Genomic DNA, 72,089 nt, shown 5'->3' with positions numbered 1-72,089 from the left:
CAAACAAAGGGGAGACTATATAATCCCATACAGGTTTGCCCAGACACCTTGCACCTGGCGATCTCTGTGTTCACAATTAGAAGGTCATCACAAAGTTTGAAAAGCTGGTCAGCAGGATAGCAAAGCAATGGTTTGTTCACAAAATCTGCTCCCTCCTAGACTCCACCGCTTGTTTGGGGAGTCAATAGGGGATTGTCTCTAGTTGGTAGGAGGAGGACTTTTAGAAGACTGCAAATAGGCAAGGAGTATCTGGGTTTCGAAGAGGGGAGAAAAGGTAGATTTCTCAACCAAGGACAGGAAGGCTTCTTGTAGGTTGTTAGGAGAATCTGACAGTGGGTGAGTGAAAAGAAGCCTTGTGAGGACTTAGTAAAAAAGAACCAGCATGAGGTCATCGAGCCGACGCCATCCCTCAATACCCTCAATAACCACACTTCCTTTCTTGGTGCAGCTGCCAGACTGGCAGACCAGGAAAATACCATAAACATAGGGGATTAGGAATTCAGAAAAGGGTTTTACAAAACCCCTCATGGGTGTGGGATGATATTTCATTTTGTTGAGCTCATTTTCAGGACACTGCCACATGCATGGATGTCTGTCTGGCCGTGGGTAACTACTGGTGCATCTCAAGAGATACTGAGAGGTTTCACAAGGACATTCACTCACTCAGGGAGCGGAGCACAGAGAGTCCTGCTCCTGGAGCAATGCGGAAGCCCTAAAGAGGCTGGAACAGCAGACAGGTCACTGCAAGATATGTGCACCAGGAGAATTCAGCTCGTGATGGAAACACACAGAGAGTGAAGGAGAAAGCAGAGAGTCCTGCGCCAGGTAGGTGCGGTGGCAGATGACTTCCCTTTGCTCTTTTAACCCCTAATGTCACCAGAGTGCAGTGAGGATAACAAGGAAGAAGGGAGAACCCCAGATGCCATGGAAAGAACACCTGTTCCTTAGGAATGGAGTCTGCTCGACAAGAAGGAGAAAGCACAGTGCTCATGGATTTTCAAATCCTTCAAAAAGAATAGTCCAGACAGTTGGACTGCAGATCAGGGAGATGTTGGCTCCCTCTGGCCACTTGACCTCTTGCCTCTCTTGAAATAATAATCCCCCAGTGGATGGCAGAGAGGGTCACTGAGACATTCATTCAACCCATAGTCACAAGCATCTCTCTAACCCAGACACAATCTTGTGACTTGTGCTCAACAAATAGAAATGCATAAGTAACACCTCCTGTCTTTAAAGATCCAGCAGCCAAGATAATGTTTCTCAAGGTACAAATTATCTTGATAAGAACCACCTAAATGTTTATGTTAGCCAGAATTCTGAAATATACTCTGTATTTACTAAATCTATATTTTAATGATTCCCTTGCTCATGGTTATAAGCAGAAAATTCAACACTCTAAAGGAGGTGTGTAAGGACCTGACTCTGAGTGCGGGAAGGATTGCATGTATGGGGGTCTATGTGGTGCTGGTTGAAGATGTGTGTGTTTTCATTCTAAGGATGACAGAGCATGCTGCAAGCATGTGCAAGCAGGGGAATGCACATGGAGAGAGGACAGAACATGCTGTGTCATGCACAGGTGAACACTGTGCTCAACAAACTAATCAGAAAAGACCACACTCACATTTCTGAAACTGTAAAAGGCGCATGTTCCATTCAGAACAACTTAAAGATCAGAGGCATGAAACAATCACTTGTTGAAATTTTCTGTCCATGAGATATAGGTTAAACAAATATTTTTTGAGATTGTGTGATAGCAGTTTTTTAGAGTCATGCAGATCTAGACTTACACTCCAGAGCTGGGCAGTAATACTTCCACCTGTGTGATCTTGGTTAAGAAGCCTGCTCGCTGAGCCTTAGCTTCCTTGCCTAAAGAACTGAGGTGCCAGGGCCAATTCTGAAGAATACTGTGGTCCTGGCATTGCCATGTGCAATTATGCAACTCCAACACCCAGAGAGGCAAGAAGATGGAAAGTGACATGTCTTCAGGTGTGAGATCCAACAGGTGTTGGAGTTCCCTTGAATAAATATCACTCTGAGGATGTCAGATACAATCTCACTAATTCTCAACAAAAGTGGCTACATAATTCCTCCTTCCTCTGATCAAATTCTGGCTTTTCCTTGTCCCTCAAAACCAGAGTGATCCATCCAGTGTAGGATTTCCTTAAGAGATGCTGTGTTCCCTGTTAGCAGATGTGGTCAAAGTGAAACTGCACCATGGAGATGCTTGCCCCATCTGCTTGGACTTTGGGTGTCCGTCATCTCCCAGCACTAGGACCCTGTGACTCTGAGACCCTGGCTCTCACTAGCCTCTTAGTGCCTTATTTATCAGCTGAGTCGTGATGACATATTTGGCTGTCACAGCAGTGTCTTTCTCTTGCCCACTTGCACCACGAAAAATAACTCTTCAGAGTCAATCAGAGGTTGGTAGAAGGTCATACACACAAGGGTGGGCTTTCACCTGGATCCCCTCTACAGTGAAAGTGCCACAGCGAGCTGGAAGAGACCTGGTCTCTCTGCAAGACCTCCCCCAAATGCACCTCGGAACATGATGTGGGCCATGCTCAGCTTGACTTACCATGTTCCAACGGCTTCCTACCTACCAGGCTGCCATATGTTCAGCATCATTCTATTGCCAGATGTATGTCAAAGTTTTCCTTTTTAAAATGTAATTTTCTCCAGAATTTATTGGCATCCTACAATGCTGCTTCTTGGCTGCAGAAGCAGCTTTTCTGCCATTCGAGCCTAAAATAGAAACCACACACAACCTTGACAGTAAGCATGACCAAGGAGAGAGAATGCACATCTATTTATAAGGCACCTGAAGGTGAGCTCTTCCTTTGTGCTACTTCTCTGAGGACCAGAGCAACAGAGCTGGGAGTAGCAGCCCTGTTGACTGTGTAACTTCATTGAAAACTCATAAAATCACATATAAAATAAACAATGAAATTTTGAATTTATGGGAAGAAGTTCATCACCTTGCATTATAAGAATTTGAGATATCCTTGTTTTCTTTAGAAATTATATATTGTATTCATTTTCTTATTCTTCATTCCTTGATCTTCATGTTGCATGCAGGGTAAGATCCGGGTGTCTCCTGACTTGATAAAGCTGCAGTACCAAGGCTATGTTTACATGGATGGGAAGGCTGTGCAGATGATACGAAAAGGCTCATGATTCTTATTCAACCAAAGCATATAGTTGGCATCCAGAAAGCACTTCTTAGAGAGCATGTTCATGATGGAAAATTTTACTCATTTTCATTCCAAGAGTTTGCACAAATAATCAACATTTTTGTTTTCTTCTTCAGATCCCAGAAGTTAGAGTGGCAGCCTTATGGACTCACCAGGTAACAGCCAACATCCCTCTGAAAGCCACCATGTCAATGCTACAGAATACTACCATCCACCCTCACCTTACTGCTTCTCAAAGCTGGTCTCCTCTTTCTGTTCTGCTACCAGTATTATAAGGATACTGCATTCCAACCAAGGCTGTTTCTTAGCTGCCTTGTTTATTTGTTGTAGTGCTGTTGGATGGAAAAATATGGTACCTGTTCAAATCTGGGGAAAAAATCCTACTTGGCACCATGGGGTAGCCAATAGGAAATTCACCCCTCTGGGACTGTAGTGATGCCAAATTCAAGTACGTTTAAGAAAGCACACGCACCTAGCAATGATTTGGACCTGAAAATACTGTCAGTCCTGTTCACATGTACATTGTCTCTGCAAAGAATCTTGCTGGAGACTAATTTGGGGGCTTTAGGGCAGGGTCTGGCTGCCAGCTGGTGTTGGGATGAATTTTTCTCTCCAGAGTAATCAATTATAGTTTCCCAAGACGAGCTCATGGAATGCTGCCAGCACAGTGGGTTAAAGAATCTGGGAGCTGGAACTCTTTCCCAGATGTAGGGGTCGTCCCATGTATGTGTGGTGATGATGCACCAGCACAAGGAGAATAAATAGTGACTACTGACTGTAGATCTGGTGTTTTACAAAATTATTAAAAAGGTAACAATTATATTTACACATAAATTGCTGTCATCTGGTGATGTGGAAGAACTCACAGGCATTTCCAGAGCTCAGTAAAGAACTTGTTCTGAGATCCAACCTGTTCCAATTCTCTTATTGATAGGGAACACCTTCGAGGGAGAAACATTTTGTTTGTGCAAAAATAAAATGCCACCAAAAGAAAGATACAGAGGTAACAAACCAGATTCTTGCCTCAAAGAGTTTATAGGGCTTGAGTAAAATTCTAAGGAAATAAAGCAGATTAACAGATAATAATAAAATGAGGCAGCAAAGGATAGCAGTAATAGCTTTTGGTTCCTCTGAAGACTTACACTATACTTTGCTAAGACTCAGATACAAAATTTGCATTAATTATAAAAAATAAATACCAAGTAGATGCTCTTATGATCCTCACTTTACAGATGAACAAAATTTCAGAGCAGTGCTAGAACAAGGTGACACAAGAGAGGCACTTCACTGGAAAATCAAAGGAGACACCAAAAACCTCAGCCATAGAGTGTTTTAAAAATCAGAAGGAATGCCGCAAATTCACAATGAACAAAATATCCAAATTTCAAATGAAGGCAAGATCAATACTGCTGATTCTCCTTCTGCCTCGGGCTCCAGGCTGATCGGCATGATGTTGCTTCCGAGTCTTGGGTCAAGTCTTTCCATAGCTCATGCACTTGGCCCAACAGATTGGATTTTACAGCTTGAACTTTTGACCAATGAACTCCAATCAGGAAGGTGAGGGGTGGAGCCTTGGGCTGTGGGTCCCAGGCAGGAGCTGTAAAGGAGGCGTCTCTAACCCAGATCTGTTTGTGGGTTAAGACAGAGCAGATGTGCAGTCAGGAGAGTGGCGGCAGTGGGCCAAGTCTTATACACTGGAGACAAAAATCCAGCTGGACTTGGGGAAATGGATTGTGAAATACTGGAGAGCAAGAGACCAGCAAGTTGGGCAAGAGGCAGTTGGGATACATGCCTGACTTAGGAAAAAAGGCTTTTATGAACTCCAAGAAAAATGATGTGCCAATGAGCCAAGCACTCTGTGAAAAGGCCCAAAGATGGAGGAGACAGGAACCTTGGACCTAGAGCCTTGGCTCAGAATCACTCCAGATTGCCAATCTAAAAAAGCAGGACTAGCAACTTATGGCCACACCATATTTTGCTGTCTCCGGAGAAAGGATGATTGCCTTATCACTTACCTAATTCTGCTCATATCCCTGCCCCAAAAATAGTTGACCCCTGTAATGGGCCAGGGTGGTTTGATGGCTCCCTGGGGCCAGGGTGGACTCTTGGTTTATAGACACAGGGAGACTTCCTTCTTTTGAAACTCTGGCAGCTGAGTAACAGCATGTCACTACGTAGAGCTTCCGACATGCTTTTCCTTTTGCTGTTAATAGCCTCAACTACCCATGGGTGCTCAGCTGATCTGGCTTGTCTTGAGGGGCAAATGTTATTGCTCAAGATCCACCCACAGGCCAAGCAAGGAGTTGCAGGTGGGAGGTGAGTGTAGGAGATAGATTTCCAAAGAGGAAATACATAATTTCACTTACAAACTAATGGAATGCAAAACTGTTTGAATTCCATACCAGAGAGCACCCTAGTGGGTCTTTCCCAAATGTCCTAGCATTAGTGCCTATTGAAATAATATCCAGGCTAATGAAAGAGATGTTTCCCCAGATACCCAGGCAATCCAGAAAACATGCTCTTCTGATTTCAAGGGCCTAGAGACAGGGGGCCTCTAACTCTCCTTCTCTCACTAGGCCATCGACCTACACAAAACACATGACTTTCATGAGAAATACTCTGCTTTGTTTGTTGCCACCAGACTTCACTCCCCTCCATACTACATGAAGTGCTGGAGTTCTCCCTCTGGCTCCATCTCCCACACGTAAAAGCTCAGGCACAGAGCCAGCTAACTTGCTTGGCTTATTGGCACCTTGAAATGGAAGTAAATCCCTTCCCTTCTGATTTATTATTTCCTGTTCTTCAAACGGGGGCTGGGTTGGGGGAGGCAGCAATGCTTGAAGTATTTAAGCAGTTAGTCACTGTACAAATCCATCTCTTGTCTCACCCCCAATTCAGGGGAATAATATTTTTTTTCTCCGAGTTACATAAGGCGTGATAGAGAGCATTTCAGAGCACCGTCTGCCTCAAGACCTATTTCTTGTGGTAAATCTCTCAAAAATCTTTCACAGCTTCTACAGCAAGTGCCCAGGCTTTGGAAATAGGTATTAAAGCGTGAGCAAGCTCTATTTCATTCATGTGTTAACCTCACCGTCAGTTCTCTGCTTCCATCATGCCTCTGTCTTCAGTTCCATTGCAGGTCCACACAAATCACAGGTGCAGCTCTTTTTGTTGGTGTAAGTACAGCTATGTTTCAGTCCTGGGGATTTTTTTTTTTGTATATTACAATGCAACATTAAGGCAAACATCAAAATGCTATGAAGTGAGGTTATCTCTCATGTGAACTGGACAATTTCACAACTATCAAAGGACTGAACTCATTACCACTTAGGGTTTCACTGATAGGGATTGCCTTCAATTAGCTACAAAAGGTAGTGGCGATGCCATTAATCCTTTGGGGTTTTATCTATATTTGTGTTTGTGTGTGAGTGTAAGCTGTTACTAAGTTACCAAGATATCCACATAGGAACCAGGCAAAGTTGGTACGTCTGTAGCTTAGCCCTACCTGTCTGTACGATGGAGGACCATGCTTTGTAATATTAACAAAATCTTTGTTCTTGCTGTCAATAGCTGGGAGCTGTTGGCTTTCAGCAGATGTTCTTGGGTAGGAACCGTGGTCCATCTGCCTGCAACAGTTCAGACAGCCGAAACAGGGCCTAATTCTCTTCTTTGCCCTTTTCCTTCTCTAATTTGGCCCTTAAACAATTTGATGTTCACGTCTTGCTTTAAATGAGTCTATTTCCCATCAACTCATCTGTTGATTCAGCTTTGGTCCCTGGATCTTAGAATTCAAAGCTGTGTTTGCTGGCTGGCAGCTCACAACTTCTGTTCTACCCTCTGCTTCTTACTGTGACCGACTGGCAGTTACCATCTTGACTGTCCACTTGTGGCCTTTCTTCAAATCTGCTTCTTCTCCCAGCAAAGCCCATTTCTACCACAAAAGACACAGTCATCCCCAAGCTATGATCACTCAGCTTATAAGAATCTACATGCATTAATAAACATGCAAAAGTTTTGATGTAGATCCTAGAATGCAGACTTGTGTGTGCGCACACACACACACACACATATACTGACTTTATCATAAACAGAACATATCTGGACACTGAATGACTAACACACGTTTGCCTGGTAAACCTGGAGGTGCTGTCCCCAGGTTGTTGAGTCAACATCTTCTAATACCTGTCTGATAACAGCCATCTAATTAGCAACTTAATACTCAATCATAGACATTGGGATTGTTTGGCATGTCTGGAATCATTCAGATTCCAAAGCCATTAAGCTCAGTATTTCCATTTGAACTTCATTCAAGTTCAAGTCCATCTAAAACATCTTACTCTGCTATTCTGACCTTAAAATAAGCCTCCCAAGAGATGATGGTTACCTATTGCCTTCCTTTAACCCCGATAGACAATTTAGGATTCCAGGGACTGCTATACATCTGATTATGTCCTTGCCGGTGTCCTTGGCTGCCTTTCTGGGTAGCTCAAATTCTGTGCTTTAATTTAACTTTCTACTCCTGTGGATTTTATCAGTGTGGTCTTAGTCCTGCTTACACCCAGCCTTTATCAAGAAATTACTCTTCCTGGACAGGTGGAAGAAGAAGTACATATTCTGAATCCTAGAGGAAGAGAGAGAGAAAAGCAAGGGAGACATACTGTTACGTTTCCTGTCTTCCCTCCCTCCCTCTACCTTCTTTCATTCCTTTCTTTATTTCTTCTGTCACTCCTGTCCTCCCTCTTTCCTGTTTTAATAAACATGCATGTTGACCATATATTTCATAGGAATATGTGCATCTTATTAGAAAGAACTCTACCTCCTTCATTTTGTCTCACATACAAGTATGCACATACACACACATACACAGAAAAGTCATTAAAGAAAATATAACATTACACATCTAAATAAATGCTACAAAGAGTAAAAGTGCTAATAGTTCCAACTAGAGGAAAGCAAATTAGCATATGGGCCAATCAGAATGAAATTAATATTTCATTAATAAGCAAGCAGTAAAAACTATTAGTTCTTGAGCGCTTCTATATCTGCATAAGACAATGTATACTGCTATAGCAATCCTGGCTTAGGCATTTTCAGGTCACCCAATGATGGCTTTCCTGCCCATGGTGCATGTGTACATGCGAAAATACTTAGTGGGATTACTTTAAGACTTTTCTAAAACTGATAGAAATAGTTCATAATTTATCAAGGAGGGAACCAAAGCCAAGAGAGGTTATATAACTTACGTAACTAGTCCATGGCAGATTATGTCTATTCTGAGGCTATTTCTCAAAACAATTAAGATTTCCTCAGGGAGGCAGGGCACATAGAAGAACATGTAGGATTTTAATAGCTGAAAGTAGAGGGAGGATAGGAAGGAAAATGAACCTGTAGTTTAAAACAGAAAATTGAGAGCTAGCGCTATGGCGTAGAAGGTTAAGCCACCACCTGTAAAGCCAGCACCCCATATGGGTGCCGGTTCAAGTACTGGCTGCTCTGCTTGATTTCTTTCCTTTTTTTTAAAAAAAATATTTTTAAAAATATTTATTTATTTGGTTGAAATGCAGATTTACACACACACAGAGAGAGAGAGGTCTTTCATCCACTGGTTCACTCCCCAAACAGCAGCAACAGCCAGAGCTGCGCCAATCCGAAGGCAGGCGCCAGGAGCTTCTTCCGGGTCTCCCACAAAGGTGCGAGGGCCCAAGGACTTGAGTCACCCTCCACTGCCTTCCCAGCCATAGCCAAGAGCCGGATTGGAAGTAGAGCATCTGGGACTCCAACCATCGCCCATAGAGGTTGCCAACACTGCAGGTGGCGGCTTTACCCGCTACACCACAGTGCCAGCCCCTGGCTGCTCCACTTGTGATCCAGCTCCCTGCTAATGAAACTGGGACAGCAGTGGAGGACTGCCCATGTCCTTGGGTCCCTGCACCCATGTGGGAGACCTGGAAGAAGCTCCTAGCTTCTGGCTTGAGCTTGGCTCAGCCCCAGCCGTTGTGGCCACTTGAGAAGTGAACCAGTAGATAGAAGACCTCTCTCTCTGTCTCTCCCTCTCTCTCTGTAACTCTGGCTTTCAAAATAAATAGAATAAAAATCTTCTAAAATCTTAAAAAAAAAACACTGAAAACAGAGACAAAGCCTGTACAACAGGGTCTCTAGAAGCCAGATAGAAAAGCAAGCAGTTTTAAGAAGCAATGAGACTTAGAGAGTAAGTGAGAAGCCTGATGTGGAAGTTCATGAATGCTGGAATGGAGAATTTGAGGCAATGAGAATCAAAGGCAGCATGGATCTCTAGAAAGTGGTGAAAAAATAATCCAGTGACCTCAGTTCTTAAGATTTATCCACCCAGAATAACTAGATACATTATGATAGAAGAAGCAGCACCTTCAAAAATAGCAACTGACAAATTCCGTCCCTTCCAGCAGGACCCCCATTTCCCTTATCATCCCAAACATTTTCAAATTGAGCACGCACCTTGAATGGCTGCCAAGGGAAATACTGCCCCACGTGCATTGCTAAGAGAACCCTTTGTTCTTTCTTCAGCTATGGGCCATCAAATCAAGGCCTCAGTGTCATTCCTTACCTCAAATTGTAATGTGTATGTAAAGTAGGTAACACAACTCAGAAGAAGGAAAGAATAAAGGAGTTGGGGGGGATTGAGAGAGGGAGAGATTTATCAAAGAAAAGTAGTACTTCTCTTCTGATCTCAGGTCATTTGTAAAAATCTGGAATCATTGTGGGACAAGGGCTCTGCACTAACAGAGTAAAATATGCTAAGACTTTCATGCACAAACTGAGAAAGGTGGCGTTTAAACTTCAGCTGCTAATGGTTGAGATCCTTTCCATTTGTTACTTGATGGGGAGAACTCCCGGCAGAATTCAGTGAAATTGCCAGACTGATCCCTTTCTAGTCAGGCTTTTTTTTAAGATCTTAGGATGAGGTCTACTAGGACAACGGCTGGTCCCTGCCCCTCCCCAAGCCAATGTCCTTCTCAGAAGTGTTAAGTCTAGTGGATCCCGGGGAGAAAGAAGTGAAGGAGTCAGGGATGGATGAGCCTGCTCACCCATCTATAAACTGTACCCCAAGAGGGGCCGGACTTGAAATCATTTATTTAGACGTAGAGATGCAATGGACTGTGTGACTTGGAGTGGAGTGCTTATTGACCTCATTATCACCAGAGGAAGGATTCATCTCAAGCAGAGCCCGAGTGACCAGGGCCTCGTACTTCTGTACCTGAGTCGGCTGCCTCAGTGGTGCTCAGCTTCAGTCATAGGATTTGTTGCCCTTTCATTACTGACATCCACTCTGCCTGATACCAGCCTATCTCAGTAAATTTCAACAACTCTGATCACTCCTGGACCTGCAGGAATGCCAGGGTGTAACTAATATAAACTAAATATCTTATTAGACAGCACTGTGGATTTATTAGAATTTATTAGACATAAGAGAAAGATCCTGAGAGAACACACACTCCACAAGGTACACACTTTTGCTATCACCACATATATTAAAAAATCTAAATATGTTTTCTGTTTCTGCTGATTGCTGTGACATTTGCTGTCCTTAAAAGGTACATCAGAATATTCCAGACATCAAAACAAAGGGTCATTTGTAGGTTTCATGTGTTGTTTCCTTCAGGAGATTTTCCTATATCAGAAACATCTTCAGTGGGAGGCCTAAATCCATGGTACATATCTGCCTTGTACTGCAAAGCCTTTCACTCTGAAAATCAGATGTGAAACTAAATTAAATATTTTTATTGCCAGAGACCAAGCATCTCCCTGAACACTGCTGGCATCCAGGAGCCAGACCACACTATAACAAGAATAGAGTTTCCTGTTGCTGAGGCATCTCAGAATGGCTGTCCTCTACCCAAGATGCACCAAGAAACATAATCCTGCATATTCCCAAGCCCCGCCATCAGGTGCCCGACATTTGGAATTCGGCAAAGGCATTCAATGAGTGTCCTCATTGTGCCCTTTATCCAGGATATGAGCTTCAAAATAGAAGAATCATTACTGAACTTCCATTAATTCAACATGCTTTTACTGATTGTTACTGTAGTTTAGACTGTATGACACAAGGCTGTGTTTGCTTGTTTCACTTTTAAACACCTCTGAATTCAAAACATTCAGAATGAGTGCTGGTGGCTCAGAGGAAAATCCCAGAAACAAGAGTTGAGCCTTCTTTTAAAAACACTTCTTTACCAATCATGAAAGCCCGGTGGGACAAACCTGATCAACAGAGGCTACAAGTCAAAGAATGAGTCAACAAGACTTGGGCTCAAGTGTAAAAGTTTGAGGAACACCTTGACCAATTTATGCACTATCACTCCCCTCTTTCTATGTGCACAGCCATGCTATATTGCAAAGATCTCTATTTGTAAGCCTAAAAAAGGACTTCAATAAATATAATATGTTCAGCTATTTTAAAAAAATGAATAACCAAAAAGACAAGTACCATATGATCTCTCTGATTTGTGGTAACTACTAGAGTACCTAAAAGGCAATCTATTTGAGTGAAATTGACACTTTGAGATGTGATGATTTTGAACAGCCCTTGTCTCTCCTGTTGAGGAACAGTGTTTTCTTTTTTCATACTATCTGTTGAACTCTTTACGTGTAGGGTTAATCTTATGCATATAAAGTTAACTGAAAATAGATCTTTGTAAAAAATAAGAATGGAAATAGGAGAGGGAGGAGGAAGGAGGGTGGGAAGGAGGATAAGGTGGGAAGAATCACTATGTTCCTAAATTTGTATATATGAAATGCATGAAGCTTTTATTTCTTAAATAAAATTTTAAAAATAAATAAATAAAAATAAGAAAAAACTGATTTTAGAATATGGCCTATTCTAATATTTGCCTATGAAATAGAATTGTTTTGCATTTTAGGGGATACATAAGTCAATGTATGAAAAAGAAAACAATACCCATGTTACTTTTGTTAACTATCCAGAAGACATCAGATTCGCTGATATGTGGTCTTCCTATTAACACGTTTGTACCTGAGTGGTAGTGACCGTGATTCCATGGTCTGATAAATCTTCCACCTGATTTGATTGCAACAACCTTCTCTAAAATGAGTTTTGGAGAGCACAATTTGAATATGCCACTTACAAAAATGCACTCAAAATTCATTGACTCAAACAAAATAGGAGGACTAAGAAAAATGTCACATTTATTGAACATGTGCTAGATACTGTGCCAGGCATTTTGTATGCATTAACTTATTCCATCCTAACAAGAAATCTATGAGGCAGATATCAATATCTCTAAATTACAGATGAAAAAATTGACCAGCAGATCTTTCTGCTTCGTCCAAGTCACATAAGTGGTAAAGTACAAATACAGGGTTTCAACTCCAAACACCATGCTCTTTACTATATATTCTTAATATAAAATATTGAATTATCCTTTAATCAATCTACACTTAGAATCACATACACATACACACACACACACACACACACACCTATACCCACATACACACACAAACTAAATTGCTAACCCTGCAAACTAACAGCAAGTAATAAAATGTTTGTATAAGTCAAAAGAAATATCTAGCCAAGTAATCACTTATTTCATCAGAGAACGCATTAAAACATAAAATGATTGATGATGATGTAAAAGAAAGTGATCAGTAGACCTCGAGATCTTGACATTGTGTGATACATGAGCCAAACTTGTTATGGAAAGCTCTGAAATTGTTTAACCTGGTGTGAGTGAGGGGTAGGAGGCCATGCTTTTCAAGTTGGTGACAAATTTTTCCATGTAACAGAGAAAAAGAAACACTTCTATATACGTTGCACTCCCCTCCCCAGAATAAAATGAAGATTCATGAGGGGAGAAAAGTACTTTCAGTGTTGACTTAACCTCAATGAGAATGCATTCTGATTATAAGGTTTCAGAACTTGAATTATATTTTTATATATAATGGCTCACATTTTAAACACTGGGTACAATTACTGACCTAAACCACAATTCTAGCTCCAATAGGCAAGAGAAAAATTTGAACAGAAAAATCATTCAATAGGTAATGATGTTTAAAAAGAATATTAAAAAATGCTCAGGCTTGATCATCATCGATGGGGAAATATTAAAGTAGCAAAAATAAAATGTTTAAATTTCTTGTGCAGATAAGTACAGGGTGATGCTTATGTATACATATTTTATGTGAAAAAGAATAAATCATGCTGTTTATAAATGCTGGCAGTAGGATTGAAATCTAGAATTTCTAGTCCCAGGCTATCTCCATTAAAACATGCTGCCTTTCCAGAAAACTGAAGAAGCTTCATTTACAGATGGACATAGTTTACTACCTATCAAAGCAAAAAGAGTAGAAAAGTCTTAGGCTTAGTTTAGATTGGGATGAGCTAACAGAAAAAGTCAAGGCTGTGGAAGAAGGAAAAGCAACAAGGCTCTAGGTAGAGGTGCCCAGTCGAGGCTAGCTGGGAAACATCTCGGTAGACCCCACAGACTGATCCATCGCACCAGGATGTCATCTTATGGCTCTGAGTCAACTGTCAAGATTCTGTAAGAAAGGAGTTCTAAAGAATCAGGCAGAAAATCATGGCAAGGTTAATAGGTCTGGCTTCAAAGCCTCCATGGGAAAATGAAATGCTGACCAGGAAACCTATTCAAAAGTACAGCTACAGGGTTGAGACAAAATAACAGAGCCCATGTTGGCTTATAGGCCAGAGGCAGCAGGACTCAGTGTAACCCCCTAGATGCCCCTGGTGCAAAGACAAGCATCTCTGGGGTAGGGGCCTCAGTTATTCCAAGAGAGAAACCTGCTGTTGACCATTCTGAATTCAATTATCCCATTACTCATGGTGCCTTCACTCACTGTACCTTCCACGTTTCGCCCTCAGCTGATCTGATCTTTACTGTGTTGGAGGAAGACCATGCGATACACAAGCAGATGGGGGACTGCCTAGGCTATGTACTTTAAAGAAGGAAAGAGAATTTTTTTTCTGCTTCAAATTTCTACCACTGGCTATACCAGCATCTGGAATTTCATATCTCTTTAGGTATTGTTTTTTTCCAATGGTCTTCTTATCTACTGTTCCATCCACCTTTCTTTTCATCACCTCTTTCTTAACTTGCATTGATAAGTGTGAAAGATTACTGTTGTAGCCAAACTCTACGATCTTCAGCCTCCACAGGAATAATTTATCACATGAGAAGAAATAGAACATGTGACAGCTAGGGTCTTGGAAAAAGACAGCCAGAGAGAGAGAGAGAGAGAGAGAGAGAGAGAGAGGACGCTACATTATTTGGGTTATTTGAAGGAGTTTAAGAATAGCAGAAAATAGCCCCTACCCTTTTCAGCCACGATGTTCTGTTCAGGCATTGTGCCAGTGGCTTCACATGTAGCATTTCTTGGACAATGCTCCTGAGTAGTTTTGATTTTCCTCCATTTTAAAGATAAAGACATTGAGGCTCTTAGAGGTTGAGACTTCCTATTCAATGAGAAATCGAAATAAAATTCTAACTGGGTTCTGTTCTCTCTGCTCCAAAACTCCTTCTCTGTTCTCTATGCTAATTCGTATCTTCAAAACATCCCAAAGGATTCATTCTGCCTCATGAAATCACGAATGGAACTCCAAGAAGAATTTATGCTCTCCATAACCCAATGCTGCCATTTTACAGATAAGAGGCCAGAGAGGGAATGGGAGGTGAACAAAGAGTAAGGCTCAACCCTCTTCACTTCCACTCACATGTCTGAGGTCCTTACTGAGTCTCAGAGGAAGAGTTAAGACTGTGTCTGCGGGAGGGATCCTTGCAATACCTACCCAGATTTTTCATGTCACATGCATGGTATGCAGATTCTTTAGAAACATGGTGTTCAAGCATTTTCAAGAAGTTATTTCTTCTTGTCCTCTTTTTTATGTTGTAATCACTTATTTAATGGTCTTATTTTTCTCTTTATAAAATTTTCAAAAATGTTGAATGTACACAATGCAAATAATCAGAGGGCAATAATATCACACCAATAAATCATTCAGTTGCTTCTTCTGTCTCTTTAAGTTTGTGTTCTCTGCCATTACTCAGTATTCTTAAACTCAAAAATAAATCAATTTTGTTCAACTTTAAAAGTTTGTTCATAAGTGCTCTGAATATGTTTACTTGGGGAGAAATTTAAGTCGAAATCATTGTTCAGGTGTCAGTCATATCAATCATTCTTCTGCAGCCGCAATAGAGGGGAAATAATCGCAGTCTCACGCCCTGTACTTGAAGGATGCGAGGAAAAAGGGGGAAAGGCTACAAGGATAAGAGCGTGGAAGTGTCCAGCATCTCCAACGGGCATCTCTGACCTTCCATTTTGTATGAACTGTCAAGGACTATTCCCCCCATCACGTTTGCCATTGTCTACATCCCTATTCATCGCACTCTGCCACCAGCTCCATGAGCCTGCCCACACAATCCCACTCATGGCTCATTTTACCAACGCTGTTCTTCTACCACACACCCATCCTGGCAGAAGGAGCAGGCTAAGTAGAGAGAGGCCGAAGCACTGACAAAATCAAACCAGTGCCAGATCTACTTTTGCCACAAGGCCAAAGTGTGATACAGAACTGACTCATCATGATCAAGTGAAATGGGCAAGTGCTCTCCCAGTAACTTCTCTCCATATAGTGTTTCCTCAGAGGAAAAGCAAGACCTCCAAGAAGAAATTAACAAAAGATGAAAAGAAATAGCAAAGTCGAGCTGTGTTTCCATGGAACTCCAATCACGAGCCTTTGCTCCAGGTAGAGAAACTTGTTATCCATGTAGAAGAACAGGCTCAAAACCCTTTGTCTCCTGCAATAGTACTCATGAACGCAAGAACCATCTTCTTTTAATATTAAGGCAGGGGCCAGCAGTGAGCCACAGTAGCTGAAGCTGCCACTGGGGATGCCAGCATTCCATATAGGAGAGCTGGTTAGAGAGCTGGTTACACCACTCCCAATCCAGCTTCCTGCTAATGTGCCTGGTAGAACAGCAGAAGATAACACAAGTACTTGGGCCCCTCCCACCCATGTGGGAGACCAAGATGGAGTTCCTGGCTCCTGGCTTCAGCCTGGCCTAGACTTGTCTGCTGTGGCCATTTGGGGAATGAACCAGAAGATGAAGATACATCCCTGGCTACCCATCTCTCCCTCTCTCTCAGTTGCTCTGCCTTTCAAATAAATAAATCTTTAGAAAACTGCTAAGTCATTGTCTTGGTAGACATTTTGTCTACCTATGAAAGAAAACCTAGAACTCAAACACACTAGAACTCAAAAGTATTATACTTTGTGTTTCTGTGTGGGTACAAACTGTTGAAATCTTTACCTGATATATGCTAAATTGATCTTCTGTACATAAAGATAATTGAAAATTAATTTTGATGTGTATGGAAGGGGAGAGGGAGTGGGAGAGGGGAGAGTTGTTGGTGGGAGGGAAGTTATGGGGTGGAAAAAGCCATTGTAATCCATAAGCTGTACTTTGGAAATTTATATTCATTAAATAAAAGTTAAAAAAAAAAAGAAAACTTCATGCCCTCTGCATCTCCTCCAAGTACCCACAAATTTCGAGAGCACCCCTTATCCTGTTCAGTGAATGAGAGAACTTCATAATATTTGGGTAGGAATTTGGGAGGGTTAGCCTTAGACACTGAATTGTGGTCCAACTTTAGATTTTCGGACACTAATTCAGGGTCATCCAATGAACTAAAACTATAGCCTTTCTAACAGGAACAAGCACCAGCAGAAATTTTTTTTCACATGAGAGACCTGGATGAGGCTCCTGGCTCCTGGTTTCAATCAGGCCCAGCACTGGATGTTATGTCCATCTGAGGAGTGAACCACTAGCTCATGGAAGATGTCTCTCATGCTCTCTCTCTCTTCCCCGTCTATTTCTCCCTCTCTCTCTGTAACTCTTTCAAATAAGTAAATAAATCTTTAAAAAAAAAAAAAAAAGCAAGGAAAGAAAGGCTCAACCATTTCCATCCAAGGTGTTACCCTCCAAGGGATCATGGTCACCCGGAGCTGCCTGCTGGGTAGGCTGAGGCTTCGTCAAGTCCACTTGTCAGTTCAGCTTCTTCCTCCCTCTGTATGTTCCTCTTCCACCTATTTTTTCCATAGGTTTTGGTCTCTAACAGACATCTTGCATCCAAGCCTCTATCTTGCTGTCTGCTTCTAGCTGAAGACTGCTGCCAACACAATCATTTTTCTATTTTGCTCACTCTCACAACTCACAGAAGCCCTCACAAGAGACAGACAAAAAAGACATAGGCAAGTGATTGACTCGAGCTGGTGCAGCCAGTGTCTCAGGTCCCTGGACACAGGTTTGTAGTTCACAGAGCAAACGCCTGCTCTGCTCCCAGGTTTCCAGTGACTCTGCCTTCCTGAGCTCCCAGCTTCTAAACCCAGGTTTTTCTACAAATGAGCCCCTCTCCCCATATCTACTTGGAATGGTTATTTATTATGCTAATTATCATTACCCAGAGGTCCCAAATTCAAATGCTTCCTGGTGATTGTCCAATAAAATTAGTAGCCAAAGCTGGCCGGTGCAGGAAAAGAGATATGGAGCTGTTTGTTTTGCAGTTCAGCGTAGTAACTCGCTACCTCTCCAAATGCCATGCTAGGATCCACAGAGCGTCCAGTGCTCTGACCTTGCCGCTGGCTCGTGGCACTCGCTTCGCCCTGGCCCAGTCGTCTGTGGCCCCTGTGACCTTCTTCCTGTTTCCCCCACAGACCCAGCACTTTGCAGTCTCTGTGTTAGCCACGCTTTCTACCTGGAATAGCCTTTCTCTGGCTACCTGGTATTCTCCAGATATTAAATGTCCAATCTTCCAAGAGCTTTCTCTACTCCTATCTAAAATGGGCCCTTACCTCCTCTCCCTGTGATCTTTATTGCATGCCCATTACTCTCTTCCATGGAACTTCTTACGGTCCATCTGTTTACTTAATTTCTGTCCACTCCCCTCACTCTGAATTCCAGAAGGGCAGGCCTCATCCTTCTTATTCAGTGTTCATTACTAGGGCTTAGCATAGTATCTTGCTCAAGATGTTTTAAATAACTGTGCTTTTGCCTCCTCAAAAGCCCTTCTGCAGGCTCCCGTCAAGCTGCCTGGTTGGGCACTGTGATCAACCACTTTTCCAAGGAAGGTAATTCTGTTTTCTTGCTATTCTGTATTCATCCCCTTCTCTCTACCTCCTACACCAATGTCTTAACGCAGACACTCATTCTACTCTTAAAACACCGCCACACTCCCCTAGCAGGTCTCCCTGACTCCACTTTCTCCCTCTCCATCCTCCATCCCCTGTCAGAGTGACCTTTCCAATATGCAAATCACTCCCAGGCTTAAAACCCTTTCAATGGCTCCCTCTTGCCTATGGGATAAAGTTCAAACTTCTTAGTATGATGAGCAACTCTGAGATCTAATCCTGTCACACCTTCCATTTCACCACTCCTCTGATAACCCTGATCCCACAATCTCCATCACTCTTTCCCTGCCCCCACCATCTACTCACTTCTGCCTCCTAAGGACTTCCTCAGTACACGCACTTCTCTGCATCCCCACTGCTACTAAGCTTGTTCATCCCTGGGCTGGACAAGCAAAGCATCTTGTTCCAATGGCACATTGCCTTGTCCAGGTGCATACATCATTATTAGATTATTTTCCCATGATTCCTAGGGACCTGACACAGCAGAGAGATGCTTCAGCGTGTGTTCATTCAAACACAGGAAATAATTAAAATTTAAATCATTTTCTTCTCTGCTTTTCTGTTTGTGTAGCCTTTGATCTTTAAAAGCTTTTCAGTGTATCTTCATCTGTTCCTCATTTTCCCTATTAACCAAGTGTTTTCCCCACAAACTGCCCTAACCTCCCTAAGCTATTCATTTGTTCATTCATTCATTCATTCATTTCCCATGAACTGTCACCAGATTCCACTTCTTTCCCTAGTTTCTGGAAAAATGTCAGGGGCAACACATGTTGGTAGGAGAGTGTGGTCTGAGCACCCCAAGCTGGACTGATTACCATGCATGAGGGCACTTTAAAAAGTTGGTGGAAAAGTAGAATTAAAAGACAGGTATAGGGGCAGGTGTGCACAGTGGGTTAAACCACCACATGGTTGGCCGGCACCGCTGCTCACTAGGCTAATCCTCCACCTTGCGGCGCCGGCACACAGGGTTCTAATCCTGGTCGGGGCGCCGGATTCTGTCCCGGTTGCCCCTCTTCCAGGCCAGCTCTCTGCTGTGGCCAGGGAGTGCAGTGGAGGATGGCCCAAGTGCTTGGGCCCTGCACCCCATGGGAGACCATGATAAGTACCTGGCTCCTGCCATCGGATCAGCAAGGTGCGCCGGCCGCAGCGCGCTGGCCACGGCGGCCATTGGAGGGTGAACCAATGGCAAAGGAAGACCTTTCTCTCTTTCTCTCTCTCTCACTGTCCACTCTGCCTGTCAAAAAACAAAAACAAAACAAAACCACCACATGGGACACCTGAATCCCATATTAGAATTCAAATCTGCTACTTCATGATTACGACTCAGCTTCCTGTTGATGTACATGGGATGCTGCATATGATGACGCAAGTACTGGGGTTCCTGCCACCCATGTGGGAGACCCAGATAGAGTTCTGATTCCTGCCTTCAGACAGGCCCAGTCCCAGCTATCGGAAGCATTTAGGTAATGAACCAGCAGATGATTCTGTCTCCCTCAGTCTCCCTCCCACTGCCTTTCAAATAAAAAAAATGCATAATTGTTTTCATAATATATGTCTTCAGCCAACTTTTTGACGACTCCTCATTGCAAGGATTAATTCCAAGCCCCAAATACCAGTAAGCCGAGGCTCTGTGCAGAACTGGCTCCAGTCGAGGCAAGGTGAGCCTGAGGATGGAAGGGCAAGGAAAATGGGGTTGACACTGCCCACAGCCCACTGCCGCCTCGCTCTCTTGTCTTCCTGCAGAGTCCCCAGGGGGAGAAATTATCTCCGTGAATCAGGGGCTTCTGCCTCAATTTGTTAAGACCTTCCTTCTGTCCTTTTAAAATATCACTGTTAATACCCCCTTGTGGCACTGCCACAGTCCTTTACCCTTTCATCCAGATATTATTAAAAACTCGTGTCAGAAATGGAATCCTCTGAAGACCTTGTAAAAGTCAGCTGTGAGGCCCTGCTACTAGGAGCCGCTTCCTCAGCCATGATTTCTGCAGCTTGCTCCTCGAGTTTTCAACCTCCTGATGGAAAACCCAGAGTAGGCTGTCCTCCCTCTCTCACATTGCATCCTTCCTGGGCTTGAAACCGTTCTTAGAAGGACAGTCTATCAGCTTTGCACTTGTTCCTTCTGTAGTTTCACACATAAAATCCTCCCACTCTCTCCCACCCCTTGCCTTCTCACCCCATCCCACATTGGTCTTGTTCTACAGTCATTTTTGTACCATCAGGGATGTGTCCTGCCTTAGGATGCTAATGAATGGTGCCTTTAAGGCTCACTGAGGCATTTTGTTCATAGCTCTCAGTGTTTTGAAGGAGCAGTTTTAATTCAACAATTTTGATGTGGAAGCAAAAATATATAAGTGGTGTTGTATTGCTAGGTAATGCGTTGCAGTGCTATGAGTTTAATCCACTGTAGCCAGGCACAGAAAAAAAAAAAAAAAGCTGTAAGGCTTTTTTTTTTTTCTAAATTAAATTAAATCTGGCTTCAGTGTGGTTAAAAGGAAACCATCAATCTTGGTTATATTCAGTGACCCTTCCACCTCCCCGAAGTCATGAAGTAATAACAATAATTGTTACTATTATTATTTTATTGTAATTATTTAAACATGGAAGACACATAGTACTTGCAGCGTTTCAATGTTATGCCAAATGTTTTATCTTTAAGAATTCGCCTATCATGCAGTCATGGGACTTTAGCACTTCTCTCTTGACTCAATTTTGCAGATGAAGATATTGAGGCACAGAGAACATCAGCCCAAGCTCTCAGAGTGAACCCTGGAGCTGGCATTGGGACCCCAAGGCTTCCTCCAGAACCTATGCTCTTAACAAGCACAGAAAGCAGAAATCCTAGGAAGGGGGAGAGGGCCTTATCCTTAACCCACTGTGGCTGCCGTTGTTATCTGCATCTCCTACTCCAGAGAAGGCTGCTGTGTCTGAACTCCTGGCCATCTTTTTCTAGTAGAGTCTTGTCTCCTGCCCCTGACCACAAGGCCAACACAGAATCTTGCCCCACCTCCTCAAGGCTGTGGGTCTTGATACCAGGTTTCTCTGCATCCTATGGTAATCTTCAGCCCAGGACACTGTGTGCAACTGGAGTATAGGTCTCTGGATGTCTTGGAAATCCTCAATTACCAAATTTTCCCCAGTGCATGAACCAACCTTTGAAGCTGAAAGTCTGGCTCCTCCTCCTCAGATTGGAGCACCAGTCTCTCTTTGAGGGAAGGAGAACAAGCTCTCCAAGCAGTCCTGAGCACCGACACTATGTCCTCCCTGCTCACTGCTACCTTCAAGTGGAGGGCGATAAGCATTCTCCTGGTTGGTGTGGGACTGAGAAAATCCCTGTTGGTCGGAGCGTAGTGATGCGCAGTATTTTTCCTCACCTTGAACACCGATAGCTGTAGACTAGTCCTCCAAGAGCCTTAACCACACTCCCCCGCCCATCGCTGGACGTTACACCTCCCGCCTCCATGCTACCCACCTCGTAATGACTCAGCCTTCATTGCTCCTCACTCCGCCTTGCATTTCAACTTGACATCAGCACTCACACGCATTGCATACACTACAGAGAGATGCAAAAATTGCATTGGCATTTTGGAAATTGATTTTTCAAAAGGAAAATGATTAGCTGTTCTTTATTCTGCTCTGTCTATATGTATGAACTGTTCCTTCAGGTAACCAAGTAGTTGGGAATGAGAAGTATCCCAAACAGGCAGTGTATGAAGGTAAAAAGGTAAAAGGTCACCTTCGCAAGGCTTCTTGAATTAGTAGATAAATAATGATCACAAATAGCTGCCAAAAACCAAAATCAGACAACCAGTCATCCCCTACTTCTTGATGGAAACAAAATAAAACACCACCCATAAATAAAAAATATCCGATTCTGGTTAAGTCTCTAAATCTATGTCACTATTGGCTACTTGAAATGTGACAAGTACTGAGATGAGCTATAAGTATAGCTTCACGCCAGATTTCTAAGATTTATTACCAAAAAATAGAAGATCTCTCTATGATATGGTTGATTGCATGTTGAAAAATTGTTTTGGATATATTGGTTTAGAAGCTAAATAAAATATATTATTTAAAAGATTACTTCTTATCCAAGTACTAACCAGGCCCAACCCTGCTTAGTGTTCAAGATCAGATGAAATCAGATGCACTCAGGGTGGTAGAAAGTTCCTGGAAACAAAGAACCTTGATTGGCCATGGAGCAGAAATGCACTGGTGATGGCTTCAAGCATGGAGGAAGTGGCCAAGACCAAAGGAAAGAACGTGGGCAGCCCCCAGGACAGCAGCAAAGGCAAGGACAGACACTCGCCTCTGGAGCTTGTAGCTGAGCTGCTGAGAGTGCATTTCAGCCCAGGAAACTCCTGCCAGAGTCCTGACCTCCATAACTTAGAATTCATTAATTTGTGTTGTTTAGCGCCATTACACTCACAGTGATACTTGACGGCAGCAAAGAGAGAAATACCATGGAAACCTATGTTGTGTCTTTACTGTCTTCTCTGCTCTGCACGTACTGATCTGCTCTGTGATGTCTCCTGTTGTGTTGTCTTACCCCACAGTCACACTTCGCTTCCTGAATGAGACATGGAGGCAGCACGTGGCCTCCTGCACATACCTTCCGTGTAATTTATGAAAGCCCTCCTCTCAAAGTGATTTGCTCAGATTCGATTCAGTGATGTGTAGCACTCTGATCTATGAAAATTCCACAACCATGAGGCAGCTCTTGCTTAGAGAGTGAACCCTGAAGTCAGTTCCAGGTTTCCACTCTCTAGCTGCAGGAGCTGTAGGCAGTTTAACCAACCTCTCTGAGCCTGACTTTCCCTCCTAGAACACAGGACTTAGAATCTCTTCATTCCCATTCGCTTGATTGTGGGTTTTATGAAGATAACCATCCACCTGGTGAGAATGAATGTTCTACAAGACTCTGTGTTTTCCTCTCTCATTTATATTTTGCTTTATGACTCTGCCTTAAGTGTGCTTGTCAGACACATGCAGATACTAATGGAGGTCAGTGGGAGTCACTGCCTGTTTAGCAAAGCCTGCTTTCCCAGAAGCTCTGAGTAGGATCTAATTAACGTTTAACACCTCTCAGTGGCAGCGACCTGAGGGTTAGATAACAATACCTGTGTCACCAAGTTGTTACTAAAATTAAATAGGATAACTCATGAAAATGACAGAGCCCGTACACAGAAGGCTCCGGGTGATGAAATTACAATTCAGGGAGTAAACATGTCGGCTCTTTTTTCAGAAACTAGGGTGTATTTGAATATTTACAAAATCACCCCTTCGCTTTTACATTGGCAAACTGAATTATCTGAATTCTCTAAGTGGATACTCTAAATGAAAGTCTTTATGCAAAAGCACTTTGGGAAGGTAGAAAATGCTAGATGTTACTGTAAATTCAATTTTTTAATTATATATTCATTTTTGTAAATCTTTCATTCCCAGAATAGAGACACCCTATTGGGGGAGTGTGATGTGAAATGATAGGACATGCTGGGAAGATAAATGTTTATTTTGGTTTATCAGTTTCTCCCCCTATGGTATCTGAAGCTCACTCCTGAGATGTTGGGGAAGCTTTAGAGATAGGTTGGACTGAACTTGATTCTCTTTATTGTCTTCCTAAATGAAAAGGAGACTGATAACACTGTGTGTGTGTGAGTGTGTGTGTGTGTGTTGTGCTGTCTTATTTTCATAGAAATATCAGTGATTATTGAGTAGTTGCTTGTGACTACTAACATTGGGCAGCCCTGAATCACAGTCTGGACCTACGTCTTTAAAAAGAATGGGAACACTGGCTAACGGCTTGCTTTAACATAAAATGGGAATAACAGGCACAGGCATTTGGTGTGGCAGTTAAGCCTCTACTGGGGATGCCCCCAGCCCAAATGGGGAGGGCTGGGTTCAAGTCCTGGCTCTCCTCTGCATTCTTGCTTTCTGTTCATGCATAACCTGGGAAGCAACCGGTGATAGCTCAAGTTCATGGGTCCCGGCCACACAGGTGGGAGACGTGGAGTGAGTTCTCGGCTCCTAGCATCAACCTGGTCCAGCAATTGTTGTAGGCAATTCCTGAGTGAACCAGAGGATGGGAGGTCCCTCTGTGTCTCTCTCTTTCTCACTGTTTTTCAAATAAACAAAATAATTAATTGTTTTATAAAAAGTGTGACTAATAGTAATAGATTTTTCAAAGGATATTGTGAGAATTAAATGAAACAATCCCTGTGGAAAGGGTAGTGTGGACCCTGCATGAGGGGTATTCTACAGATAACATTTGTTTTTAATATTTGTACTTCTTTGGCCAGACTATTCAAATAACAGATTATTAGGCACGTATTACAGAGATGAGGGTGAAGAGAGTAACAGTTCCCTCTCTGAGGGTGTTACAGGCTCAACAGCTAGTGACAGAAATAAGTGAGTATGCCAATAATGATGATCCCTGTAAGCGTTTGGTTGGAGGTTTTCTTTGTTACCTCCTCCAGGAGGTGGTTTCCTAGGGAGAGGACATGTTGGGTGGGGAACGGTAAATGAGACCATAGACCCATAAGGCCATCAGAGGTTCCATGTCTACACAGATTTCTCTGATTTTCACATCACGATCCTTTCAGCAAGTTTCGACTCACTTGAAGAAGAGAGGCAGGGTGCAGGCACATGGTTCAGAGGTTAAGTCACCACTTGGGACACTCACATCCACCGTCGGATGGAGTACCTTGCTCCACACCCAGTTCCTTCATTTCCAATCCAGCTTCCTGCAGCTGCACACCCTGGGGAGGCAGCAGGTGATGGCTCCAGTACTTGGGGCTCTACCACCCACGAAGGAGACCCAAACTGAGTTTCAGTCTCCTGGTTTCCACCAGGAAACCAGCTCTGGCTGCTATGGACATTTGTGTAGTAAAGAAGGGAATAAAACATCTCTCTGTCTCCCTGCCTTTCAAATAAAAATAAACACACAAAAACTGTTTTTAAGAGAAAGAATAAAAGAGGAAATTACTGTCCTCAACATTGACACCATTCCCTGAACCACAGTTTCTCAAATTCTGTTGTGCGTTTGGTTTCCTGCAGGAGTTACAAATGCTCCTCTCTGGATTCCACTGCTAAAAATCCGAGTCAGGAGCTGCAGGCAATATTCAGACACCTGTATTTTTAACACCCTGCCCAGGTTCTACTGATGCACAAGAGAGTTTGGGGACCTCTGCCTCCTTCTGGTCACCTGTGAAAAAGGGCCCCTCCTTTTGTCCAGAAGCATTAGATCTCCCTTTGCCAAGCCACCTTGCATTTCTGCGCCTGTAGAGAGTCCCCTGCAGTGAGTTCAGCTTTGCAGAAGTTTCTGTACCTGTGCTGAAGTTCCCAGCAGAGCCTGGTACGTCTCCCTGATTGCGTGCAAAGGCGTGCAGATGGGTGCAGCTGTCACCGGATGTAGGTGGGGTTCTCCGCCATCTGCAGAGGCCCCCGTTGGCCCATCTCTTCCTTGCCACAAGTTTCTCTTACTTGGACTTAGAAACCCATGAGAAAGGTTCCCGCTTACCCTTTCTGTCCTGCCTGGCGTGTGTGCTTCCCAAAAGGATCGATAGTTCCCACTAAATCCCTGGGAAATTTAAGGCAAAAACGTTGCCTTGCCCTGCTTCCTGGCAGACCAGTTCGCCTCTGAATTTCCCTGAGGATGCTGTTTTCAGAATGGGGTGTGTAAAGGCAGAAAGGCAAGCTCTGAAATGCAAGGAACCCCCTCTGGTTTGTCAGCAGCAGTTTGAGCTCATCTCTAGCCACAGCGAAAGGAAAACTAGAGGCCTGCTGGATCCCGAACACCTCGCTTCACTGGTTTGTGCAGAAAGCAGCACCTGATGTGGCAGGGCAGGAGGCTGTGCAGCTGGCCACTGGTCAGGAAAGCTTTCTGGGAAAGGAGCTCCCAGGCGATGGCAGAAGATTGGCAGCACGCAGCCCAGCCCACTGGCCCCGAGTGCCAGAGCTGCTTCACACCCACATGGCCTTCCAGTGGCTGCATCACAAGGGCTTGTGACTGAACACAGGAGGACCAGGGGTCAAGGGAAAAATAACAACTAGAAATGGTAAATTAAAACCAGAGTAGACAAAGCCTCGATAGATCGGGACTCGCTCCCTTTTGGAGCATGCATTCCTCTGCCCGGCTCCTCCAGGGACAATGCTGAGCCCCCAGCGAGTCTGAGAGATTTGGTGCTTGGGGGACAGGGACAGCAAACAGCACCCACAGGAGCCACGGACGAGCTGACACCCAGGGAAGCAGGCTCTGTGCTCTGTGTTCATCACTGAGAATCCGCAGGACAGAGTCTAAATGCCATTGGGTTTTGGTAGCCAGTGTCCTTGCTTTCCCGGCAGGATTTCAAAGCACCTCCCAGCCAGTAGTTAGCTGTAGGCAATTCAGACCTGTCAACTTTCACACCTACTCAAGGGCAGGTATGTATGTATGTATGTCCAAGCCAGGGGTCTGTTCAATAATCCTTCCTCAGATCCTGCTTCCCTCTATTCTTTTCCAAGGTCATGGTTTTTGTTTGTTTGTTTTAATTTCAAGAATCCCTTCCCCTCATTTTAATTTTTCATACTCTCATACAGAATCTTACTCCTTTTCCTACCTTTCCATTTCTCTCTCCTCTTCAAAGGTTTCTGTCTCCTTTTTCCTGCAAAGAGTTAAGGAGGATTAGCAAACCAAGGAGTTAGAGACCAGGGTTCAGAAGCCCTTGATGGGTGGGTGTTTGGCACAGTGGTTAAGACACTGCTTGGGATGGCCACATCCCATATCTTAGGTCCTAGCTTCTTGCTAAGGAGCCTGGGAGACAGTGGATGTGGGCCCAAGCACTTGATTTTCCTGTTACTCATGTGGGAGACCTGGTGGAGTTCCTGTCTCTTGGTTTTCCCTGGCCTACTCCTGGCTGTTGTGGGCTTTTTGGAAATGAACCAGCAAATGAAAGATCTCTCCTTTCTTTCTGCCTTTCAAATAAAGTGAAAATAAATAAATAAGAATTCCATGTGTCGCAGACTTTCATAGGGAAAGGCCCAAATTAAGATGAATTCATGTCAAGAAGTTCCATTTCTCAAGGGAGCTGTTTCCTGGGAGTAATTTGTTTGTGAATCCTACTCCCCAGCACATAAACTTCTGCCAGTGGACAGGCTTCCAGCAAGTTGTTCAGATCTACGATGAAGGACGAAAATTAAAAAAAAAAATACAGCTCATTTTTTACCATGTCCAAGCTTTTCCTGTGCCCTTAATAAAAGCAAAGCTCCATTCCTTTGACCTAAACCACATCACACGGGAATGTGAATCTGCACATGTTCCGTCACTTGCATCTGTGCCAATGCAGACATCACTAATCAAGCATGGTACTTTTCACCCTGCGACCAACCTCAGATGCAGAATTCCTCTCAAAAGAAAACACAAATCCTCTTTGGCATCTCTGATATGCAGCATTTCATAGATTGCTGCTCACCACATTCACTCTTTTATTTTGAAATCTTAAATTTTATTATTTTTATATCTTTTTGCCATATATCTTTACCATATTTATATGGTAAATTACCATATTTATATGGTAATTTATATACTACCTATATATAATTTAATGTGATGTTTGATACAAAATACTAATAATACTTTCTCAACTAGGAAGCATATCATAAAATGAATACCCATTAGCTTATTAACTTAAAATAATTACTTCAATGTTCTCATTATTTACATTTATTGGAAGATTTCTCTCTACCCTACACCATTGGCTCCATCCACAAACTCAATGACTATCTTCAGAAATGTGGTGTTTACCATATCCTTGCCATCATATGTATAAAATTCCAAAAGTATATACCTATATGCATATACAATTCTTTCATATATGCACATGTGCATATATGTGCATATGTGCCTGGATATATAAATCTTTATCATGTAAGTATATATTCTTTTCTTTAAAGATTTATTTATTTATTTGAAAGGCAGAGTTACAGAGAGGCACAGGCAGAGAGAGAGGGAGAGACAGAGAGATAGAGGTCTTCCCTCTGCTGGTTCACTATAGAAATGGCCACAATGGCCCGAGTGAGGCCGATCCAAAGCCAGGAGCCAGGAGCTTCTTCTCGGTCTCTCTTGCAGATGCAGGGGCCCAAGGACTTGGGCCATCTTCCACTGCTTTCCCAGGCCATAGCAGAGAGCTGGATCAGAAGTGGAGCAGCCGGGACTCAAACCAGCATCCATATGGGATGCCAGCACTGCAGGTGGTGCCTTACCTGCTAAGCCACAGCGCCGCCCCAAGCATATATTCTTAAACAATATTTACATTTTAGTTTTACTTTGTTTCTTGCATATAACAATGACACATCTATTTTCACTGATGGAAAGCATTACATTATGTAAATACAATCCAATTTTGTTTCAGGTTTTACTAATATTATTAGGCTTTTACAAAGAGATTTGTAATGAGATTTCTCCAGCATTCTCAGGGTTCCAACATACAAAGTTATTTTTGAGGTACATATTTCAGAGTGGAGTCGTGATCTGTAATTTGTGAATATTTGAAATTACCAGCTGATGCCAAATTGTTCACTAGAGTGAATGTTCATATTTACACGCACACCAAAATTCTTAGATTTCTCATCGAATCTTACAAATACTTGCTATTTTCATAATTTATTTTCCTTTAGTCTAGAAAAGATAAATTCACATCTAGTTGTCATCTTTCTTAGCATTCCCATTTTAATAATGACATTGGGCATACTGTTATTGATTTCTGGGCCATCTGCATTTCTCCTGTGAGATGCCTGTTTATGTGTTTTTTCCTTTCTTTTGTCAAGATTTTTGTCTTTTTCTTAACATTTTCATGGGTTGAAGCTTGTTTGTTTGCTTGATTTTTAATACATTCTGAATTTTAATCCTTTGTTAGCTAGCACACCTTAGAGGTTGTGTCGTATGTTTTCACTTTCTTTATGGGATCTGTTAATGCAAGAACACCAGGATTTCATCATTTGTCTTACTAAGGTGTATGGGAGTTTAAAAATACATTCTAGATATTACTCTTGCTATACATAAAATCTGCAAAGTTGTGACTTGGATTTCCACTTTCTCTTTGATGTCTTTTAAATTCTTGTCTTTGTTGGAGCTGACGTGTGGCATAGCTGATAAAATGCAATACTGGCATTCCATGTGGGCTCTAATTCCCATCCTGGCTGCTCCATTTCTGATCCAGCTCCCTGCTAATAGCTGGAAAAAACAGGACAAGATGGTCCAAGTGTTTGGACCCCTGTCACCCACATGGGAGACTCAGATGTAGCTTCCGGCTCCTGGCTTCAAGCTGGCCCATTCCTGGCCCCTGTGGCCATTCAGGGAGTAAACCAGCAGATGGGAGATCTTTCCCTTTCTCTCTATCTCTTCCTCTCTCTCTGTAACTTTCTTTCTTTTTTTTTTTTTAAAGATTTAAAGATTTATTTATTTATTTGAAAGGCAGAGCTACAGAGAGGCAGAGGCAGAGAGGGAGAGAGAGCAGAGAAGGATTGGATGTGGAGCAGCCAGGACTCGAACTAGCATCCATATGGGATGCCAGCACCACAGGCGGAGGCTTACCCCACTGCACTATAGCGCCGGCCCCCTAAGTTTCAAATACATAAATAAATCTTAAATAAAAACCAACCTCTTGTCTTTCTTAAAATTAGTACTATTAGCTTATTGTTTACGAAATCCTTCCCTACACAACGGTAAACTAAATCAAAGTCATGTGGTTACTTCTGGAAGGAAGAATGTAACATCAGTATTGAGCTCTCCGGCATGCCTTTCCACCTGCTGGGTCAAACATGAAGGCTTACAGGGAGATGTTGATGTCAAAAAAAGTAGGCCCTTCCCAGGCCTTGATCCTGAGTGATGACTACAGGGGACAGAGTCTGCTCCCCTCCAACCCCAGTTGGACAGGCAGTCTGGGTAAGACTTGGTCATCTTAAGCCACTAAGAGGAGGAGGGAGGTTATTTCCTTGGCAAAATCCAGTCTATCCTGACTGGTATGATGATTCGTTGTCTCATCACATTTGTTAAATAACTTGATGTGAAATTCTTCCTCTGTCACCAATCAACTTTCTGGACATGTGTGGACCCATGTGTTGAGTGTCTTTTTATCCTGTTGGCCAAATTGTTAAATCCCTGCATCACTACTTTGCTATCTTAATTACCATGGTTTGATACCAGAGAAAGCAATCTCTCCTATTTGATTCTTTCAGAATTTGTCTAAGTTTTGGCTGTTTGCTCCTCAAGATAAACTTCATAATTGGCCAAATTCTATGACAAAAGTTGTTAGATTTAATGAGAAAATGCACAGATGCATTTTGAGTAAAACTCACATGATTTTTAGCTTGGCTCTTCCTATCCAAAAACATAACTCCCTATCTCAATATTTATGTTTGTCTACTTCAATGAACTTCTATAATTTCCCAACATAATATACTGTATACTTGTTAGAATTATTTCTATGTAACTTCTAATTTTGTTTTATGTATGATTCAGTTATAAACATTAGATGGGAAATTTACATATTCCAAAGGTTTGCTTTGACACACAGATAGGAAAATAATTTAGATTTTGATTCTATAGTTTACCACCTTATCAACTCTCTTATTATTTTTAATAATTTGTAAATTTTGAATTTTCTAGATAGGCAATTGTATCAGTTACATCACCTACCTTTTGAGTTCTAATTCCTTGACTTCTTGTCTCACTGCTCTGCCTAGGATTCTGTAATCATGCTGGAAAAAAGAAATGACATTGAATTTTTCACCTTTTCCTGGCCTAAAGGAAATGATTCTGCCCTTTCCCATTTTGAGAGATAATTCAAATAACAACAGCAATAAGAGGTGGAATTGGAATAGCTCTGTCTTCAACCCATAATGAATTAATAAATAAAGACACTGGACATCTGTGTTAGCATCATGAAAATGGGAGATCAGACATTGTATGACTCTCAGTAAAAGAATATAAGCCCTTAAAATCTTCCTTGGCACAAAGATTGAACTTGAATCTGGTCCAGTCTCTAGTTCCTGCTGCCAAGCTGCACCATGACGATGCAGTCAACAAATCCAGACTGTGAACGATCCTGTAGGTTCAATGTCCTGGGTTCTTCAACAGATGTTAGAAGCAAAAGAGAGCATGGAGGAGTGACTGCAGTTTTGTTTTTTTTTTTAATACTTGAATGATACTCTCTCTATATATGCATATGAATATATATTCTTTTTTAAGTAAATGAGACTAAATTATAGTGAATAGGATAATACAATAAAAAGTAAAGATATAGATGGCTATAAAAGGAGAACAAATGCTATTGAAATGGGACACAGTAGGGCTTCCAATGTGGCTGGCAAAGGTCTATTTCTGATTGAGGTGATGGTTACAAGGATGCTCGCCTCATAAAAGAAATGATTAAAGCAGTGCAGGTATTTGATCTGGTGGTTAAGACTCCAGTTAAGACACCTGAGTCCCATATCGGAGTGCCTGGTTCTGGTCTCTGCTCCTGAGTCCAGCTTCTTGCTAAGGTAGATCCTGGGAGGCAGGAGTGATGGCTCAAGTAATTAGGACCCTGCCACTCAAGTGGGAAACCTGGACTGAGTTTCCAGATTGAAGCTTCAGCACCTAATCCCATTCTAGGCATTGGGCATTTGAGGAGTGAACCAGTGGATGAGCTCACTCGCTCGCTCTCTCTCTCTCGCTCTCAAAAAAAGAGATAATGTTAATGTATTGTATATTTCTCTATAAAAATTAGATTACTTTTGGATTTTTTCTCTATAAAGAATGGTAAGTGAAGAGAAATATATTTACCTTGATTGGACATTACACAATGTATACATATAGTGAAGCATAGCAGTTACCCATAAATTTGTATAATTTTATATGTTGATATTTTAAAAAAGAATGAAATAAATGATTAAAGTATACATTTTGGGTGTTTTTCAGAATTCATACTTTATTATATAATGAAAAGATTAGTTTTTAAATATATAATTTCTGAAGTAAATTGACTATATCAAGTTGAACAACTTCCTTGTATCTATATTTATAAAGCTCTTTTTCATATTAAGGGTGCACACTTATTTTTATTAAATAATCTTTCTGCATCTGTTGAAATGACTATGTCATATGTTGTTCCTTCTAAAATCCGCTAATGACTTGAATGACATATATTGATTTACTAATGTGTTAAACCATTTTACATTCCAGTGATACTCAAATTTGACTATATTTTATTATGTCCTATACTATTTAGTCACTGTTAGATTCTGCTGAAATTTTTATCCACGTGCACAAATGAATTCACCCTTTACTGGATTTGGTATAAAGGTAATGTTGGCTTCACAGAATGAGTTGGGAACATTTTCTTCTTGGTTTCTAAAACCTTGTGTAAGATTGGAATGATCTGTTCCTTGAAAGATTAGTGCAGCTTTTTTGTAAAATCATCTAAGAGGGTTATTTTCTTCATTGAAAGACTTCTCATTTTCTTTGCCTTGTGTTAATAGTTATGGTATAATTAAATATTTTTATTTTTTCTTGACTCAAATTTGGTGGTATGTGTTTCTGGGAATTTCTTTTTAATGTTGTTCAATGTGTTAGCATAAAGCTATTCATAGCATTTTATTACTAACTTTTCATCTCTTCTGCATCTAAAGTCTTCTCCCCTTTAACTTCTTTTTTTTTTTTAATCTTTTATTTAATGAATATAAATTTCCAAAGTACGACTCATGTGTTACAATGGCTTCCCCCCCCTATACCGTCCCTCCCACCCACAACCCTCCCCTTTCCCACTCCCTCTCCCCTTCCATTCACATCAAGATTCATTTTCGATTATCTTAATATACAGAAGATCAGCTTAGTATACCTTAAGTAAGTATTTCAACAGTTTGCTCCCACACAGAAACATAAAGTGAAAAATAATAGATGATTTTTTTTAAATGATGATGAAATCAGATCAGACCTATTGTCATGTTTAATCCCAGTGAGAGTCAAGTTGGGAATTGATAATTTCTTTCTTTCTTTTTTTTTTTTTTTTTTACAGAAGATCAGTTTAGTGTACATTAAGCAAAGATTTCAGTCGTTTGCACCCCCATAGAAACACAAAGTGAAATATATTGTTTGAGTACTCGTTATAGCATTAAGCCTCAGTGTACAGCACGTTAAGGACAGAGATCCTACTTTAACTTCTGAGAGTGTTCATTTGTACCTTCTCATTTTCTTTCTCTTTATATTTACCAGAAACTTAAATTCTTATTAGCTTTTCCATAAACTTTTGGTTTAGATGGCACTCTGAATTCTAGATTTGTTTTTAGCTTCATTTATTTCTTCTGTATTTATTTACTTTGTACTTCATTCTGTTTGATTGTGTTGTTCTTTCTCTTATTTCTTGAATTGAATGCTTTGCTCATTTTCTTTAAATCACATCCTGTATCTGAGTACCAATTTGAGACCTAGCTACTCTGCTTCTGATCCAGCTTCTTGCTAATACACCTGGGAAAGCAGCACAAGATGGCCCAAGCACTAAGAACCTTGCCACCCAAGTGGGAGACCCAGAAGGAGTTCCTGGTTCCTGGCTTCAGCCTGGCCCACCCCCAGGTATTATGGCCATTTGGAGAAGGAACCATCAAATGGAAGAGGTGGCGTGTGTGTGTATGTGTGTGTGTCCCTTTATTTTTAGCACTCTGCCTTTCAACTAGATAAATAAATAAATCTTAAAAATATACATAAATATGGGCAGTCACTGAGGCACAGTAGATTAAACCTCTGCCTGTGGCACCAGCATCCCACATGGGCACTTGTTCAAGTCCCATCTGCTCCACTTCCAATCCAACTTCCTGCCAAAGGTCTGGGAAAGCAGTGAAAGACAGCCCAAGTGCTTGGGCCCCTGCACCCAGGTGGGAGACCTGCAAGAATCTCCTGGCTCCTGGCTTTGGATCAGCTCAGCTCTGGCCATTGCAACCATTTGGGGAGTGAACCAACACATAGAAGACCTCTCTCTTTCTCTCTCTCTCTCTGCCTCTCATTGTCTATAAATCTGTCTCTCAAATAAATAAAATCTTTCAAAATATATATACATATAAAATAAAAGGCCTCTAACTTACCCTAGAAAATGTTGCATCCAAGTTTTGATATTTAGTGTTCTAACTTTATATTTTCAAAATGATTTCTTTTTTAATATATTAATAAAAGTACATTCTAAATTTTGTGCTTTTATTATTGTCTTCTAATATAATTACATTGTGTCTAGAGAAAGTGAAATATTTGACACCAATTCTTTGTTTTAGATTTGTCTTATGGTACAGTGTTTTTTGATAACTTTTTCCTGTGTACTTGAAAAGAATGTTTATTCTCTAATTATATGTGAACATTAGGGCAAATTTATTGTCCTAATTTTCAAAAATTTTGTATCTTCTAAGGTTTTTGTCCATTTTACCTATTGAGTTTAAATATTCCACAGTAGTGATTGATTTGACAATTTCAAGTGCAGTGATTGATTTGACAGTTTCTTTCTCAAATTCTATCAATTTTACTTTACATACTTGAGGACTTTCTGGCTTAGAATTATTGTGCTTCCTAGTAATTTGAATCTTTTCTCACCAGGGTATAAGTATCTTTGTTTTTCAAGTGCTTTTTTTTTTCTTAAACTCTGTTTTGTTTAATGTTAATCTAACTATTCCAGTTTTCTTTTGGCCAGTCTATTTTACTTGAAATAATTGTATGTCTCCCACCCAAGTACTAACCAGGCCCAACCCTGCTTAGCTTCCAAGATCAGACAAGATTGGGTGCATTCAGTGTGGTATGGCCGTGGACAGTAATTGTATGCCTTGAAATTTCAGGGATACCTGTTGAAAGTCACACATAACTGAAGTTCTAGGTTAATTTTTTAATCCCTCTTCCAATGTTTGTCATCTAACAGACATATATGTTTAATTTAGTATAATTCTTGCCATATTTGAACTTTTTCTATGTTTTTATTCCTTATTGCTTCAGTTTTCTCACTTTTCTTTTCTTGCCCTTTTCAGTTTATCAGCTTTTTGTATTCTTGCTTTTTTTACACATACCTTTTCTGTGTTCTGTGATTTTGTCTACTGGTTTAATTTATGTACTTAATCTTCAGGGTTTTAATGCTTACTCTTGGAATTTATATTTAAAATTAAATATATTTAACTATGAGATTACCTCAAAAAGTTCAGGAAAAGAACATATCATAAAAAAACTGCACCTGGTCTTCAAAAATTTATCGTACCAAAATGAATTTATCTTTTTTAGAATGATTTATTTGTTTGAGAGGCAGATAAATAGAGATTGCCTAGATGCTACTTCACTCTTCAAATGCCCTTGAAAGCCAAGGCCAGGCTGAAGCAGAAGCCACAAACTGGAAATTCACCAAGTCTCCCATGGGAGTGGCAGGTGCCCAGGGACCTGTGTCATCTCCTCTGCGTCCCGGCTCCGCATGAGCAGGAACCTGGAGGCAAGCATCACACCCAAGTACCACAGTACAGGATGTGATCATCTTCTCCAGTACCTTAACTAATGGGCTAAACTTCCACTCCAAATCTACCTTCTAATCGCATATTTCCACCAACTTTGTAAAATATCTTCATATATAAATATTAAAGATATTCAGCATATTTAGTTCTGCAGCTAATAAAATGATTTTGAACCCTTAGCATGCAACCATTGCCCTTCAGCTTAAATGTCACTCGTGACCACCATTTGAACCTTTCCCTTTTGAAAGAACAAATTAGACATCATTTGATTATCATTGTATGGGGATAATTGTTGTTTATATTTATAAGCATATTTGCCATTTTGTTTGTTTATTATTGCTTCCTAATTCATAGGCTGCCCTCTGGAATGTAGTTTTTAAACTACATTCTTTATCAGCTCTCTTACTGATAATATGTCGATGGTAAATTCCCCACTTGTATGTTTGTGTATGTGTGTGTTCTTGAAAGAACCATTATTCCATATTTGCTGGTATCTGAGAGAAAGGCAAACATAAACTCAAATTTTAAAGGCAAAAATCAAGGCAGAGCTTGATATTTAAACTAGACAATTTGATACAATAAAAATAATGCCATTTTATATAAGAAGAAAGAATGAAGATCTAAGTTCTTCTTTTGGCCTGGAATAAATTATCCCATAATGTTCATTAATTTATGTGTGAAATAAACATATGGTACGTAGCTGCTAATTGCTTGGCTCTCTCCTAGGTGTTCATGATTAAAAACATAAGGAACGGTTTCTGGCTACAGTGAGCTCAGCCTATGAGGAGACTCATACTCATTCATCAGGTAGTTAGAGAGGATTCTGTATGTGGCATAAGGGGAAGATCTATTTATAGTGTCTTAAGAAAAAAACAAGCATCCACCTGGGTTTCATGTAGGGAGGACTGAAGAGATTTGTCTCCATAGAGGCCATGTGGGTAGAGGTGGGAAAGGCATTCCTAGAGGAAGAAAAAGAGAAAAGGATGAGAGAAAAGACATCCGCATTCCATAACCACATCCCACATTGGGGTACCACTCTGGGACCCTGTTTCCTGCCAATGTGCACCCTAGCAAGCAGCAGGTGACTCAAGTATTTGGATCTTAGCCACCCACGTGGTGACCTGGATTTAGTTCAGGGCTCCTGGCTTTGAGCTGGCCCAGCTGTAGCTTTAGCTGTTACATTCTGTCTCTCTGTCTCTGTCTCTCTCTTTCTCTCCCCACCCTCCCTCCCTCCCCTTGGACTTTCAAAATAAATAAATAAACCTTTTTTAAAAATGAAAATACTTTAGGAGGAAATGCAGCTTTAAAATGAAGGAGTAGAGTTTAGTTTGGAACATTTTGGGTTTTAGATGCCAGTGAACATTAAAATCGATGTCTGTGAAATTCTGGCTTTCAAGCTTTGTTTTTCTGACATGGGGCACCACTTAGGGCACAGCTACAATATAATTAATTGTAAAAGAATACTGGGGTTGTAAGTTCTTGGTGGAATATACCCCACTGAAAGTTATAAGGAGGCAAAACCAGGACTCTCGGAACTCTCAGAATCCACAAGGCAAGGAAGGGGCATCATGCTAGCCAACAGCCATGGAGTGTCCAAGAACTGAAGTTCACGTGACTTTGATGGCCTACTTTAAGGCCACTTCCACTCCATATACTGGTGTCTAAGATTGTGTATGTTTTATCAAGTGGTCAGGCAACAGCTACTTTATCTGCAATGGTTTAATCAAACTTCATAATGAGTCCTTACTTGTTTGGAAATTGAATGTGTCCCATAAAACATGGCCAAGATACTGTATTAAATGTCTGCTTGGACATTCTCTGCAATGTCTATAACCCTCCATTGCCAGAACAATTAAAGCCATTCTCTCTAGGACATGGAACATACTCAATAAACCAATGAATCCATCCATCTCTACTCATGCATATACTGGGGTTACCCAGACAATTCACTATTGTATTGGCTATATGCTTATCAAACTTCACCTTAAATCCTTCCTCCCTACAAAATCTCTTCCCATAGAGTTATGGGAAATGGATCTGTCTCTTCCCTTAGAAGTGGGCATCTAAGGAAATAGTCCCTGGATCTTTATAGCTATCAAAGCATCACCAAGGAAAAGAGCTCTGTGTGCCCAGTGAAAATATCTGGCAGAACCAAACATAGCTATTTCACTCTTTGCCTTTTAGATACCAGAGTAAATGCAGTAGGAATGGTAATGATGTTGCCCCAACCAATGTTTGATCAGATCAGCCTTCAAGCAAAGATTTATCCCCCTAAATATTATGCTTTGATAAAAGTACCACTGAGAATTTGTGATTATTGGAGTTTTTTTGAAAAAAAAAAAAAACAGGTTACTTCATAAGCCATTACATAAAACACTAATTATCCAATATTTCTACCAGCAGGGTCTCTTGTACTAATTAAATTAACACTGAAGACTGCTAACATCATTGATTAAGAGTCCCAAGTAGTGTATATCAGTAACAATTAGGATCATTTCATTTTGGGCAAAAATCAAATCTGCCCTTCCTTCCCCCAGGGGAATAATGACCCTATTTTCCTAATAACCAAAGCTTTCATCCAGGAATAAAGGATTTGTGATTTGTCTGTATTTTGTCGCTAATTAGGGAGCCTGGTTAGGGGCTGGCAGCCCTTAGGTTGATGATGTGATTAAGATCAACAAATCTGGCTTTGAATTTGGTTGAACTCATTCACACCACATTATTTAGCAGGTGTGTAATCCTGAGCAAAGTATGACCTTCTACTGGGTTCAGTTTCCTTTTATGTGGCCTGTTGAATGAAATAGGCCTCACCTCAAAGAATGATGATGATCATAATGAGCAACGTCTTATACAAGAATTAATTCTGGCACAGGAGAAGAGCTGAGCAAATGGTGGGTGTTATCAGTGTCAAGTGTGTTTATTGTTCGATTGTTCTATAATTTAAGACACTTCCAATATCTCTTCCTAAAACAAAGTTAGAAGGGAATGTTGAGAGGATCACAGTCTTTACTGAAAAGCAAAAATGCTGACTTTGAGTAGATCCAAGAGAGACTCCAATGGTGGATCTTTATGCCTGTCTACTTCTATAAAAATCTTATGAAGAACATTGAATAATAAATACTCATGGAGAAGATATGGCCAATGATTCCTTGAACTATTGTGAAAAGGGGAGGGGGACAGGATGGTCATTTGCAGTCTGGTCACTTTGTGGTCAGTCTTCATGTTCCTTTAGAATGCTTTGCTCACAGAGTCGAAGAGTGCCTGCACGTGTTTTGGAGATGCTACGTTGGGGAATTACAGCAACAGCAACATCATTTGTTTAAAAAGCTGGGTTCAATCCACCCATCTCCCTTTTGTGCCAGTCACTGTGCTGAAATTCCAGCATTGTCGCATTCTATCCTCATGTGAAGAAGATACTGCAATGACTGCCAGGTTGATAGAATTCTTCTTATTCTACAAATGAATAAACTAGAGTCCAAGAGAGTAAATGACTCCTCCAGGTTCACCCAACTAGAGCATGACCAAGGCAGAATTTGAATTTTATCTTCCACATTCCAAAACTAACATCCTTGAGCACAAGCACCCCCTCTCCGTATGTGGAAGGCCCTTTTCTTTCCTGTGGGCATCCGGGATGACAGCACATCCAGGAGCCCCTGGTTACCATTCCTTCTGCCTATCTAACCCCAGGATCTTTTGTGACTGTTCACTCACCCAGGGCTACTTTCACATTTTTCACAAGCTTCCAAGCAGACCGACTGCAAAATGAAGTTGGCCATTACCCAAATTCCCCAATGCGCCCTTGGCTCTCACACTCAGATTTCTGACTTTGAAGAGGCAGTCGCACTGCACTCAGGTGTTTGTGGTCCACTGTGTCCCATTCTGTCCCTCTCTTGTCCTTTCTTCCTCAACCCTGATTATCAATCCTCACCTGAAACCTCCTTTGCAATTCTCTTTCCACATGAAGCTCCAACAGCCTCCTTGTAAACCAGCGTTTTCCAAACTGATCTAACCTGTGTGAGCCTCAAATCCCCCTTTCTTTCCACTTTTGTATCCCACCTTTTTGCAGGGCCCACCTTCCTCAGCTTCTCTTCCCTGGTACCCACTTTCCACACTCTCCCTCCAGCTCAGCATTTCTTTTAAGGCCTTTCCATCCACCCCTCCCTCATGCTCAGGCCCTAGAACTAAGCACTCCATCTAATGGACCTTCTCACTCAGCCACAATATTTACTTTCCGATACATTGGATTTATAGAGTGTTTGCCTGAATTAAAATGAGAAATTTTAGAGCAAACCAAAGCTTTTTAGCTGCTAAGCTCTGTCATGTACTTTAAATAAGGAGAGGGGGGAGTGTGTGTGTGGAGGGGTGCTTGATGCATCCACCTACCCCTGAATTGCCATTTTGTCCCAGGCTGCTCACCTTCCAACCCAGCTGGTGCCTACCTGGCCCCACTCACCTCCCCCCCAGCTACGTTAACAAAGCAATTACTGCTCATCCGCAGAGTTCTCTCTAATCGACTCCCAGTGAAATAATATTTGCTTTCCATGCCTACTTTGAATCCCACTCACTTTGTTAAAAGATTGCCTCTGGCTGTCTCCGCTGGCCTAATCTAATAGTTTCTAGTTTGTACAAGCAAAGCGGTTTTAACCACCTATATAAATAACTTAAGCAGGAGAGGACAGTCGTGCAGCCCCATTGCAGGGCTATAGGACATGACAGATCCCCAAATGATGCCTTGGCCAAGTTCCTGGGGGAGCGCCACCAGCTCAGTGGGAGCAATTACCATATTGTATCAGGCTGAAAGGACAGTCTGTCTTCCTACAGACAGGCTGATGGGAAACAAAACATTTCTGTCTGGTTTCTCCAGTGCGGGAGACCATCTGAAGTGTCTCTGGCCCCTCCATGCTGCCTGCATTTATGGTAGCACAGGGAGCCTGTTCAAAGTAGGGAGAGGTATAAGGGGCTAAATCAAGCTGTTTTTTCCCCTGTGAACAATTGCAATGCAATCCATTTGGCTTCTTGAAAAAAAAAATTACAATAGAATACACAAAACATGAAAATGCACCATCATTACCATGTTAATGTGGACAATTTAGTCCACATGTGTGGGTCAATAGGCCAAGGCAGCAGCTCTCTGCACAGGAATGAGCAGCTGGAGAGAGCACAGAGGAAGTGTGTCCGGGACATGATGGAGAGGAGACCACAAATGCAGAGGGGCAGGTCACTGGAGACAAATAATAGAGCAAAGGGCATTTGGCCTTAGTCTTCAGAGTAAGTGTCCTGGAAGCATGCATGTCCTTTGAGTTAGATGTGACCTCATGTTAGCCCCTATCATCCTACCACCTAAGAATCAACACAAAGTGGTAAAAGCTCCTACCAAACATATGGCTGAAGGCCAAATGTCCCTCCCAGTTCTTCAGACACGCTGGAGTTGGTAGTTAGGGAGGTCTTGACTTGTCCAACTTGTTTGAACTCTCAATTCCTGCTTCTACTGAAACAGCTTGTGTTGTAACCTTATATCCTAGATGTTTAAAACTTTTTTTCTTCCAAAAAAGCAGCATTCCTCTGGACATTGCTATCCCTTCAATTGTTTTCACTTCCCAAAATACCACGTATGCAATACAAGGCTGGATAATAATGATGTTACTGTTAATATTATTAACATCAATAATCTTGCCAGGAACTATTCCAATAATTTTGCATATGGACTCATTCTCAACAAACTGATGTTTGTCATGTTTATCTAAACAGCACGGAAAGTCAATTAAAACAGAATATTAGACAATTGCTTCCTATTTTCAAGAGGAAATTTGCATGCTGTGTGCCTGTCATTTTTCTCCTCTTATAGTGCCCCCTTTCCATTCCAAAACTCAGAGATCCCCAAAGCTTCTTAAGGGACTCCTAACTTCCTTTATTGAAAGATTTATTTATTTGGAAGGCAGAGTGACAGAAACAGTGAGAGACACAGAAAGAGAGCCAGAGAGAGAGAGAGAGATTGATTTTCCATCTTCTGGTTCACTTCCCAAATGACCATAACATCCAGGGCTGGACCAGGCCAAATCCAGGAGCCCAGAACTCCATCCAAGTCTTTCATGTGAGTGGCAGGGACCCAAGTACTTGGGCCATCATCCACTGCCTTCCTAGGTGCATTAATAGGAAGCTGGATTGGAAGTGGAGGAGCTGGGATTTGAACCAAGCACTCTCGTATGGGGTGCAAGAATCCCAAGCATCAGTTTAAGCTGCTGTGCCACTACGCCCACCCCTCTTAACTCTTGTTTTTATATCATATCTCATGCAGCATCTTTCCTGAGGCCGTACCTCCCACATCTAAACAAAGACCCATCAAGTTGTCTGCCCTTAATCTCTCAAACCCTCTCCCTCAAGGGACTCTCGGGGCAAACTGGATGATAGCATGTATTTCTCCTCCTTAAACAGTAAAAGGAGGGCTTCAAGAAGGACACGTGTTCTAGGGTATGCAACATGCATTAGAGGTTGTAAAGGCCCCGTGATTTCCAAGACAACCATGAGAAAGCAAGCACTCAGCTTCTGATAGAAGAGTGAGAGAGGCAGGCAGGAATCTAATAGGTGCTGACTGCTTGGTGTGTGCCACACTTTGCATGACCACTCTGCCTTTGAGAAAGCCCAGTGAGCATGGTGCTAATATCCAAACAGTACAGCTGAAGAAAGCGAGGGTCACAGGGAGTGAGCTACATCCCCAGAACTGCACATGTAGTTAGTAGCAGACTAGACACTTTTCCTGCCATATTTTGCTAGCTTGTGTAGGCACATAAGAAAGAAAAGGCTGCTTAAAGATGGACCTTAATTTGCTGTGGCTGTCACTTGTGACCTTTCAGTGGCAAACACCAAGGTTTCTTATTATCTGGGTTTGATCCGTATTTCCATGTACCCTGTCCCTCACTCCCCACTCCAGGAGTGAGTGCATCAACTCCCCAAGAGGACTTAATAGCAATGATTTGCAACATTTTTTATTTTCTAATTTCCCTTTTAAAAATCAATAAATGGTTAGTGATGCTGTTAATAGAGTGAAAGCAGATTTCTCTCTATTATGAAAATGATATTTGTAGCATTCATCACACACACCATAGAAGTAGATGAGACAAAGAAAGGAGAGCAGAGGGGTTGGTGCCATGGCTCACTTGGTTAATCCTCCACCTGCAGCACCGGCATCCCATATGGGCAGCAGGTTCTAGTCCCAATTGCTCCTCTTCCAGTCCAGCTCACTGCTGTGGCCTGGGAGGGCAGTGGAAGATGGCCCAAGTGCTTGGGCCCTGCACCCACATGGGAGACCAGGAAGAAGCACCTGGCTCCTGGCTTCAGATTGGCGCAGCGCCAGCCATGCTGGCCATTTGGGGAGTGAATCAGTGGAAGGAAGACCATTCTCTCTCTCTCTCGCTCATTGTCTATAACTCTACCTGTTAAATAAATAAAAATAAAGAGAGAGAAAGGAGAGCAGAGAGGAATGAGAGGAGAGAAGGGAAGAGAGGAGAGAAATCACTGGGTTTCTGGGTTTATATGGTCCTAAATACTTGGGTTCAGATGCTTGCAGCCAAAAGAGAACATAATGCAGTAAAGAATACGCCACCATAGCTCAATAGGCTAATCCTCCGCCTCCAGCGCCGGCACCCCAGGTTCTAGTCCCGGTCGGGGCGCCGGATTCTGTCCCGGTTGCCCCTCTTCCAGAACAGCTCTCTGCTGTGGCCCGGGAGTGCAGTGGAGGATGGTCCAAGTGCTTGGGCCCTGCACCCCATGGGAGACCAGGAGAAGCACCTGGCTCCTGGCTTCGGATCAGCGCGGTGCACCGGCCGCAGTGCGCTGGCCGCAGCGGCCATTGGAGGGTGAACCAACGGCAAAAGGAAAACCTTTCTCTCTCTCTCTCTCTCACTGTCCACTCCCCCTGTCACAAAATAAATAAATAAATAAATAAATAAATAAATAAATAAATAAATAAAACGAGTTTTAGCTTAGGGATCTGAGTGATGACTCTTCCCACCTCAAAGGACTGTTTTGAAGATTAGATGTAATAGAGCATTAATAGCACAGAGCACATTGTCTCATAGATAGGAGGTGCTGGGTTGGAGTTAGTCACAGCTGCAGGTGAGCAGGTCCTCTTCAGTGACGCTGCCCTCCTTGGAGGTCTAGGATGTCACTCTCCTTCAGTACACTGAGTTAAATCCTCCCAAGCCAGCATCCAGCCCCCAGCCTGGAACCTCCCCCAGTTACCCCACATTCACTTTGTGATTTCAGGAACACCATTTCTATTCTCTCTACTTTAATATTCCTACTATCTTCATATTTTATTGCCAAGTTCAGCTCAGAAATTTTTCATAAATACTCAGACATAACTTCTGATCATCCTGAAATAATCACAACTGAATAGGGGAGGAATTAATTCCTGTAATGAGCCAAGAACTACTTTTGAGTGGATGATCTTTGCAACCTGGTCCTAAGGCAATGCATGGTTTTCAATGAGGCCTCAGAAATACTGAGTACACAACCAAGTCTTAGAGCCAAGTCCTTCCTAATTATGGAGAGCACTCTGTTATACCTGAAGAAAGCTACACAGATGTCAAAAATGGGTTAACCAGTGAGATCATCCTTTCATAATTATACCTAGGAGCCTGCTGGGAAAGAAGATCCAAGTGAAATCAGTAGCTGAGTTCCTCAAGTAATATGCATTAATTTGGGGTAGAGAAGTAAATAAGACAACACCGGGTTGAGAGCAGAAAAGATGAAAGAGATCGTTTTCCATTTTTCTTGCTTTATTAGAGTGAGATTTGACTCTTTTCTGCAGTAGTTTTACTTCTCATACCCCCAAAATCAGGAAGAAGAGCCTCAAGAAACCTGGATGACCAGGAGAGGACCATGTAGAATGAGTCTCTTTTCCTACCCTGTTCCCTGGGAAGGAAGGCACTTCTGAGTTAGCATCTATGCTCCCAACAAGAGTAACATCATGAGGTAATGCCTTCTTCCCACTCAGATGGGATACATAGCAAACTGCCAAGTACATATGGCAAAAGTAAAGAGAGAAAGAAGTGCTCTAGGGATGAACATAGATAAGCTGGACCTTGGGTGTGGGGAGGGTCACCTGCAAATGAGGGTAGACCCCAAAGAAGAGGGACATCCTGACGACTTTCTGCACACTGGCTGGCATAGGGTCCATGCATCTCTGCCTCCCTTGCCTTCCACACCTATGAGTATTTCCAGTAAGACTGTGCTCAGGAATAGCTGTGCCCTCACCATCACTCCTGAGCTCTTGCTTGGGAATCTGTGGGAAAATTCTGCAAGTTTGGGCTAGAAAAAGGAGAGGGTCGGCCGGCGCTGCGGCTCACTAGGCTAATCCTCCGCCTTGCGGCGCCGGCACACCGGGTTCTAGTCCCGGTCGGGGCGCCGGATTCTGTCCCGGTTGCCCCTCTTCCAGGCCAGCCCTCTGCTGTGGCCAGGGAGTGCAGTGGAGGATGGCCCAAGTGCTTGGGCCCTGCACCCCATGGGAGACCAGGAAAAGCACCTGGCTCCTGGCTCCTGCCATCGGATCAGCGCGGTGCGCCGGCCGCAGCACGCCGGCCGCGGCGGCCATTGGAGGGTGAACCAACGGCAAAGGAAGACCTTTCTCTCTCTCTCTCTCTCTCTCACTGTCCACTCTGCCTGTCAAAAAATAAAAAAAAAAAAAAAGAAAAAGGAGAGGGTTTCCTTTCCTCTGAAAATGCAAGTGTGGTGATTTGTTCAAAGGGTTCTTATAAGGGGATTTTCTTGTCTTGCCAACCATAGGACACACTGTGGAGATGAATTCTTCCATGCTATGCAAGAGGCCTTTTATAACTTAGTCTTTTACTCCAACAGTTGGAGTTCCATTGAGGCAATTCAGCCTGATGCTTCCTGAGGTCTTTGCATCACCAACCTGGGCTAGTTCTAGCAATGCTAGAAAGAACCCAGCTTCTACTCCACACCCTGGGTCAAGAACTGGCCAAGCTAAACATAGCGCTTGCCCTAGAGCTCATACTGCAGGTGGGGACACTGGCTCAACAGGCCACATGGTTCAGTAAGGGCTGAAGTAAGGTTTTATAAAAGGTGTATTAGGTCAGAGTGGGATGAAGACATAGAGGAATACATCTCTCTGGTATTGGGGGGCAGTGGCAGATGTCTGGATGACTCAATAGAGGTGATAATCTATTATGTGCATATGGAAAGACATGTATTAGGTAGGCAGAAAAAGAGTGAGTATTTCAGATGGAGTCAAGACATCAAGGAAATGTTAATAATTAATGACCAGTCTACCTGTCACCAGCAGTCATAGAGTCCACCCAATGGTTGACGTAAGAGAAGCCAGTGTAAGCAAGATCACATAGGACTGGTAATACTAAGAAAGGAGTGCAAATGGTATTCTCAGGACAGCTGAGAGCCACTGGTGGTTTCAGCAGAAGAGTATGGTCAGGGGACTCCATCTGTAACTGAAAGGGATGTGTCTGGCAATCAGGAGAACAATTAAAAGAGTATTGTGGGTCCAGATAAAAGGTAGGGTGGGTTGGGACCCAAGGGGTAGCTGAGAAGTTGGAGAGGAGGGGATGGGCAAAAGAGATACAAGATAGATGAGATGGAAATAAGGGGACTGCTTTAGCATGGACCAGGAGATGAGAGGCAGCTGATAGTCACTTGAGATTTTGAGCTTGGGAGGCAAATCAAGGAAGTGATGTGGAGGCAGACTTAGAGAAGACATCAAGAGGTCACCATTGTAGTTCCCACCTGTCTTCATACTGTTCCTTGTCTACCTTGACGTCTTTCTGTTTCCACAACATCTCCCTCATAGGACTGCAGCCTACGTGAGGGGTTCTTAGCATTGGTATTTCTATAACTGATTATGTCAAGTTGGAGCAACTGCCAGATTTTATACAGTGTGTTTCCCAGCTTCACCCAGTCCATGAGCTTAAACCCTTTCAGAATGATTTCCAAGACTACCCAACAATCTGATTTTATTTCTCCATTGCATGTATGATTTCCTGAAACTCTATCATATACTCATTTTTTTTCTTATTTATCTGCTTCTTTTAGCCAATTTAAGTCTCCTTGGGATAACATTGACCCTATCTCCCTGGTTGGTGCTATAATTAGCAGCAAACCTTATATTCAGTGTCTAGAAGAGTGCCTGGTATAAAATGAGTAAGCATGTGTTGATGGATAAGTGTGTGAATGAATGAATAAATGGGTGAATGGATGAATGAATGAACATGATCAGCACCATTGCAGAAACCTGAAAACATGTAATTAACTGCTAAACCCTTAGCATGGAAGGCATCCCAGAGTAGACAGACAGCACTGAATCAGGAAGGCTCAGGATTTTCCATCAAAATCCTGAAACAGCATAAACAAAAGCTTCCAGTTGTGACAGTATTTGTGAAACAAACTGCGATCATCAATCTTGCTCCCAGTCACCCTACCTGATGCTGCTGAACCTCTATGCTTGCCCTAGGACTGCGTGGAAAAGAAGAATCACCCAAAATTTATGATTCTCTGTAATTCTCTTCAGTCTCCCAGAAGTATAGGTCCAGATCTGATTTGCATATAAATGGTCATAATTTTTTAATCATAGATAAATGCCATTCTGTTTGCTTGTCCTTGTGCCTCCCTTGATGGAGAAACAAGAGTGACTTACGATTCACGAGTCACAGCAATTAAAACACATATACATACAGCTCTTCCTTTCTTCCTGAGTTCTCTCTCCTTCTCTCGCCCCTGAATAACAGAAAATGGCATCTTTGTGGAGATGCAATGGTCAGAAATAAGGACTCTGGATTCATATCTCTTCTTAAATCCTAGGTCTTTCAACCACTTCCTGTGCAATTTTGAACAAATAACTTTATCTCTCTATCCCTAATTCATCATCTGGAATATAGGTAAAAATAAAAAATAATATGTCTCTTGCAAGGATTAAAAGAACTAATGCATCTGAAATACTAACATGAAATGAGCCCTCAAATAAGAGTTAGTAATACTATTGCTTCATCATTATCTGATTGGGTGAAAATATAGAGATGACTCAGTTCAAATCAGAAAGAGAAATGCAAGGTCTCACTTGCATCAGAAAGGAGAGAGAGAAAGGAAGCAGCCCTTTTGGAATTTTGATGCAGATACAACCTTGATGGTGCTCATATTGAAAAAGTACATACTTCACACTAGAGAAATCTTCATTTGGTGCTTGAATCTCACTAACATTCGGCATTAAGAATTAAGACACACGATTTTAAGACATTAAGAACTAGACCAGCACAGGAGAATTCAGTCACCAGTGGACAGAGATCTATTTCATGCTTGTTTCAGAGACAGCCATGTTGGTTTCTATTTCAACTCTACTGCTTCTGAGATACTATGTGGAGCAGAGAGGTGAGGTGCAGGTGGGGGTGGAATGAACACTTAATGAGTCCCTCCTGCTGATGTTTTTCTTTCTTTATCTTATCTCATTTCCACACTGCCCTATGAGGCAAGATTTATTATCCCAATTTGCAAATGAGGAATATGAAGCTTAACAAGGTTAAGTAATTTGCTCACAGTTGATAAGGGAGAACCTAGAGTTAAAGCTAGGCTGCCGAAATGCATTCATTTGTAACAGGTTTCCTATTTTTATGGAGATTGAAGGTGTAGGATTGTTTGGTAGCCCCAGTGCATGGACATCTTTTGACAGAAATTATTTCCTAGAATCATGTGTTTAATTATCAGCGTTCTGTAGGCCCTCTAGTACCATGAACTCAGCATGTCCAAAATGAAGCCAAATATTTCTCCGCTCCCCCATTCTCACTCGCCCTATTATTACATATCTGCTTCTTTTACATTTCTTTACAAATCATTCTCTGCCACTGTGAGTCACTATAGGATCTTCCCTGCACTCACCTCCTAGTATTCCCTAAGTCAGGAAAGCTTGTCTACTCTGCCTTTGAAGGTACGTTAAATCTACCCAGGCTCAACTGCACCAGTAAGTTATATCATTTCTCGGGGCCTGTGCTGAGGCATAGCAGGTAAAGCTGTCTCCTGCAGTGTCAGTATCCTATGTGGGCACCAGTTCGAGTCCTGGCTGCTCCACTTCCAATTCAGCTCTCTGCTATGGCCTGGGAAAGCAGTAGAAGATGGCCCAAGTCCTTGGGCCCCTGCATCCATGTTGGATACCCGGAAGAAGCTCCTGGCTTCGGATCAGCTCAGCTCTGGTCATTTCGGCCATCTGGGGAGTGACCCAGGAGATGGAAGACCTGTCTCTCTCTCTCTCTCTCTCTCTCTCTCTCTCTCTTTCTGCCTCTGTGCCTTTCAAAAAATAAATAAATCTTTAAAAAATATATCATTTCTCACCTGAAGCAAGTAGCTTCAATCTTCCTCTCCGGCATCTTTGTCCTTGATATGCATCTCTCTGGTCCATCTTTTTTGTGCTCTCATGACTGCTATTAAGAAAACAACACTAATTATGCCACCATCCTGCTCTAAAATGCTTAGGACTCCCCCCCTGCAAACATGTTAAAGATAGAACATCTTAGTAAGGCATCTACAATATAACTCAACAATATGCTCTCACCTCCCCCCAACCCTGATGAACATTCCTAACTGTTCTTCTCCACTGTCTTTCCCACTTCGGAAAAGGCCCACTTCACTGGCTTGTTGTTGACTGTTTAACCTTTAAAGCCTACAGTGAATGTTGAGCTTGCCGCACCCAACTTCCCAAGACAAATGCAGCTCCCTTCTTGGCACTGTAGCCCTACCATCATCATTGGCTTTGCACCATGATTATTTTTACACACATTTGCTTTCCTCACTGTAAAATAGCTTCTCAGAGGTAAACATGCTTTCTTGTTCTTAGTTGTCTCTTTGCACCTACTCTGAGAATTTCTAGACAGGGAAAATCATAATGCAAATACTATTTTGCATGTTAACATTAAACATATCATAAACATACTCTACCAAGGTTTGCAGTCTTCCTAATTATTCTTTTAATTGCTGCATAATATTTCTTCCTGTTGATGTTCCATAATTACTTAAACATTCAAGCAAGTCATTAAATTCAACAAACATTCTCTTGCATCTAGCTGAGTACCTGTTACATGTAGGTACTTGGGAAATGTGGCTTCTCCCCACAAAGACCTTCCATTCTAGCACGGACATCACATGGTGGATAGAGATATGTCATCAATGGGCTGGGAACATGGGATAAGAAGGAATTTTATTTTTCTTGAACAGGTTGAGGAAAGCAAAGCCAAAGGTAATATTTTGAGTTTTAAAACTTGAATTGGAATCTAAAATAAATGGGAGGGTGGGAAAGAAAAGATATTGGGAGAATAATATAAATGACTAAGTTCTCACAGTCTGTAAGGGGCAGGGCCAGGATTTCAACATAAGCGGTGGATTCTAAAACCCCAGTGTCATCTGTTTTCTGCTGGTGAACTCTTACTCAACTAACAGTGCTTGGCTTTAGCCAGCTCCACACTCTATTCATCTCAGTTCTCTTTTTATTCAGCCCCTTATGTATTTCACAGAGCTTGGTCATGTTAGCAAATAATGAAATCTGATAATGAGGGCTTTGCAAAGTCTAATTTTCTTCTGTTTTAGTTTTATTAAATGAGCTTACTAACACGATGCATTCTCATCCTTTGTTCCTGCTTTCTAGATGAAATGCCATGTTACCCAAGACCATTCTAAAGCAAATTTCTGGTACATCTTAGATTCTCAACAGATATTAACTAAATAAGTGATCAACCAAGACTGAATGCATGAGTCTGGCTGGGTGGAAAGTAGAGAATTAGTAAAAAGCGTGAGACAGTGGCAGGTGATGTTACCACATATGCAACTACAAAAACAAAGCACTCAAATGTGTGTCTTAGCATCTGTCAGAGGTGTTCTTGCTTACAGAATTAGCATAGTCAACTGTACTAAGGGCTATGAAATCAACCCTACACTATGACTTGCTACCTAAGCTAAGGAACCCATTCAAAAAGGGGGAAATGACAGATATTGTGTGTGCACCATTTTCTATATTATTAAAAGTCTGGAAACAATCTAAAATGTTCACCAATAGGGAGTGGTTAAATAAATTACAATATGTGAACTGGAAGGAGTATTATGAAGTCATTAAAATGGTAATTAGAAAGATTATGTAGCCACATGGAAAAAACATTTACTATATAATATTAAGTGGGGGAAAAAAGCAGAATACAAAATTGAATCTAGGCCATCACTGCAATTATGTAAAAATGTGTGCCCATGAATCAAGACACCAGGGGAAGAGGCGTGCATGTGACCAGCTGTGCTCAACTGGTGCGTTTTGCTTTTTAAAGTGTCCTTTAATTCTACGTGAGCTCTGTAGCCTGGCCTACACACTCTGATCTCTAGGGGGAGCTCAAGGCTTCCCCTACCTCAGCCTCTACTGTCCACCCCTCGGAAGCCAGAGGAGGTCTCCTACAAGGGCCAGGGGGACACAGCAAGAGGTCAGGCAAGGGCTGGGCTCCTAATGAACACCTTGAAGAGATCACGGACACAATTGAACTGGGGCAAATCTTCCCTGAGTTTTGTTTTGTTTTGTTTTTCTTTCTCTTGGTCTTTTCTGTTCACAGTTCTTGATTCCTCTTTTGGAATGATTTGCTTTCTTGACTTTTTCCCCTTCCAGACATGCACATATTTCTCTTGCTTCTGTCTTTTGGCCAGTGCATTAAGAAGTATGTCGACAGTCTTTCATCTGAGAAGCAAGTTATAGTCCACAGCCCCTTAGTTAAAAAGTACATTATTATTCTGCAAATATATTTGCACAAGCAGGAAAGATGCATGTTTGTCGTCCTCAAATTTCTTTCAAAACAAGTTGTCATCCATCTGAACAATTAAATACTAGGAAGCTAATTTTTGAAAATAAAATATACATATGAGTTAATAAAGAAAGTTCTTCAAAATGCAAAGTTCAATGATCGGGAGGGTGGGATAGAGCAAGATGCAAAATGGCTTCTGCATGTGTCTGTATAAATTAGCCAATACATCTTGAAGCAAAACATTTGTGTGTATATGCTGGAGTGCATAGGGACTGAACAGGTAAGGAAAGGATCCTAACATTTACCTTAGAGGAACAGAAATGGGGAGAAAGCAGATACTTTTAGTCCATAAGTTTTATATTCTTTTATATATTTGCCATTTGCATGTACTAGATGTGATTTATTTTTTAAGAGGAATTAGGGTATCACCTAAGGGTAAAGAGGGAGAGGATATATCACTTAAAATTATAAGATTCTATGTCTATATTATGATTTATATTACGTAATTCTCACACCCTTCAAATATATTCCAGTGTAGCTCCCTATATTAAGAAAGCAAATAGAGGTTTGGGTCCAAATTTAGAACTCACACCTACTACTACTATGACTGTGGCTACTACTAAAGACATTAAAAATGTAATAGCAATAAATAGATTTAAGACAATAAATCCATTCATTAATAATATAATAAATTAAATAAAATCAAAAGAAAATGAAAGTAAACATTTAAAGTCTAAGATTTAAATTTATTTAATTAGGAAAGGAGAAATTTTACAATTCCATTTTAACCAAATTACCTTCTGAACAAGGCAAAGGAAATGGAAAGTTCACTTAAAATAGGATAGGGCTGGACCCTGCTTGTGGTTTCAAATTGTCTTCCTAATAAACTGTGACCCATTACAAATGGGATTTAGCTGGCTTTGTGCTTTGAAATATTTTTTTCCTCTCCAATGTCTGTCCCTCTCTCCTTAGATTCTGAGCACTTTTGATTTTGTTCTCTGCGAGATATTAAAGTCTAACAATATTGTTGTTTTTGAAAATTGCTTCTGGGCAGAGGAGGACAGACTACAGAAGCCAGATAGGAGTAAGTGCAGTCTCACACCCTATTGCCTTCATACCCCACCCCTCATAGCCACCTGAAAGACCAGTTGCTCTGAACACCTGAAAGACCAGTTCCAGGAATTCCCCTCTGCCCTCTGCCCACTACTCCCACCCCTAGCCCTAGCCCTCCTTAAAAAAGCCTGGTCTCTGGGAGGTCAGAGCCTTCTGCCACGTGTTCCACCGATGTGCACACGGGCAGTTGGTCACCTACCTCTACGGATTTATTTTCTCTGAATAAATTCAGTCTGGCTGTAAATTCATACATTGCCTCCTCTCTGTTCTGCACCTCTTTTTCTAACATTTTGGTGTCCCGTGTGAGGAGGCACCAATCTGCAACTCTTTTCCTAACACACTCCATGGAGGATCAAAATCCTATTAGAGCAGAACTCCATCATTACAGAGGATGGAAAAGTGAAAACACCTAGCCCACCAGGGACACCTTGCTGAGGCAGCCCCAGACTAAAAGCAGTCCTGTCTTGCGTCAGTTCCTCCACTACCTGTGTGGCCCAGCAGTTGCTCCTCAATTCCCAGGAGAAGAAGGTGGCATAGAACCAGAGCTAATCCTGGGCTTTCATTCCTTTATTGCTCTCAGATTCCTTCCCTGCCCAGGGCTGGGACAGAGTCTACAGGGATGGAACACAGAGTGGAAGTCAATGTAAAACTCAGTCTGATCATCCAAACACCAACACGACTTGCTGGTTCCCAAGGTTCACTCCAGAGACTCATTAGAATTGTTCTGTGAGAGTGAATGATAGCTGATATCCACTTGGTCAAAAACAAAGTTGGTTCTAGCACCATTTTTCAGTGCATATCTCTTGTTTCGAATTCAGGCCATCTCTTACCATAAAAACACTCTCATAAAGCGATGGTTAGGAGCCCATATAATTTAAAAGAACCCATCACGTTATCATATACTATAAATGCACAGCTGTGTGCAAAGTGCAAGCCTGTCTTCAGATGTGTGCAAAGTGTCAACCAGTCAGCTGGGGATGCTCTCATGAGCAGTATGACCTAGAAATAAAAAAAATAAAAAGGGTTGGGGTTTGTGTGTGTGTGTGAGTGGGTGGGGGGGTAACATTGGCTCTGTGAGACCACTAAGGCGATTAAATCAGCTGAGGTGTGGTAAAGTGCCTGACCCAGTGTTAGGTACACAGAATATGACACTCTCTATGGCCACATCACCCAAGGATCCCCAAGACACCAGAAGTTCAGAAATCACCTTCACTCCAGCCACTTGAGAGCTTCTGAAATCACTACCAAAAAAAATCAGCAATAAGCAAAAACTTTCAGTTTTCCCTGAGTAGTGTCATGTAAGTCCCTGGTGTTGACTGACTTGACCCTGAACTCACTTCACACAAGAGCCTGCAAGTCAACATTTAGAAAACAAATAACCTCCTGCTAATTTGTTTAGGAAAGGAAGTCCATATGCCTTCACATAAATATATTGTGATTAATTATTATATTTCCTTTTCCATCATTTGGCAACTCTCTAGCTAAAAGACTGTGTTCTTTCATATCACTTACTTCTAAATGTTGGGTAGAATTCTTGTTCCTGATGCCATTAGTGCTTTGGACTTGGGAAATTTATCTGAAATTGCTGAGTTTCAATTTTTATATGAAAAAGAACAGTAGTTGTATTTACTACAAAGTTTTATTGAAAGATTAAATTATTTGAAGCCTATACATGCCTGGCCCATATGATAATTTTTGTTGCTATTTTCATTATCTTATACACTGTGATCCTTTGCTTTGTATATTTTTGGCATCATAGAGGATGTGACTATTTGGTCATTCTCTTTTGTCACTTGTCCTAATTTTGGAATAATAATAAAACTATAAGCATTTGAGGTAGATCTTTAAAGTGAATGCAATATCCAACAAAGAGCACCACATACAGTAGAATTAGTAAATATTTTATGACAGGTTGAATAGATGATTAAGTCTCAACACCAAATAGATGTACTGAATTTTCTCTGGAACATCATTGCAAGTAACCATCAGAGCTATTTTTGGACACCTGAAATTTCCAGGAACCTAAAACTATCTCACTTGTATCTACACCAGCTTATCAGAAATGTGACTTGTGAAGCCCGTTTCCAATCCTACACCCATGGCCCTGCCTGCATCAAGACACCGAGATGGGATCCCAGAATCTTTTGCTCCTGCTAGAGTACCAAGAAATGAAAGCCCTGGTGTGAACCCCAAATGTTAGAGAAATCTGGTTTATACTGAGTCAGGACCTGTTTCTCTGTATTTCTTTTCTTGTGGCTCTCACTTTAGGCAGGAGAAAATCTAATTGTTCTACATGAGGTTGCTTCAGAGATCTGCAGAAATCAGCTCTCCGTTTTTCAAATTCATCCTCAGTACAAACACTCATTTCTATCTGCCTTGCACAGATTCCAGAGAAGTGAATAAAAAAAGAGAAGATTTCTTCATGATTTTTTTTTTCATGAAGAAGAAACAGAAGTGGTCTTCTGGACTCTGCACTATTACTAAAATCACTATCATTGGCTAAAAGGCCAAAAACGTTGGGAATCCCCTAGACAGATGACACCTTCCAGCTCCACTGTCTCATTACTAATTGGATAGTCTCTAACACTTTCTGTAGCTTTTCCTAAAAATTAAGATCAAGTGATAGAGTGTCTAAACAAGGTTGTCTTCAACTCCTCACTGGCTAGTTTTGGGGAAACCTCTCAACAAAACAGTGAAGGATTTTTCTTTTCCCCCCTGAGCCTGGGTTGGTAATCTCTCTCTCTCTCTCTCTCTCTCTCTCTCTCTCTCTCTCTCTCTCTCTCTCCCCACCCCCACCCCCGCCCCCACCCCCTTGCCCTCCTTCCATACCTGCCATGGGAACATGGTAAGGTTTTGATGAACCTCACACTTTGGAATCATGAATCCTCTTGAAACAGGCATAGCTCAGGGTTGAACTGTCAAATCCAGAAGATTTCACTTGAATTTGTTTGGGATCTAACACCACCCCAGGGAGATAGAAAGTTCTGTGGCTCTCCTTCAGGTTCGCCCAGTACTTTTTGTAAAAGGTGACATGCAATCACGGGTTTGAACTGTTTTTTAGGAATTCGGGGCAGGAAGAAGTTGTCTCCAGATGTCTGAAAGATAAACACTATTGCTATCTGTAAGATCTTGATCCAGAGAATATACTTACACAATTCTGCTAAAACACAAAAGGCCTTTTCATGAAATTGCTGAGGAAAACAAATAAAAGATTCCTAAATGTATGTTCAATATCAGCCTGCTCATTCTATTCTGGAAGCTTCAACTTCCTTGCCTGAAAGAGAGAAACAATCCATTACGGTCCTTGTTCCATCAGCCTCTTCTGAGCTCTTTCAGGGGATAGACGCCAATGGGTAGAGCCACTTTCCATAGCTACTTAAAGCACTTGGCCATGCAAAGATGCAGCACTTATTTCCTGCTTATAATAGAACAAAATAGCCCAAACTTAGCCACTTAAAACAATCCAAAGGTATTACTTTAGGGTTCTGGAAGTCAGAAGCCTGAAATGGGTCTCACAGAGCTAAAGCCAAGGGGTCAGCAGGCCTGCATTGCTTCTGGCAGCTCCAGGGGAGGACCCATTGCGTTGCCTTTTCCAGTTTCTAGAGGCCTCCTGCATCCGAGGTTTACAGCCTCTTGCATCACCTGAAAGCCAACCACAGAGCATCTCCAACTGTCACCGCGTGACCTCCTTCTCCCTCTAAGGACCCTCCTGATTACAGCAGGCCCACCATGATAACCCATGTCATTCTTCTATCTCTCAACTGCTTTGACTTTAATCTGCTCAGCAACATCTCTTTTTGCCACTAAGGCAAGTTTATTCTGATGCAAAAATTCTTGAAAGTCGGTTTTTTTCATTAACATGCATTCTCCACAAACATTTTGAAGACCCATCTGTGCATAGATTGTTAACAAATTTTTGCACTCCAATATCATTTGCAATTAAATTTTGTTGCCCCTTGTATATTCATTAATTTGTGGGATTAAGATATGGACATCGTTGAAGGGTCCAAATATTATGGCAATATCCTAAGCTGAATGTAAACCTAGGAAATGAGGTGGGCATGTGAAGGAGAGAGTCCATGGCATTAGTGGAGAGCTTGCTTTGGGCCAGGACTCTTATTCTCTTATCACAGACTCCAATGGAAGATGAGAGAGGAGTCTCATTTTCAAGATCTGGACACCTGAGACTCAAAAAGCTTGCATGGTAGTTTTGAGACTCACAGAGTTATTATAAGGAGATCAAAATCCAAGCGCTTTCCAGGATAGGCATTGTGGCACAGCAGGACAAGCTACTGCCTAGGATGCCTACATCCCATATCAAAGTGCCTAGGATCAAGTCCCACGTCTACTTCTGATCCAGCTTCCTGATAATGCACTTGGAAAGCAGCAAATGATGGCCCAAGTACATGGATCTGTCCACTACCCAAGTGGGAGACCTGAATGGAGCTCCTGGCTCCTGGTTTCCGCCTGGGCTACTTCTGGATGTTGCAAGCATTTGGGAAGTGAATCAGCCCATGAAATTCTCTCTCTCCCTCTCTCCCTCTCCCTCTCCCTCTCCCTCTCCCTCTCCCTCTCCCTCTCCCTCTCCCTCTTCTCCATCACTCTGCCTTTTAAGTAAGTAAATTCGCCTTTTCTACAAACCCAAGATCTTTCCTGAGCACCATGCCACTGGCACACCACAAGTAAAAGGTAGATGTGTTTAGCGAGGTTTTGTGATTCAGGTCGGGACTGTGTTCAAATATTAACTTTCAGTTGGAGACTTCTCAAAGCTAAAGGTTGAAATGTTTTATGTTATTCCTCAAAGGTGAAACCTACTTCATGAAATAGCTTTTTCTCCTTAGTGAGAAGTAAGTGAAAACATTTCCGTATTTTTGGCTGAGCCAAAAGAAATGCTGTTTTCAAAGAGTAAGTAGTTTTCACCTGTGCACACTGTATCACATTTCGGTGCTGCAGAGGAGGATTTTAAAGGAATATCCAAAACAATCAAAAGGTAGAATGTTTTCTATATGGAAAATCATTTTAAATCTTTTAACTAAGAGGTTAGGCAGGGGTGAGGAGGAGAGCAGTGTAGAGTTTAAGAACTGGTATCTTATTCCCTGTGCCTGTGCTTCTCAACCAAATTGTATCAAGTTTTAAAAGGAGACTTGGCATTTCTGCAAAACTTGGAAAAGGAGGAAAACATCTCATAGAAATGCTGCAAGAATAAATCACTTCAGGACTCCCAGCCAGGAAGAGCAGTCCTCTCCATCTACCCCAAATTAGGCTAAGAGGATTTCTTTGACATAAAATGGACCTTTGAAATTCTGAGTTATTAGAGGAACTCAAATTACATATTTAGAATTCTGAGTAAGGCCAACAATAGGTTCAGTCTTTTTTTTTTTTTTTCTCATTTCTCTACCACACAATTTGGTCTTCTACATGGTTCTGGGAAGAGAAATGATGGACAGCATTTTAGGAAGACTTATTTTGCTTTAAAAGTTTTACATTTTGTTTCCATGCCAAATTCAGATCTAAGCATCTGGGAAAGGTATCTCACTTCTGAAATGTATTGCCGATTTTGCAAATAAGTCAATAATTCACTGATTTCAATAATGGGGCTGAAAGCTTAATTACCACCTGACTCAATTTCTACACTAACCAGAATATCTACTTATTGAAGGGCCGACTACAAATTTCAAAAAGAAGGGATGCATATGTTAGGTGAATTATTTTAGGTAAAAATAAGCTTATACAGAGATTATGAAAACAACCTCTAGATGGAAAGAAAGAGGAGAATTTACCATTGTTTAAAGTATCTCCTGGCCGGTGCCGCAGCTCACTAGGCTAATCCTCCGCCTAGCGGCGCCGGCACACTGGGTTCTAGTCCCGGTCGGGGTGCCGGATTCTGTCCCGGTTGCCCCTCTTCCAGGCCAGCTCTCTGCTGTGGCCAGGGAGTGCAGTGGAGGATGGCCCAGGTGCTTGGGCCCTGCACCCCATGGGAGACCAGGAAAAGCACCTGGCTCCTGGCTCCTGCCATCGGATCAGCGCGGTGCGCCGGCCGCAGCGCGCCGGCCGCGGCGGCCATTGGAGGGTGAACCAACGGCAAAGGAAGACCTTTCTCTCTGTCTCTCTCTCTCACTGTCCACTCTGCCTGTCAAAAAAATAAATAAATAAATAAATAAAGTATATCCTAATTTATTTCATAATGCATGTGATCCTCAGAATCCTGCTTTGAAATAGATATAAGAAGTCTTTCTATAGATAAAGAAAGGAAACATCAGGAAGCCTGTGTGATATTTTATTAGGAGATAGTCAACTTCAGGTGGCCCTGAATCTCTCAAATGTAAAAGATATATTTCACTGCCCCCAATATGTATATATTTATTATTTCCTAGTAAAATGACACAGTGATGCTAACCTATAATGAGGTGCAAGTAACTTATAGGTGCTAAGCATTCAACCAATAGTTAAAATCCTGTAACTCCAAAAACTCATGTGGCTTCTGCACATATACCCATGGTTCCTCCAATGCTCTCTGATGCTCCATTTCAAATTAGTTGAACATCTGTGATATTTACCTTAATTGGTGTTGAGAATATCAAATAAGAACTTAAATGTGGCTATGAGGTCCATGTTCCAGCATGCTGATAACACAGGGAGGTTCCTTCTGTAAAGAGAAAAAAATTTTTTTTGCAGCCCAGAGCCAGAAACTAGAAACAGGTTTTATTGTACTTTCTGTCCTTTGATATCAATGCTATTCCTTATCATATACAGACTAAGCCGTAATATATTCATATTAGACTATAACACATAAACAAGCTATGTTTTTAAATTAGTCCATCTTTACATGACCTCTTTGCATTAGATAGATGATTGATAGATAAATAGATTGTTGGTAGATAAGTTAGTTTACTCAGACTACCATAACAAAATAGTAGACTGGCTGACTTAGGCAATACAAATTCATGGTTCACAGTAATAGGATCTGGACGTCAAGGATCAAGGTGTCATCCAGTTTGGTGTGAGGAGGCCTCTCTTCCCCGTGTGTGTCCTCTGTGTGCACATGAAGAGACAGGGATCTCTGTTGTCTCTTCCTCTTCTTATACTGTGTCTCTTCCTCTTCCTCTACTGTGATCAAATTAGGGCCTCATCCTTTTGACCTAATTTAACCTTAATTACCTCCTTAAAAGCCCTCTCTACAAATACAGTTACATTGGAGGTTAGGACTTCAGCATATGAATTTATGAACTTGAGAGGGACACAGTTCAGTTCAAGATAGATGAGATAGATACATGATAGACAGATAAAAGAGTTAGGTAAATAAATAGATAAACTGATCATTAAACAAGGATAAGGTGGCTAGTGTGATGTTCTCTCACAAAATTTGCTCCCGGATCTTAACTATGCTGCTTAGGTATGTCACTTAAAATGATCCATATGATGTGATTAATAATACCCTTTTCTTGAAATTATTATAAAGATTAAATAATGCAATATATTACTTGCTAGTTACTATTACTCTTTATGATTCAGGTCAAGTGTTACTTCTTCCAGTAAGTTTATTTTGGATCTTGCCCACTCCTGCCTCTTTCAAACCAAGTGAGAGGTCTTGTTTCTGTATACATCTCTCCCCATTGTGTACACTGCCCCATACTTCAGTTCTATCACTAGACTCTGAGTTCTGGGAAAGCAAGAATACTGTGCCATTAATGACAAGATGGTCAGAAATCTTATTGCACTTAGGTCACAGTCAATGACGAACGAATAAATGTGAAATACCTAGCACAATACCTAGAACATAACATGAATACTCTTTGATTTTATATTCAAGAAAGTGCTAGAAATTCAGTGAGCATTAACTACCAGGGAAATGTTTTGTTACTTCAAGTTACAGGAGGTTTTTAAATGATTAAAACAGTGGGTGTGAAGAATCTTAGGTTTCACTTTTATAATGACTTGTTATTTTTGAAATTCACAGCTTGGATAAGTAAAAGAAATGAAAGAGTTTCAGTTCCAGTACTTTCCAAGCTCTACCGCAATGTTGCCTAATGCAGAATCCTTTCAGACAATTCTCCTTTTCAAGAGTTTTCTTGACCAAAAAGAGAAAATACAATGAAAATGTTGTTTTCCCTATTGTCACTGCTTACTAGCCCAGGGTAACTTAATGTTATTTTTGGAAATCTAAATGGAAAATTTTGCCCCATGAAGGCAATGTCCACCATCCAGCAGGTCTGGCTCCAGGTGAGGCCCACAGCTGTATTCAAATCAGTAACCCAAGCTCTGGAGCATTCTGGGCAAGGCACATTATGCATACTCCCTTATAAAAATCCCTCTCTTTTTATTGAAAAATCATTTTCACCTTTTATGATATGTCCATTGACTTTTTCTTTCCCTATGAAGGGATTCCAAATCTTCCATAGAAACTCCTACCTAATTTTCTAGAAAGTTCCTTAGACTTAATCGAATAGGTAATGGACAGCTATAGTCTGTAGTTAGGTTACTACTTTTTTAAATTTGAAAGTCCAGGAACCCATATTTGCAGAAATGTTTCTGCCGTTTTAGCAATGAGGGAACATACCAATTAGGTTCAGGGTGGAGTTCTACAGCTTCAAAAGACAGAAGGCAGTGGTTCCCAATCTTGGCTGTATATTGATACAATCTAGAAAGATCTGAAATTATTGATGCCACTCTAGAGATGTCTGTTTATTGTCTAACAGCCTGAGCACTACAATTTTCAAAGTTCCCCAGGTGCTCCTAATCACCCGCAGTCTGGCCCAAAAACTTCTGCTCTGAGATCTGGAACTTCGGTTCTCGTCTCTGGAGGTACACTGGAACCTGGGGAACTTTGAAAACACGAGGTCCTCACCTCTTCCCCCAAGTCACTGACTGTTAAACCTTAGCCTACATCTGAAACAGCAGGAGAGCTTCTTAAGAAGGTTTCTGGCCCCGCCCCCAGAGTTTCTGGTTCAGAATGTCTGGGTTAGGGCCAAAGTATTTGCATTTCTAGCAAGTTCTCTCTGGTGCTGCTGTTGCAGGTCCTGGGAACAATTTGGAGACTTATTGCCATAAATATTATGATATTGTTGGCTCATGGAGTTTTATAATTATGGCCCAAAAGATATTTGAAATCTATACTTAAGTGCTATTTCTCAGCTATTATCCACCAGTCACAGTAGAGACTCACCATGACTCTAGTTTTAGTATTTTCTTATAATCTTCCCCTGTAGCTTTCCAAGACAATTTGATATAGTGGACAATGCACGAAGCAGACTTGCTTTCAACTCCTGGCTGTGCCACTTTTTTAGTAGGAGACTGTGGACACATTACTGGCTTCAGGTGACCAATTCCCCATTTCCCAAGACATCCCAGGTTTTAGCATTAAAAGCCCTACTTCCTGGGAAATCCCTCAGTTCAGGAAAAAACAAAACAAACAAAAAAACCAGGGTAGTAGTCAACCTTCGCAACCTCTGTTTTTTTAATAAATTGTTTAATTTGTTTTCTGTTGCCAATGACATATTATCACAGATGGAGCGAGTTACAGAGACAGCAGATTTATTCTGACACATAATTCTGGAGGTGTGAGGTTAAGGAGCCACATCTAGTGATGGCCTGCTTGCTGGTAGAGTTCCAAGGTAGCACAGGGTATCACAGGCCAAGAAACAGAGAGGGTGTGAGTAGGTGTGTTGTCTTCTAGTCTCCATCTTTTTCCTTTTAAGATTTATTTACTTATTTAGAAAGGCAGAGTGTCAGAGCAAGAGAGATTTTTTCATCTGCTGGTTCACTCCCCAGTTGGTAGCAATAGCTAGGGTTGACTAAGGCTGAAGCCAGGAGCTAGGAACTCCATCTAGGTCTCCCACATGGCAGAGGCCCAAGTCCTTGGACAACTTCCATTGCCTTCCCAGGCACATCAGCAGGAAGTTGAATTGGAGAGTAGAACAGCTGGGACTCTGACTTGGAATGTGGTTCATCCAACTTGCTACTACAGTGCCACCCCCACTTCCTCCACAATGCCACCCCCACTTCCTCTTCTTATAAAGCCACAGGATTTGATCAAGGGGCTCCATGTGGTGGTCTTCAAAAGCCTCGCCTTTCAACACCACAGTTTTATTATGTCTCCACCCTCTTAATACCTCACCGTGGACATTAAATTTTCATCCATAGCACCAATGGTGGGGAAAACTAAGGAGACCTTGAAGAGCTTTTTCAATATTTGAGGTAATTTAAGCTGCTTTGCTTAGAGTAGATGTTTCACAGAAAGTGATCATGATTACGTCTACATCATCTTTTAATATGGGTTGTGTGGTACAGAAAAACATCATCCCACAACACCAGGAAACAATTATAGCGACGTCGTGCAGGGTCGTCGGTCTGGCCAATCATTTTAGAGCAGTGGTTCTCAACCTTGGCTGCATAGTGAAATCACTTAGGTAAATTATAAACACCCCCATACCCAGATCAGATCCCAGGTGATTAAATCATAATGTCTGATGCTGGACTTCCCAGGTGACGTCAATGTGTAACCAAAGTTGAGTATCACTGCCCCAGTTCTGCTGTTCCAAGTGTAGACTCCTGACTGGCAGCATCCACACAACATGGAAAGTTGTAGACATGCAGTTTTAGCACTCTCCTTCCCTTCTAGTTTATTAGAATCCTTGGGGTTGAGGCCCAGCAGTGTTTATCTAGCTCACTCTTGCATGCTAAAGCTCATACCTTGAATTATATCATAGATCTCCTATTATTCTACATATGTGTTCATACTTATTAATAGCAAATGTTATATCTTTCTAGTGGTCCACAAATAAGCCTTACATTTTAATCAAATTATTGTTCTAATATACTGCTTGTTTCTATTTGAAAAGATCTCACTTAGGAATTTTATATTGATATTTAAAAATTAATTTGACATCTACTTCAGATTTTGTGCCATCTTTCCCAGATCATAATGTCAGTGATATCTTAACTTCACAAAAAATTAATTGGAAAACTTTTCTCCTAATTTTATCCTTTGGACTCATTTGTATAACATTAAAATGACATGTTCCCTGAAAATCTGAAATTCACTGGTGAAAACGTATGTGACTCTGTCACCATTTGTGGAAATGGATCTTTTTTTATAGTTTTGGGACATAAACATTACTTCTAATGTTGTTTTTGGCCATTTATATTAACTAGAAAATCATCTACTTTGAAATGTTTTCTTCAAAAGTATTGACTTAAAAACTAGTGTTTTCTTTAATGTGTTAAATTATTTTAGTATGTGTGTCTGTCTTTTTCCAACCTTTAGAACTAAATGTTTAGTGCATTCATTTAAGTTCTTTATTAGTTAATATTTAAATCCTTAATTACATGATTTTGACAAATTCAATCATGAATTTTTGCTGTTTGGAAAACATTTTGAGAGATAAGTAACTTTAAGTGTTCTTTGAACAATGAAAAATGATACTTTTTTGTTTTCACAGCACATGATAAATACATGTGTGTGTGTACAAACCTAGATATGTTCTAATTGCACATACTGTTATTTAGACATTTTAATATCAGATATTGATGAAATTCTTTATAATAATACTAAAAATCTTTTATTTTAATAAAAACAATGGGTTATTTCTGTATGGAAACATTTACTCTTTAAAGTTTAATTTATATCTGCCTTGTATGTTGAATTCAAGCATCTTATTATTTACTACTTTTTTACATATTTGTTTCAAAATCCATGGGTTTTAATGATAGAAAATCTTGGACATATGAAAAAACAAACAAGAAATTTGAAAACACCAAAAGCTGCACTCATTGAAGTTTTTTTCTTGTTACATAATCTTAATGATTTCTGAGTGTTTCACTTTAAGAATGTTTACATCTCATCTTAACCCTGCACATTGCATAAGTATTGCTTTAAATTTTTTGATATTTTACATAACACTGCAATGAATGTTGTCACATGTGCATAGTACATGATTGTTCTATAAGAAGAAATGTCTAAAATGGAAAATCACTGTGTCAATGAATATGCAATACATTGGTAAGTTACTTTCTTGAAATAAGCATGTTAGCTATGTTCCTTCCAAATATCAAATAGTTGTAGCTTTATATTGACTCAAGTTGGAAGTTTTAAAAAACAGTAATTTGCTTTGTGTATATTTTATGCAATATTTAAATAATATTTTCTGTTTTGTCAAAAGTTTTCTGGCTCTGTTAAGTTTTGGTGTTTGTCCACTTTGTCTCTTGTTTCCAGTGCTACGTGGTTCTCCATCACTTGTTAATTACACCCCAACCCTTTTAACCCCTAGTAATTCAGAAGATATTTTATTTCTTGCATGAATACGTAAAACATATCATTTCTCCAGCTGCTAGTTCATACTAGGGCAAGACAGCTTCTGCCCTCATTCTCAAAGTGTAGTTATAAATCCCTGGCATCAGAAAGATCCGGAGGTGATTATTCAATATGCAATGTCCTAAGCCTCACCATCAAAGCAGATGAACTAGGACCACCTCAGGGAGTGGCCCAGAAAGTCTTCATTTTTATAAGGACCCCAAATAAATGTGCAACACACGGAAATTTCAGAATCTCTGATTTAGATTTTTTTCTCCAAGTGGGCTATACAGAGACTGCAGGGAGGAATTAAAGATAAGTCCCACTGCAACAGCAAGCAGTGTTTTCAGTGGTTCTCTTGTGTTCTGATTACTTATCTGAATTAAAATTAGACAGATATTTGGGGGATGGCAAAATGGAAACTCTGAACACTCTGTTTCCTTAGTGGCTTTGAAAGATACTCTGCGTCTTCTTAATGAACCTCTACGGATGACCTCAGTCCCGAGGAGAATTAGACAGTTTCAAACCAACTACTTTCCTTACTTTTCCTGAAGACTAAGTAACTATTAGAGCAGACATTAAACCATAACCACCGCTAGCTCTACCAGATGACTCAGCTCAGGTTATAATTAAGGGAAGAAAAAGCCAGAAGGAGACTGGTGGGGATCAGGGCAGGGCAACTGCTGGAAGCAGGAATGTTCCAGGTCTTCCTCCCAAGGACAGCTGGCTTGCCTTGGGCTCAGCAGCAGTCAGAACCCACGGGTTCTCCTGATAACCTTCTTAGGCCAACTGGACCCTTAAGTGTCCAGAAATACCAGCCTTCCAAGGAGAAAGCTGAAATAGACTCGGATCCGATGGCATATTTAAATCGGGATGATCTGGAACTGTCTCATGATATATAGTGTTAAGAGGGGCAAGAGTGAAAGACCCATGGTGTCTAGGATTTGAGGAGATGCAAGAAGGATAAATTATTTTCCAGCTAGGAGTGGCCCTAGGATGAGAAGCCCCCAGATCTAACTCCAGATCTAATAGGAAGAATTATGGCACCAGGAAGTAAACAACAACAAAAAAAAAAACACTAATTTACAAGACAGTTCGCTTTAGCATTAACTCATCAGAGCAAGTTGAAGTTGAGAGTTAGGAGAAAATTGCAAAAGAGGAAGTCTTGGAAAATCTTCTGTGAAGTGATGGGCTTCCATCATCGGAAGCCTTCTCACTTCTTCAGCCTCAACTCATTATGGGCTTGCTCCCTGTAGATTCTCTGCCCCAGCCATGGTTCCTTAAAGTTCTGCATGCACCTGCTCCCTCCACCGTCAAGCTCTTTGTTACATTGTCCCTTCAACCTGACCTATTTTGGGTTTGCTTACCATGTCTCCACAATGCTTTGATAGTAACTATTATTTATAGATAAATGAATTCTATCCCATATGGTGAATGCCAGACTTATTAACAAAAAGGGACACCCTGTTTCATCTTTTTTTTTTTTTTTTTTTGACAGGCAGAGTGGACAGTGAGAGAGAGAGAGAGAAAGGTCTTCCTTTTCCATTGGTTCACCCCCCAATGGCTGCTGCGGCCCGCACACCATGCTGATCTGAAGCCAGGAGCCAGGTGCTTCTCCTGGTCTCCCATGCAGGTGCAGGGCACAAGCACTTGGGCCATCCTCCACTGCACTCCTGGGCCACAGCAGAGAGCTGGACTGGAAGAGGAGCATCCGGGACAGAACCCGCACCCCGACCGGGACTAGAACCCGGTGTGCCAGCGCCACAGGTGGAGGATTAGCCTATTGAGCCACGGCACCGGCCTCATCTTTTTTTTTAAGTATTCACTTCCATATGTTTGTGAGACACAATGAAGATTTTGGCTTTTGCCAAGGTATAAAATCTAGTTCTTTAAAAAAAAAAGATTATCTGAAAGAGCTACAGAGAGAAGGGAAGAGACAGAGAGAGAGAGAGAAGTCTTCCATCCACTGATTCACTCCCCAGATAGCAGCATTGGCTGGGCTGGACCAAGTCGAAGCCAGTAGCCAGGAGTTTCTTCCAGGTCCCCCATGTGGCTTCAAGGGGCCCAAGCACTTGGGCCATCTTCTGCTGCTTTTCCCCGAACATTAGTAGGTAGCTGGGCTGGAAGTGGAGCAGCAAGGACAGGAATCAGTGCTCATATGGGATGCCAGCATCACAGGTGGCTGCTTTACCTACTTATGCCACAACGCTGGCCCCAAAGCTAGTTCTTAGGCTAATCAAAGAGGTGTCCCTATTCGCAAATACTCTTCTGGTCTTAGATAAATCCCCTGTTGCTCTATTGGGGAATGCAGTGGGAACAATACACTCCCCAAATGACTGCTCCAGGACTCTGCCATCGGCAAAGAGGTTTGTGCCTTTCAAGAGCTACATCTTCAGAAAAGAGCCAGGGTGTGCCGGACTGCGGTGAAAACACAGAGCTGTCTGCCTGGAGTCAAGGCCAAAGCACAAGACCTTCTTTTGTGAACATGTCACGACAAACTTGTGTCAACCGCTCTCTGACCCAGAATCACCCGGTTAAACAAACCAGGGATTAACCCACACTCACACAAAATCAAACCTGCCAGGGCCTTTGTCATCCTTGAGACAGACTCTACCTGTTCACACTCATTGAGGCTCTAATAAAATGGCAGCAGAAAAGCCTCTCTCCCGAGTCTCGAGAGACAGAGATTAGCTCAGTTTTCCCTTCAAAATGACACTTTCCAAACCATACAAGTAAAGTTTCCTTTGCAGCAGCCCATTGAATTGCAAACGAAACCAAGCAATGGCCCATGTCATTCATAAGCTATTCTAACCTCAAATACTTGCCCCAGAAATCATGGCTGGACAAATTTGAAATACCCAAACCTGGATTAAGCCTGTAAGCTTCAATTGACTTCAATTCAAGCCCAGATCCCTAGTTTTATCATGTATGACATTACATCACTGCATTGCAATGAAACGTATAATCAGAAAGCCAGACTCCACTTTCCTCTGGGGTTTTGGAAGAGCAATTCCTTTTTAGGGGCCAAACCGTGAGCTGTGACCTTCTTCTCTATTTTATAGGTCAAGTATCAAACCAAATATTCATCCTTTTAAAGACAGTTTGTCGTGGAATAAAGCCAATGCCTGATTTGTTGATTTATTCCCCACCACCCAAATTACCACTTGGACAGGGTCACTTCGTGGGGAAAACATCTCGGTGAACCAACCTCACTCTTCTTCGATTTGACCATATTGGAAAGTTCAGGCAGGAAGAGACAGGCTATGGGGGATCAAGTTTCAGAGACTATCAAACTGGATGGTGCATCAGAGGCAGGGAATAAAAGAATTCAGTTGCCCAGGTGTGAAAAGGGGTATCAGACATTATCCTCGGGGCGTATGACAGGAACAGAGCATCACGCTTAGATTAGAAGGTGAACACAAAGGAACTTGGGAGAATTCCACAGAGAAACTGAAGGTGGAGGACACAGAGTGAGACTATATTTGGGGTAGAATGAGATGGTGTCAGGAAAGAGGACTGTAACAGACTCAGGGTGATCCAAGCCCTCTGGACTGGGCCAGACAGCTCTGTCTAGAATCCCAGCTCAGGGCCAAAGCAGAAGTGTGTGCCTGGGCCGGCCCGGGGCCACAGGCCTGGGCATGCAGATCCCAGTGTAGGGAGGACTCCAGGGCAGGGAGCCAGGCTCCCAACACAAGCTCAGGCAACAACTGCTTCCTTCCTCCAAACGAGCGTCATGAAGCCAGGGCAAGCTTGTCATTCCAGTAATCCTCATGATTCGCAAGGGGAGAGGTGTTTTGAAGATTTAATATGAAAAGAGTGCATTCAAATATGCAAATCGCTTCACTCACAAATAGTTAATAATTTATAATCATCATTATTTGCTAATAATTTGAATATTAAGAACTGCCGCAGACTGCAAAGCATACTGATAGTCCTCTCGACGAATGTAAATGTAGTCAGCCCGGGGTTTTATTTTATTTGACTTCTCAGAAAAGGAGCAACCCCACCAAAGGGCGAGAGGGGAGGTGGGACCATTTCACATCTTCTAGCTCAGTGGGAGCTGGTGGAGATCTTCCCCTCTGTGAGTCTGGTTCAGTCTAAATCAATCATTACCGGCAAAGGTTCTGTAGGCCAGGTGCTGGGGGGCTGTTAGGAATGTATGGGTAAAGCGAACCCAGTTCTCCAGGTGGCTGGGACATAGCACAGCCCACTGGCCTGGGCAACCGGTCCATGCTTTGAGAATAGTGGGCATCTTTTGTCATACGGAGACGAGGGCATGTTCAGAAAGGCAAAGAGAGTATTGACTACATGCCAGGTCTTCATCTATCAAACCCGTTCAAGTCTCACCTCGGTGACGCAGGTATTTCAATTATTCCCATTTAACAGATGAGGAAGCTGCCGCACCAGGAAGTCAAACATCTTTTCCACCAACACTAATCAATGGATCCACTAGTTTCCTGCTATTGCTGTAACAAATTATGACAAACTTAGAGGCTTAAACCACTACCCACATCCCGCCTTGCAGTCCAGTAAGATAGAAGTCTGACAGGTCTCACTGAACTGCTGTCCAGCTGTCTGCAGAAATCCTTCCCTTCCTGGCAGCTCCAAGGAAGAATCATTTTCCTTCTTGCACCTTCTGAGGCCACCCATGTTCCTTGAGTCCTGGATTCTTTCCTCCACCTTCAAAGCCAGCAACCTGCTGACCCGACTTCTACCATCACAATTTTCTCTGTGACTCTTATCTCTTTCGCTTCTTCTGCAACTTCTAGGGATCCTTCTGATTATTCTGGGCTCAGCTGGATAATACAGGGACATACCCTCCCCTTCAAGTCAGCTCATAAACACCATAATTCCAAATGCAACCTGGATTCCCCTTTCCATGTAACCTAAGGAATTAGAATATGGGAGTCTTTGCTTGGCCATTATTCTACTTAACACAGAGGAGCAGGTAGGATGTGATTCCCTGCCATCTGGCTCCAGAACCCCTGCTCTTAATCAAGAGACAGCACCAGCTGTTTGAGACAGGACTCTTTTACCCAGCATTGATAGCCAGCTATGTAATTTGTACAAAGTACATTTAAATGAAAAGCTCTCTGCTGCTGGCTCTCCTCTCTCTCTCTCTCTCTCTCTCTCTCTCACACACACACACACACACACACACACATACACATACACATACACATACACACACATCACAATTCTTGTGTACATGCACAATTTCACTTCCAATCATCTTTAAGACTTTGGGCAATTGGATACCATACCCACTCCAGATAACCTAGAAGTCATCTTTGATTTTTCTTCTCCTCTCTTGTTTACCCACACATCCAGCACTTTAACAGAGCTGGTGACCTTACCTCTGAAATACATCTCTGATCCTTCCCCCACCACAATCCCAATCCTGCCAATTTCATCCCTTACTGGGGTGGCTGCCTGCCTCCCAGATCTTCATCCCACCCCTCCACTCACCCTATGCAGCGCACACAACCCATCTCATGATTTTTATTTAACGCCAATAGGTTAACACATCCCTGCTTGAAACCCCTCACTGGTTCCCTCTGACTTTTGGAACATAGACCACTATGTTAATTTACACTATGCCTATTAAAGCCTGAAGGTTCTGGTCCCTGCTAACCCTTCCTCCTTCAGCTTGAACTTTGCTTCCCTTCCTTCATTATTTTCATGCCATCTTGGGTTCTTTCAGTTCCTGGCAATGCCACAATCGTGTCCACCTCCAGGTCTTTTTATATTCTGCCTCCTCTATCTGGAACACCCTTATCTACATTCTTCACCTGGCTAACTTATATACTCCAGGTCTGTTTAATGCCATTCCCTTCCACTTAAGTCTTTAATTTTCTTACAGCTATACACACACACATCTCTGATAACATGCTTCATCTAATTGTGCTTATAAAGAAAATATTCTTTCATTATATAGTAATAAATACATATGACTAGCTGTGTGAGCATTCTTTTAATGATATTCCTTTCCCACCAGTCTTTGAGGGTAAGAGCCATGCCTGTCTTTCCCTCTCCTTTTCATACCTAACACCGAGTATCTGACACACAATGGTCAATAAATGAGCATTGAATAAAGCTTTAGGGTGACATCTCTTCCATCTGTCATTGCACAGTCATCACCAGCATTCTCATCATCCACCACTAGCAGCACCATGTCCATCATCATCCTTACATTTTAGTTCTTTATAGTGCAACAAGTCGAGGTGGGTAGAATAATTATTATGTTCAGCTATATAAACTGAATCTCAAAAGTCAAGAAATAATAAAAGTAAGAGTACAGCCCAGTCCATACCTGGTATGGCTCTAGATCCTCCACTCAGGATGTGAATGCCCTAAGGCTACATTAGAAGAGAGTAGGAAGGGACCCTAGTGATGGGCAATTAGACTCTGAAGGCCAAAACGCTGGAAGAAAGCAGTAAAAACACTTAACTTTCCCCAAAGTTTCATTTTCCTCTCTCACATGAATGATGAGGGAGCAGGAGAAGGGTATAACTCCAATAAACCATGCCATACCTCTTATAAGGTCAGAGTTAAATGTTTATGGATGTATCTGTCCTGTTAGCTTCTAAGGAAGAGGACCACACCCATGGTCAGCAGTACATTTGCAAAAGTCCTAAGTGAAAGGAATGAGCAATCTGCAGGGGCTTTCCATGTCACAAAGGATGACGACCCCACCCCTGCTGTAACTCACAAGATCCCACCTGTCAGGGCCCCAACAGTCCTCTCCCTGCCAATACTCTAGCAGAGTCCCTTTTTCTGTTTCCTTTACAGTCCCAGAAGTGTTTTAGGACCTATGTCTATGAGCTTCCTTGTTTGATGTTCATCTAGATCAGGTTCCTTTTGTTGATTAGTATGGCTGCTAAACTGTCCTCCAAGTATCCCACTATTCCAGGGGCTAACAAACTGTAGCCAACAGGCCAGTACCAAGTCACTTTCTGTTTTGTAAATAAATATTTATTGGAATATAATCATGTCCTCTCTTTTTATATGTTGTCTGTGGCTACTTTTGTACTCCAATGGCA

At 41.7% G+C, this 72,089-nt stretch overlaps 1 long non-coding RNA gene across 1 annotated transcript; it reads right to left on the bottom strand.

The window, feature by feature from the left end:
- Positions 1-21,847: 21,847 nt before the first annotated feature.
- On the bottom strand, positions 21,848-49,298 carry LOC108176600 (uncharacterized). Its single transcript, XR_001793242.3, has 5 exons — positions 49,210-49,298; positions 36,750-36,824; positions 31,058-31,119; positions 26,982-27,026; positions 21,848-21,937 (listed from the first exon to the last, which is right to left on the bottom strand). It is a non-coding gene; the product is annotated as an uncharacterized lncRNA (long non-coding RNA).
- Positions 49,299-72,089: the final 22,791 nt, after the last annotated feature.

Source organism: Oryctolagus cuniculus, chromosome 11 (assembly GCF_964237555.1).
Source record: "Oryctolagus cuniculus chromosome 11, mOryCun1.1, whole genome shotgun sequence".
Classification (NCBI taxonomy): Eukaryota; Metazoa; Chordata; class Mammalia; order Lagomorpha; family Leporidae; genus Oryctolagus; species Oryctolagus cuniculus.
This window is presented reverse-complemented; position numbering and strand designations above follow the sequence as displayed.